Source organism: Citrus sinensis, chromosome 3 (genome assembly GCF_022201045.2).
Source record: "Citrus sinensis cultivar Valencia sweet orange chromosome 3, DVS_A1.0, whole genome shotgun sequence".
Classification (NCBI taxonomy): domain Eukaryota; kingdom Viridiplantae; phylum Streptophyta; class Magnoliopsida; order Sapindales; family Rutaceae; genus Citrus; species Citrus sinensis.
Genome location: NC_068558.1, coordinates 13,291,205 through 13,363,293, shown reverse-complemented (window position 1 = coordinate 13,363,293; position 72,089 = coordinate 13,291,205). Strand labels below are relative to the sequence as shown.

The 72,089-nt window shown below is 32.6% G+C and overlaps 5 protein-coding genes across 10 annotated transcripts; 2 read left to right on the top strand and 3 right to left on the bottom strand.

Annotated features, from left to right (window-relative positions):
- Positions 1-1,662: 1,662 nt before the first annotated feature.
- Positions 1,663-4,069, top strand: LOC102620276 (caffeic acid 3-O-methyltransferase-like). Its single transcript, XM_006477837.3, has 4 exons — positions 1,663-2,142; positions 2,488-2,798; positions 3,479-3,543; positions 3,631-4,069. The coding sequence occupies exons 1-4, from the start codon at positions 1,730-1,732 to the stop codon at positions 3,931-3,933; spliced, it is 1,092 nt and encodes a 363-aa protein (XP_006477900.2). The 5' UTR covers positions 1,663-1,729; the 3' UTR covers positions 3,934-4,069.
- Positions 4,070-5,938: 1,869 nt separating this feature from the next.
- On the bottom strand, positions 5,939-11,886 carry LOC102620562 (uncharacterized). Its single transcript, XM_015530060.3, has 7 exons — positions 11,006-11,886; positions 9,666-9,905; positions 8,833-8,922; positions 7,787-7,936; positions 7,504-7,628; positions 6,796-6,925; positions 5,939-6,191 (listed from the first exon to the last, which is right to left on the bottom strand). Exons 1-7 carry the CDS (start codon positions 11,573-11,575, stop codon positions 6,066-6,068), a joined length of 1,431 nt encoding a protein of 476 aa, XP_015385546.2. The 5' UTR covers positions 11,576-11,886; the 3' UTR covers positions 5,939-6,065.
- A 15,123-nt stretch (positions 11,887-27,009) lies between these two features.
- LOC102626198 (uncharacterized) lies at positions 27,010-41,141 on the bottom strand. 4 transcript variants are annotated; one of them, XM_025098222.2, is made up of 12 exons: positions 41,002-41,141; positions 40,347-40,767; positions 39,376-39,492; positions 38,681-38,749; positions 38,475-38,557; positions 35,434-35,888; positions 34,102-34,277; positions 33,096-33,181; positions 32,055-32,188; positions 30,200-30,502; positions 29,639-29,839; positions 27,010-27,555 (listed from the first exon to the last, which is right to left on the bottom strand). In XM_025098222.2, exons 2-11 carry the CDS (start codon positions 40,740-40,742, stop codon positions 29,655-29,657), a joined length of 2,004 nt encoding a protein of 667 aa, XP_024953990.2. In that variant the 5' UTR covers positions 40,743-40,767; positions 41,002-41,141; the 3' UTR covers positions 27,010-27,555; positions 29,639-29,654. The 4 variants fall into 4 exon arrangements, with proteins under 4 accessions (XP_024953990.2, XP_024953988.2, XP_024953989.2 ...); XM_025098220.2 differs by having other exon boundaries at positions 40,347-40,777; positions 41,002-41,138; XM_025098221.2 differs by having other exon boundaries at positions 27,010-27,509; positions 40,347-40,777; positions 41,002-41,138.
- Positions 41,142-41,454: 313 nt separating this feature from the next.
- LOC102625911 (uncharacterized) lies at positions 41,455-51,734 on the top strand. Of its 2 annotated transcripts, XM_006477778.4 has the most exons (5): positions 41,455-41,595; positions 42,737-43,636; positions 44,059-44,259; positions 49,827-50,022; positions 51,113-51,734. In XM_006477778.4, exons 1-5 carry the CDS (start codon positions 41,521-41,523, stop codon positions 51,340-51,342), a joined length of 1,602 nt encoding a protein of 533 aa, XP_006477841.2. In that variant the 5' UTR covers positions 41,455-41,520; the 3' UTR covers positions 51,343-51,734. The 2 variants fall into 2 exon arrangements, with proteins under 2 accessions (XP_006477841.2, XP_052294616.1); XM_052438656.1 differs by lacking the exon at positions 44,059-44,259.
- A 1,647-nt stretch (positions 51,735-53,381) lies between these two features.
- Positions 53,382-57,753, bottom strand: LOC102626497 (BES1/BZR1 homolog protein 4). 2 transcript variants are annotated; one of them, XM_006477780.4, is made up of 3 exons: positions 56,906-57,752; positions 53,893-54,647; positions 53,382-53,818 (listed from the first exon to the last, which is right to left on the bottom strand). In XM_006477780.4, exons 1-3 carry the CDS (start codon positions 57,119-57,121, stop codon positions 53,815-53,817), a joined length of 975 nt encoding a protein of 324 aa, XP_006477843.2. In that variant the 5' UTR covers positions 57,122-57,752; the 3' UTR covers positions 53,382-53,814. The 2 variants fall into 2 exon arrangements, with proteins under 2 accessions (XP_006477843.2, XP_006477844.2); XM_006477781.3 differs by lacking the exon at positions 53,382-53,818 and having other exon boundaries at positions 53,889-54,647; positions 56,906-57,753.
- Positions 57,754-72,089: the final 14,336 nt, after the last annotated feature.

Below are 72,089 nucleotides of genomic sequence, written 5' to 3'. Positions count from 1 at the left end.
TGATTTCATGATAAATTTAATCCAAACCATATACAAGTACTTTTCCAATTAAGTACACTTCACAGTTCAGTTCAATTCAATTCAATTCAATTCAATTTAGTAAACTTGAACAGTCAATCTTTGAAAATCATTGGACTCAAATTAACCAGCGCCTAGCCTCCCTGGCTGCTTTCAATAGACTCTTTTTTAAAACAAATTTCATAAAGAAGATTAGAAGCGTCATTTCTCATTAATAAAGAATGTATCGAAGAATTATTTTATTGAATTTTGCATATACATACATACAATACATTCATAACGTGATGAGAAAATTATCGTTTTCATGTGGATTGTTTAATTTATTAATTACCAAAATTAATTAATCCTAGATTTTTACGAACTAATAGATAAAATAAGTTTTTTTTTTGAAAAGTCGATTAAAGAAGATTGAATGAGAAAAGTTTTAAAGCAAAATCAGTTTGTACATCTGATTTTAGTAGAAGTATTCCAATTTAATTCCTATATATGTTTATGCAAATAAAGTTTTTTAATTACCGCTATATATGTTGACAATTAAAAACACTAATTGTTTTTATAATCATTCTCCAGCATTATTAAAGATACTTCGGCACTCTTTGTGAATTTAAAATAGTGCTATTCATTAGGAACCATGGTAGTTATAGATTAAGTGCATAATAAATCGATCAGGAATCAGGATATATGGCACATTTTCGTCTACATGGTAGTTCATGACATTCATCGCATAAGCAAAAAAACACATTTATTATACTACTCAAATTAATTAAATATTGGACAAATATTAAAAAGAACTCCCAACATGAAAAATCAACTTTGAATAGCATAAATTTATTGAATCAAATCTTCATAGTTAAACTGCATCACAACCCTATAAAAAAAATAATTCATAATAAGACTAACTAGTCCTCATGCTGTTGTAATCATTCACCTCTTCTTTCCCCCCCTTTTTTTTTTGTAACTTTGAAGAGTATTTCATGCTGTTTTTGCAGGTCTAGTAAAAAACTCTTAATTTTGTTAAAAAAGATATTTGACTACAAAAGAAATATTATCATATCAGAAGTGATAGCACTTTAGTATGGCAAGTGCTGTCGTACGTGTTGTATGCTATGATAATAATCTCCACGAATAATATTTTATTTTCTATGTTTAAATCTGAGTGCTCCTTTTGCATAAATAACTCCAGATTTCAAGCAGCCACTCGGGCCGAGTGGTCAGGGCTGCTGCCCTCCAACTTGGAGGGCAGCAGTTCGAACCCCCACAAATGTATTGTTAGGTTATTTCCTTCCTCAATTAAATTTGAGTGAAGGCAATCTTCTCTTTTATCCAAGTATGAGGAGTAAACATTTTTCGAATATTTGTGAGGGTTAAAATCTGGGCAGTGCTCCATTAGTATTAATGTAAGTTGGTCACAGTAATAGTCTGATTTATAAATATCAGTTATAATCTCATGTAATATGAATTGTAATTTGAGCAATAGTCTCATATAATAAAAAAAAAAAACTCCAGATTTCAAGCATTTCCCCTCTTTGTAATTATATGACGTTCTCTTTGGCTTGCCAAAGCTTTGAATTTTAAAAGGGGCACATAAAAACAGACTAAAAGTAACCTTCTCTTAGTGATATAAATAACTCCACTTAGCTAGCTTACTACTGATCAGTGCCATTAGCCCTTTTCTATAGACTCGTTCTCTCGTCTCTCTCTCAAAAACAAAATGGGTACTGAAACTCAGATGACTCCAACTCAAATCTCAGACGAAGAAGCAAAACTCTTTGCCATGCAACTAACCAGTGCCACAGTTTTGCCAATGGTTCTCAAATCAGCTATCGAGCTTGATCTTTTAGAGCTCATTGCTAAAGCTGGCCCAGGTGCTTTCATGTCTCCAAAACAAATAGCTTCTCAGCTGCCCACAAAGAACCCAGATGCCCATATCCTGCTCGATCGCATATTGCGTCTTTTGGCTAGCTTCTCAGTTCTTAACTGCTCTTTGCACACTCTCCCTGGTGGCGGAGTTGAGAGGCTTTATGGCCTTGCACCCGTCTGTAAATTCCTTACCCAAAAAGAAGATGGTGTTTCACTTTCCAACCTTTGTCTCGTGAGTCAAGACAAGATTGTTATGGAAAGCTGGTAAGTGTCCGTCCTGTAATTTTATTCTTCTTTAATGTTACGAAAAAAAATACACATGAATTTGTTTCTATAAAAAATAAAAAATCCAAATCACCAAATTTTAGCAAAACTTCATATAAATATCAAGGTTTTTTTTTCACGTAATAATCCATTTGAAAACCACTTCATCAAGTCTCTGGTTCATATGTCTATCTGAATTTATTTTAAAAAATAGGGAGATGGACAAAGCTTTATATGTCTATCTTGATTAAGAATAGATTACATAATTTTGATAAGTGATAATGCATTATTCATTTCCAGATTAATGTTGTTAGCTTCCCGGGAAATTAATGTGGTTTGGGGCAGGTACCACTTAAAAGACGCAGTACTTGAAGGTGGCATCCCATTCAACATGGCCTACGGGATGAATACATACGAGTATCATGGCAAAGATCCAAGATACAACAAGATTTTCAACAATGGAATGTTTTCTCATGCTACCATTACCATGAAGAAATTTCTTGAAAATTACAAAGGCTTTGAAGGCCTCAAGTCAGTTGTTGACGTTGGTGGTGGAATTGGAGCCTCACTTAACATGATTATCTCCAAGTATCCATCAATTAAAGGCATTAACTTCGATTTACCACATGTAATTCAGGATGCTCCAGCTTACCCGGGTGTGTATATTGATCATTGTTGTTTCCCTAATATATTTTTTAAAGGGAAATTAGAAAAATTTTCCACCCAAGATTTAGACATGTTAAAAAATAAGGAAAATACAATCACATTCAATTTTTTAGTCACATCAAAATGTATATTCTTATTTTTAATACTTAATTTTTTTATTTTAATTTCTATTCATATGATTTATTTAATTTATAATAAATATAAATAAAAGTGTATTTGAAAGTAAATGTGATATTATAAAATTATATTATTAGCGGGATTATTGGTTATTATAAAAACAACAGGGAAATAAATGGCATATATTAATTACTGTAAGGAAAAATTAGCAATCTCCCGAATATTTATAACCTTATAAAATTATCAGCTGTCGGCCAAGGTTTGTAAAGTATATTAGCAATCCACCTAGCTGTTAATAACTGTTAAATTTTGGTGCACTTCAAGGACAAAGGGTCATTTTATTTAGTTTCCCTAGAAATTTCTAACAGCATTACTGACAAACTGAAAAATTAATTAATTGATACACTTTGCAAAACTTTGGGTGGACTGTCGGATAATTTGAAAAGGTTTTGAATAGGTTCGATCACGGATCAAATCTTGAGTGGATAAGTGATAATTTCCCTATTCTATATCCTGTATCAATTTTTTTAATCCATGGTTGAATTTGATGTAGGTATTGAGCATGTTGCGGGAGACATGTTCGTCAGTATTCCAAAAGGGGATGCTATTTTCATGAAGGTTATTTGTTTTTGCCATTCTCGGCCTCCCAGCAGGGTTTTAATTTATTGATTAAAATCTTAATTCATTTTGTGCTGTTACTTACAGTGGATATGTCATAATTGGAGTGAAGAGGCCTGCGTGAAGATCTTGAAGAATTGCTACGAAGCACTTCCAGAAGATGGGAAAGTGATTGTTGCTGACTGTATTCTCCCAGTACTCCCAGACACAAGCCTTGCTTCCAAACATGTGATCCAACTTGACTGCATCATGTTGACTACTACCTCAGGTGGGAGAGAGATGACCGAACAAGATTTCAAAACCTTGGCTAAGGCCGCCGGATTTCAAGGCTTCAAAGTTGTGTGCTCTGCTTTTAACACTTACATTATGGAGTTTCTTAAAAAGCCTTGAGTCCTTGGTTTTTTTATTGGATTATTTACATTTCAAATTAATGTGGTTTTCCTATTTGTGTATTTCTCTACCTACGTTCCCGAATAAGGAAAAGTTCATATTTGCTTTTGTTTAATAAATATTGTGGTTTTTATTGTGGATGTGTTTTGTTTAGAAAAATATTTTTTTATTCTTATTGTTATTTAGCATAACGACAATTCAATCTCTCCTCACCCACGTGAATATTTTTTTATTCTTATTGGAAAATATTTTTTTATTCTTATTCTTATACGTATTTCTTATTTTTTCGAATCTACTTTTTTATTATTTGCAAAATAAAGTGAAATTTAAAAAGAAAAACAAAGTAACCGAAATAAAGGAAGCAAGTCCAGATATTTACGGGCCTCTTTGGTAATATTTTCCACTCAAATGTTTTCCGTTTTCTAAGAACAAAAAATTAAGGAAATATGTTTGGTAGCCAGTTTTGTATCGGTAAATTGAAATGTAGCTAAAGATACCAGTACAAAGCTTAGGTTAAAATGATGATCTTGCCAACTAGCACCATTCATTTTTGTATCATCTATATTTTTTATTGGCATCGATCATCTATCCCCATATCAATTATCTGTGTTGATGGACTGAACTTAGTAAATATGTCACGCAAAGAGGTATTCGGGTCTTTACGCCAGCAGCATCTTTAAGTACGAAGTCCTAAACCAAAGTAATAAACACAATGTTAAAATGTATAAAATCATCTATCTTCGTAATTACCTAATCTTAATAATTATTAAAACGATCCCTACTTGACCCCTACTATCTATCTTCGTAATTACCTAATCTTAATAATTATTAACACGACCCCTACTTGACCCCTACTAAACCCCTATTTGACCCTAAAGTATTTACACAACTATTACTCTTACTTGGCCATTACCTAAGATCTCTCTATCTTACATGCATATAAGATAGGGATTACCCATTACCTAACATGGGGTTGAGTAATCATTTGGTATTTTTTACAAACAATAATTTTTTTTTCATAAATTGTAGCAATAAAATTTGGACTTTTTCACAATAATAATTCAATATTTCTATATTATAACCTTAGTATCATTACATATAATAAAAAACGAGATAATAAATCAAAAAAAATTGGTGATAAGTATTGATTACAAAAAAGTGTCTTAAACTCTTAACAAGAATTTGGTGATGATTGTTAACAAGAACTTAGTTTTTTTTTTAACCAACAATTATTATTTTACAGTAATAGGGCTGGAATTTAATAGTGCGACTCTTTTGACTATAATATTTCTCTCATTAAATAATAATTTATATTTATGCAAGTCAATAGCCGGCTAAATTATCAGTATGACGAGATAGACCAATGATCATGCCAGCTTTTTACTGACATTACAGTGCTAACGAATTTCTAATTGTCGGTTTCAAATTTACGAAAACTCTAACCAAATTTCACCCCTCTGGTTTTGTAACTGATATAATGTTGTTTCCAGTATATCGAGTTATTCTAGGGCTCGTAAGCCCAAATGTGCCACAACCAACATCAAATTCAAGCGCCATCAGAGGAATTTTCTGCTTATTATAAATATTGTCAAAGGCAATGGTGGAGAGATTACAAAAAAGAGCTGTTCAAAATCTGAGTCATCTCAGAAAGAACTTGTAATCAGGCTACCTACTCTTTGGCAGTCATATTAAGAATAATCAATGACCAATTATTCTTCCCAAAACCTCAAAAAAATCCAGCATCATCTAAAAACCTAGCGCAGAAAAGAAATAGATAAAATTTGTTATTCTGAAATTTAAGCTCCATTCACACCTCAACAAATTGTTTGATCTGCTTAAATCTGCAGGTGTGAAATAATAATGACAAAAGACCGTACAAAGGAAGCTATAAAAGGTCCAAACATGACACGCTCAAAATTTTCTAGCAAAAAGGAGGAATGCTGAAAACAACCAACTGAAAACTCAGAATACAAGTTGGGAACAAGTAACACAGACCATGCTAATCGATATAAACATTTTTTCTTTTTGGGGAACATTATTAATATTATAGTTAAATATTCACATACAGTAGCTTTTGTTAATGAGCCTGTGACTATATACATTTCAAATGCCAAATATGAAGATATAAACAATCAAAACTCAATACCACTATTTATCTGAACAGTGAAAGAAGGTCGTCCAAAGCTCGAAAGAGGGGCATCAACCCTCATTACTACCCCTGAGCTCCCGACATTCCCATTCCACTTAGATCTGCCAAACTGCATTAGGGGAATAGAAAAAAGGAGTATGAGCGGAGAGCAATAAGAATCTAAGAAGGAAAAAATCAGCAAACAACAAGCAATTTGAAATACAGGAAGATAAAACCCCCAACCATAGTGTGTCCACAGAGCACACAAGGAAGAGAAGAAACATTTTGTCACCCTACGGCTAAACCATATTGTAGAACAATCATTTCTCCCAAGTTCATCATAAAAGTCCTCAGTTATTAGCTTCAAAAATCTTTAGCCAATATGCAGAAGTCAAAAGCATTGAAAGGAATCTGTGGAGCTGATTCTAAAATGAGTATTGTGAACCAAAGAGAGTTCTGGTCTATCCAGCATAACTATGATTCATAGTGGCATAATAAAATGAATGTTGATTTACATTTTAACAAGCAATCTGAGATAAAGGGCATTAATTAAAAGTAGTCGATCACTGAACTACCCAAAAAAAAACCTACATGAAAATACCTAGGAGGGTAATAATGACAAACTTACACGCCACATGCCTTCAATATGCTAAATCTTTGAAAATAAAATTTAATAATGATTGCATTAGGAAAAAAAATGTAACAATGATTATAATGAGCAGCAAATAACTTACGGATATTGATGCAAACGCTGAAGGATGTGTCATGAATGTGTAACCGAAGATAAGACTAAGTTCTTCCTTCAATGAATGAATAAGTTCTGCCCGTAACCCAGGATTGGTTCCACCAAACGTGGGACATAAACTGACCAGGAGGATTTAAAACAATATGTAGTAAGCATGAAAAATACCATCACCACGTATTTTATACAGATTAAAGAGCAAATAGGTCCAGCTTGAAACAGAGAATAATGAAATAATTCTAATAGTGTCAACAATCCAAGCATGCAATTAAAGTTCAATTTCAAAAAGGAGATTCAGCACACACAGAAGTGACATGTCAGGAAAAGTTAGGTGGTCAAATGATAATACCCCATTTTCCTAAATTTGTCAGATTAATAGATTTTGATTACTGTCACGTGTGGGTGTATGTCACTAACTTGAGACAAAAATGCCATTTCTCCGTACAGTAGCAGGCAAGGCAATACAATGTAATTAATAAAACAAAAGCAGGGAAAAAGTATGCCTCGAATAGAAACATTTCAAATGACATTTGACAATAAAGATGTGCTTTTGAACTCCTCCGTGCTAATGAGTAACTCACGAAGGAAAGCGCCAAGGACACAAGTACAGGTCTGCTAATTACTACAAACATCAATGATGATAACAAAATAATAAAAGAATAAAGATTTTCACTTCGTAAGTTACGCATATAAATCCTACCTGAATTGAATGGTCGGCCTCACCATGAGACCAGATCTCTGCCAAGCCAAAGCTTGTGAAAGACCCAATGTAAACGATTTGTCAGGCCATTGTACCATTGGGGTGATACGTGTTCCCCACTTACTCTGTTGAAATTTTAGAAAGTAAAGAGTTTAGTTCCCATAAATCAAGGCCACCAAGACAAATTTGAAATTTATAAACATAAAATCGCTTTCAAAAGCTAATGAAACTTAATCCACTCCATTTGTTTTTGCTACTATCCATTCCCACTTTACAATCTAACCTTGCATGAGAAGCTGAACCTCATTTCCCCTGGATATTGGCCCTGAGCCTGAAGAAGGCCCCCACAAAGAGGTAGGAAAGCGCTAGCATTCAGACCCTCGCCAGATACATAAGTAAACTGCCCATTAGGACACTGCAGATCCACAAATGACTGCAAACAGAGAGAGGGAGAAGTGAAGGAGAAGACTCAGTTAGAAACTTCACCTTAATAGGCAGAAATAAGTTCTAGTTCCAAAGGAATATGGCGTGCTTACATGTAGTTTCCTTCAATTAGATTACTTGAATATACAGACTACTTATAATTGTATTCTATGCTACACTACTTCGATCAAACATTTCAATCACCCTCTTCAGGGAATTCAAACACCTTGAATACTCTAGAAAGATTTCTATTCAAATTCCAACTACATATCCAATTTTATGGTACCCCAAATGCTAACAAATCCCATGTAGAGTGCTTAAAGAACTTTAAATGATTTCCATTACGACATATTTTCTTACATTTTTTAGAAGGTGGCCAACGTTAAGAGTTTTGAGTTCGGCATGGTATCAGAAAAATAACAGGCATTATTCATTTGACTCCTTTCAGTTCACACTATTCAATAAGCCTTTCAAGGCACCTCAGAAGCTCACAACTTAAATAAATTAGATGTATAATGATTAACTAATGACAGTATCGTGCAAGTACCACGACATAGAAGGAAGTGCCAATGAAAGAAACAAAGTGAAGTATATATCTATACATATATATAGAGAGAGGGATAAAATAAACTCCAGCATCAAAGAAAACTAGGATAAAATGGGAGAGAGGTAGGAGGGGGAATTTCTATCATGCTGATCAGCTCGTATCTGGTTCTTATTAATGTAGGTTAGAACAACTATAGAAAGGCAAGATAAACAGTTATCAACCTTGTCAGAAATTCCCATCAACTATCAATTAAGGAAAAGACTATCAACTATTAGTGGCAAAACCTGAATATCAGTCAATAAATGGCACAAAAATCAATCACCATGTGTTTTTAACCATAGAGAGGCCATCGAACTTACACAAGCTAAAGGATTCAGACAAAGCATGGACATTAAGAGCCATCTTCTATGCTTGGACCACACAGCTGGACAAAGAGAATGCATTCCATTCTGAAAGCAGACATATCAGCAAATAAGATAGAGTGAAAACAAATAGTGTAGAGAAACATCTAGATAATAGATTTGGGAAAACCAAATGCCGTAGCATGCCAAAGTAGGAAATGCAGAATGCAAGAATCAAACTTCAACTAAAATAAAAGGTACAAGGCAACGCAACCAATTATAATATTCTTAACAAAACCCGACTTGAGAATTAGACTTGAAAGAGACAAAACTAGCTTGCGAAACAGAGTTCAACATCAAAATTCAATTGTATATTTTGAATTAAGTTGTTCAATACCAGATATTAAAAAAGCTTTAGTACCTTTTACCATTTCCCTGTCTAATTTTTACGAAGTCCACAACTCTTTCTTCAAGGACAGCAGCTGGAGATCTAAAGCTTTTAGAGAAGGATGCAATTTATTCCTTCCGACTCAAACAAAAAACTAGTTGTGCTGATCAAATAAATCTTTGTTCAGGGACTTTCATAAGAATGAATCGATTCTAAGGACAGATAAATGGAATCAAGTTTATGCAGACTAGGAACATATAAGTGTGCTAAAGAATTCTTCCTTAGAAATGCACATGCTCTAAATAGAGCCTTCGAAAGAGAAAACACAGTTATGGAAAAACAGAATTGTAACTTTTAAATTGTTTTTTTTTTAATATCAGGATAAATATTTAGAAAGCTCCGCATCTTTCACATTTTCATATCTAGATTACATACATTTACAGCTAATTCAGATTGGTCATACCTTACGATCATACCCATACCAAAGCAAATGCTGCTTTGACAGATGAACAGGCAAAAGAAGTGTAGAATCACGAACAAAGAGTAACGGTCCAAGCTGAACAAGGAAGAGAGATGAATTGTCATTCCCTGATGTAGAACTGCCATTTGAAGCCTCTATCCTCCATAAATCTCCCCTTGCAACCAAAGAACCTTCCAAGTCACGTGTTCGACTGTCATAAGTTGATGTTATATTTATCACTCCCTGCATGTAATAGAACTGTATCATTGATATGATAAACGAATCAAAATTAATAAGATTTATAAAATTCATGATTTACAAGAACATCCCAGTTATCCATTACAAACTCATAAGCATATAAAGCTATCACATAAGTTTATGGATAGAAAAGAAATCATATCTGAATTAAATATTCCCTTTTCCATTTGGATTGAAAACATAACAACTCTAGATCTGGAGGAACGAAATTCGATGATAGCCACTAAGCTTGCACGTGCATAAGATTTTTTTTATTTATAAGAAACTGAAATTTGCACATGTGCAAGACAGACTTCAATAAATGAAAGGAATTTAAAAAATTCATCGTAGAAAGACAGAACAAAGCAGAGACTCTAGATTACACAGCTTATCAATCATTATCAAGGCCAAAAAAAAAAAAAAAAAAAAAGATTAAACACCATTTGCTAATGTCAACCATCTATACAAATTCAAAAGTTTCTTCCACAATTGTATATTAAATAGCCACGACTACGTACAAAACCTTGATCAAAATCGGCATTTCTAGTTGATACCCAAACTAAACCATAACCCACAGCCTATATCTCTGAGGATCAGCAAATTACCTCAATCTATATAACATTCCCTTTTATGAGGTCAGATAAGTGAAACAGCAAATGTCATACTTAAAGCTATCACTTTCACTAATTTTGTTTCATATATACCTAATAATTTATACGCATGAATTGTGTACGAACAATAAATTGTTGAAAGAGAAGAAATATCTGACTCTTGCCCCACAAGAAAGCCAGCCAACCTAGCATGAAAGAGAAAATCTACCAAAGAACCAAAAGAGCTTCAAAGACTTCTCAATTGAGAGTAATTGCTTCTCATCAAGACATCCTTCTCCAAATTAGATGCCTATCCCTTTTATGTAATATTTATATTTATATTCTCAAACAAACACTATCATATACCAAACATTAATAGAAAAGATCAACACTAGTAATAAAATTTCATGAGCAGATCAACAGTCAACACTACATAAATTAAGCATATATTGCCAACACACAAATAGGGAAAGCAAGAATCGATAAATACCCATTACACCACTAATGCTGGATTACCTGTGGCCTACCAAGATGAGCAGCCGATCGCAAATCAAACCCACCTGCTTCTTGGTCCGAATTATTAACAGCGTCAATCTCTGCAGCTCCAAAATCAGTTAATCCTTCTCTTTCCCTTTCTCTCAGTCCAAAACTTTCATCTACACTCACACACACGTCACTTCTTTTCATATCCCCACCCAGCTTCATTCTAACCCCACTCTCCTCCTGCTTAAACGGCACCAGCAATGGCAGCGGCAGATGTCTAAAGAGCTGCTGTACAAGTCCATTTACCCCCGCCCCGAAATCAGCCCCAGCCTGCCCAATCCGGTTAGCGATGTCAAAAATAGCCGAAACGCCGTTAATTTCGGGTTTGTTGATGGGAACAACGATATGCCTATTAAGGGAACTCGAAATCGGGAACTCTAGATCGAAAAGTTTCGCTTCGGAAGGGTTTGGCCAATGAAACGACGGCGGATTTGTCATGTGTGATTGAATTAAACCGGTGAAGCCTTGAGCCAACCGATCCGCTAAGTCTTGACCGTGTCGCTGGACCTCCTCCCATGCTTCAAATGATCTTTCAACTGACATTTCGTCCAAAAATTAACCAATCTACAACGTTTTCATCTGACTTATCAAATTAGGGTTTCAAATTTTGGTGCTTCTTCTGTGGAAATGTCAGTCCACTTTGTAAAAATTTCGACAGACTGGTATTTGGGTTTCTGATTTTGAAAAGTATTTAAAAAAAAATTAGGGTTTCATAAATTACGATGAGTTATTTTATTTGTTGAGTACAAATTTGGTTGGGAATGAAGAAAGTTTCTTTAGGAAGAGGGAAGATGAGTGAAGGCAGCGGGGCGCATTGCGCACTTTGATTAATTTGACGCCACGTTGATGGGTAAGCATGACCAGAGGATGAGGATGGAGATTTTATTTCAGAAAATTAAATTTCTTTTTTAGCAAAATACATATTTTTTTCAGATGGAATGGTTGAGTGACAAGTGGTGCAGTGGATTCTGTCACGTGACACATAGCACTAGTCAATGTCAACGGAGTAGACCGAAGTGTTGTGACAGGAATTACTAATTCAATTATTATTATTTTTTCGGTTAATTTCCGCCTACGCTCCTCCTAAGTACTTTAAATTGTCTCCTCGTCATTAAGACATCAGGTTACGTTTTTTTTTTTTTATCTGAAATTTAAGTATGTTTAAATTTAGTTGAATTTTAAATAGATCTAAATAAAAATATTTGAATGATTTTTTTTTTAACATCTGAAGAAAAAACCTACAAGTTAGTAATTTGATATAAATATCATTTTAAGTGGTGCATATATTTATTTTTTATAATTTATAATTTTCACAGGTTAATTAGTTTTGTAGTAATAAAAAATTACAATAATTTTTTATCTTAATTTGATTTTTTAATAAAAAATGTAATTATAACATCAAATTTTATTATAAAGTCAACACTGTTATTTTATTTTTGATTCATCACAATGGACATAATTTGATTTGTTTAATATTTCAGTTTAGTTAATATTATCATATGAATAAAAATTTAAAGCAATAAAAAAAACTTCAAGAATAATACAAAAATATTAGGTTTATACAGAATATTAGAAATACATGAATTGTTAAGGGTATTTTTGAGATTTGAAATTAAAAATTTTCATTTAAACTTTAGAATTTAGATAAAAATGGACTTTTTCTAATTTTTCTATTTAGATAAAATTATCTGATAATAAGTGATAAGTTTAAAAAAAATTTAAAATAAATAAATGTCTGATAAAAAGTTAAATTCAGACTTCAGACTAAAAAACAAACAGTACCTTACTATCGATATTCCTTATTTTTAATCATTCATTGTTTTAACTTATGAAAGTATGAATATACTATTATCTTAACAGATATTTTTGTAACGATATAGTGAGGCTCAACGAAAAAAAGTGACGTATGAATAATCAACGAAAATGAAAAAAAAAACTAACTATTAAAATATTAATATGTAAATAATGAAGAAGAGATTAAAAAATAAACTTTAGAAATGACTTATTGGGATTTTTATTTAAATATGACAAAATCATGCACAGTTGACACAAATATGACAATTTTTATTCAATTAAGTGTGTATGACATTTTGGTGGTCTTTAGTGTAAAATATTGTTATCATCTCTAACAAAAGCATACGCCCAGCACCCTAAGTTATTATCAAACACTTACTAAAATCATCACCTTCGCTCAACAAAATTCAAACAGCTCTAAGAAATTCTTCAACAGAATCTTTATACATCATGGACCAATTTGGGATTGCGAAAGTTGATAAAATAAGCTACTTATACTGTACAGATGAAATAAGCTGCTGATAAAAACATTGCTTGGTATTTGGTAACTGTACTATTGCAGTTGTTGTGAGTTTGAAAAGTAGAATATATGTGTTTGGTAAATTATATTACGAAAGTGTTGTTTTATTATATAATGACCAAAATAAACATAAGTTTTGATTACTTTTTATTTTTAGAGTATGTTTAATAATTGTTTAGACATATCTTTTTTTCTTAAATATGTAAAATTACATGAAAAAACTCAATTTAAAAAAATCTAAAGAACTTCATAATCTGACAAAAAAGAATACCACAGATTTTTCTTTTAAAAATAGATTGCCAACGGATTTGAAACAATAATTAAAAAAATATAAATATACATAGATTAAACTTTAAAAGGCATAACTATGAAATTAGAATCTGAACTTACAGGATCAAAACTGGAGAGAATGTATGTGGTTATGGCAATAACTAAATTATGGCGGTAATATGATATCTAATGATTTATATATTAAGGTTTATGAATAAGTAAGATACAACTATCTTTGATTAAAATATAGGGTTATGATAGGAATTTAAAAAAAGTGTAATAGCATATTAAATAAGTTGCTTATGAAAAGCAACCCCTACCTACTTTTAAAACCTGTTGACAAAATATAGAAAATTATGAAATAAACTGCTTTTACAAAATTTACCAAATACTATTTTCATCAAAAATTATGAAATAAGTAGCTTATCAAATTTCAACCGTAATCTCAAACTGGCCTCATATTTGCAGCTGTAAGAAGTTTCATGCTCTTGAAAAGAGCTACATTATCTTCAATATTTATCATAAGAGTTAGTTTTGAAGTTTACTTAAAATTAAAAGTATTGGCTGTTGTTATTTAGCATTTTTTTGTAAAATGCGATCGATTATATTTAAATATACATGTTATTTATCATTTTTTCGAAGAAATTTGTGGTGTTTGATATGTAATAGTTGAGTTCGTTGATTTATGGTTATAGATTGCATTTTTAAATTCTAAACTTCTAGACCTCTAATTAAGTCTCTAAATCTATAAGTCTGGAATTGAAGCATAAAAGTCTAGAACTTTAAACAACTTATTTTTGTTAATATTCTTACTTTGTCATCACATGATTTTTTGTGTAAATGGATATGGTAAATATTATTATCTTGTATAATAGTGAATGGATTAATCAAAGCAATGAATACAAGTTCAATGCCTTAGCCACAAAAGGAATAATGGTGCATCTTATTTCGACATATTCGCCATTGCTTGAAAATGTAACTCAGACTATTAGAATTGGCATTTCATAGTACAAAATTATTATGAAGTTCAAAAGCAATTCAACAATCCGGTGCCACTATGGAAATTATCTCAAATGATGACGTGCAATTCTTTTTGCATGAAAATCTTGGTGGTATTGTATATAGAACACCTCTTTGTGTCACATATCAACGTAGGTTAACTACTCCAATATTGCAAGCAAATTTGAATGGAGAGGAAAACCAACATTTGAACAGTTCGTGGGAGGAAAAGTCAGGCCTATCCAATATTTATGCCATCAACATTTTCGAATGAAGTTGGATAAACTAATCGAGAAGGTGCAATCAGCCCCAAACATTTTTCTCCTAAATCTAATTATCACAGGAAATCGTACCTAATATAGAACCCATGGATGAGTATGAAATTGAGTCAACCGCCAACAATATTTATATGCCTAGAAGAAAAATCAATTTTTTGCAAGTAGTAACACCACAAGGGCTAATGATGCAAATCAATATATTAACAACATTCTAAGTAATGAAGTTTGACACTACTCAAAAGTGTATTACTCTCAAGTATAAGAGTTTCTAGTTATAATATAACCCGGTGAGACCGGGGTCGAACCACAGAGAGTTTCAAATCTAGTAAAATTAAGAAAATTAATTGCGGGGTAAATAAATTATTTAAAATTTATTTAAAAATAAGCTAAGGTTTAAGATTCGCTCTCTGTATTCAAACTATAATTTTAATACTCTCTCATTTATATTTTGCCTCACTTTTACCAATTAATTATTATATCATTTAATTCTATGTGTGTGGATAAATATGGAATAAAGTACCTAATGTGTCACACTATATTAATATGTCGACATTATGTCAAAATACCATAAAATCCAGTGAAATTTATAAATTAACATGATATAAAAATAATTAAAAAAGAATTAAATAAACTTAAAAACTCATTTGAGAAAATAATAATAATTAATAGTTTGAAACATTAAGCTTCACCCTTCACCTCAGCTTAATAAAATTAGCTACTCATATTGAAAGAAAACACAACACTCTTTTCATTTGATAAACTTTTTAAAATATATTACAAAGAAAATTGATATAAACGGAAACAAGAAAAGAAAAGAAACAAAGAAAGAAAGAAACTCTTCAGCTAAACTCTCTCTCGGCTTTTGAAAAATCAGCTCAAGCTTCTCTCTCCCGTCCCTAATCGCTTGCAACCCCTTTGCCTTTTATAGGCAAAGTAAACCATCTTCTTTTCTTTTCTTTTATCAATATTAATATTTTTTTTTATTTTTATATTATATTATATATATATATATATATATATATATATATATATATATATTGAATTGTGTGATGGTCAGGAGGCGTGATGGCCTCCTGACCATCACCAACATGTTTTTGTTCTTTTTTTATTATTTTATTTTATTTTATTTATTATTTATTATTACATCTCTTCAATTGTGTTCCAGTAGTTCTTCTTTGTTCCCGCTTTCAATTCCAATTCCAATTCCATCTTTATTCCTGAAAAATATTTACAAGATAAAAATTAACAAATTACGAATTAATTTAACATACAATATATTTGGGGAGTATTAAAATAATTTAAAAATAATGAACGCATTAATCGACACAATAACTGAAAAACTAATGATTTTGTCCTTATTAAATGTACACTTTTTAGTGTCAATCAAAGTTGTTAATGACAGTGATGGTTTTAAGGTAAATAAGGTGTTTGCATCAAAAGAGGAATTACAAGCGAGGCTCTGTAAATTTGTTTTACAAAACCCTTTTAAGTTTAAAACAATTAAGTCTGAGAAGAATATTTTGATTGTTACTTGTGTAGATAACAGCTGTCATTGGGGTATTCATGTTACAAAAATGAATGATTAAAGCTACTTTTAAATTCGGAAGTATCGTAATATGCATAAATGTTCTTTTAGTATGGATCAAAGAGATTATCGACGAGCATTCGCAAAATTGATTGCATCTATAATTCAATATAAATTTGAAAGTACCTCATCAGCATATAAAGCAAAAGAGATCAGGGGAGACTTCCAAAAACATTTTGGTTATGATATTTGTTACCATAAAGCATGAGGGCAAGAAAGCATGCAATAATACTTGCAAGGGATTCAGCAGAAACATCATACATGTTGCTCCCAGCATATTTGAAGATGATTGAAAAGAAAATGTTGGTTCTCATACTTTCATTGAGTCGGATGGTTCAAATCACTTTAAATATCTATTTATGGGTATTGGAAGTTACCTGAGAGGGTTTAGTTCGGCTATTAAACCAGTAATTGCAATCGATGACACATTTTTAAAAGGGAAATATAAAGAAAATGTGTTTGTGGCTTTATGTATGGATAGTAACAATCAAATATATTCACTTGCATTTGGTATTGGTGATAGCGGGAATAATACATCATGGGAGTGGTTTTTAACAAAACTAAGAGATTCAATTGGCAATGTTAAAGATTTGGTTTGTATTTCAGATCATAATGGAAGCATAAAAAAGAGCGTTGCCACGATGTTTGTATATATCGTCTCAGCCAAAATCTGAGGTCAAATTTTAACGAAATTGGTATACACAAAATCTTTGTACATGCTGTAAAGTTATATCGTGTTTCTCAATTCGACGTTGTCATGAGTGAGATAAAGTGGATTAATGTGGACATTGCTTATTACCTGTTTGAAGCTGAGTGTGATAAATGGTCTCATGCTCACTTTGATAGAAGACGTTATAGCATAATGACCACTAATATTGTAGAATATTTGAATGGTGTGTTGAAGGAGGCAAGGATGTTGCTAGTTCATAAGTTGCTTGACAATATTATTAATTTACTGAGAGATTGGTTTTGCAAGCGACATCATTTGATAGTGGATACAACTACAAAACGCATAAAATGAGTTGAAAGCAAACTTCTTTTGAAGTAAGATAACTCTCGCATGTACCAGGTTTCGTCTCTAAACTGACATGAATTTATTGTGAAAGGTGGTAAATTTAAGGCCCATATTGATATGCTTGCCAAAACTTGTAGTTGTCAAGCATTTCAACTCAACCATATGTTATGCAAACCTGCTTAGCAATGTACATGCATCGATCTTTTGAATATCCTCTTGGTTGCGATGAGCATGAACATCTAGACCATACCCCAATATCTTCATGAATCGTAGAATGAATACATTGCAATCACCCTTATAATGATAATTAAATAAGTATTTGGCAAATAAAACAAATTTAAAAATAAAAAGTATTTAAGGTTATAACAAATACCTAATAATATGTTGCAGTGTATTACGTATCTGGTATACAAGCCAAAGATTCGTTGATTCGAATATGGCACAGGAAGGTTGTGAGTCCTATATTAATATCTTATTAAAAAGAAAAGGTACCATCACAGTATATGGTTTCATTTCATTTCTAAACTCATTGTTAGAGGTGAAACATATAGCTCAATCGTAAACATGAATTGTTCCACTCAATATGTTGACGATCCCAAGAACCAAATGCTTTCACGCAAGTTTATCAAACTGTAAACCTTCCAATACAATAAATAGCAATATTAAAATTTGATAGTGTAAATATTAATGTGAAAGATATATTAAAACTCTACCTTAAGTGCCTCAAACCATGGTATTGTAGGGGTAATTTTATTTCCACTTGCATATTGGATAAATGAATCATTTTTAAGCCAAAAATCATTTAGATTCTTCAAATAACCATTAGATCTCTCCTTAAGCAATTGCTATGCAATAACAGTAATACTATTTGTTAGAAAATTTAAAGAAACAAAACAAATCATATCATTTATATTATTTTTTCATTCACTACCTGAAAATGAATGTTTATAACAACACAAGGTTGCAAGTGGGGAGTTGCATATTTGCTCATAGCTAATCTTAGCCTATAGCAAAAGACATCCATGTGGTATTCACCATATATGGAGAAAAAAAAATCAAGTGATAACTGGCTAATTTCATGAGTTGTTTATTAGGTTTTTTAAAGAAAATCGAGAAAAATACCAAGTTGCTCAGCCACTCGCCTGAATTGTAAAGATCTCGAAAGAAAATTCTATCACCATCACCAACATTTTTCTCCAAAGTAAGTCTATCATTTAGCTCAATCGATGGTTTAACTTCAAAGGCAAACAAAATCTTAGGCTTTTTCAATGGGTCAGTATATGGAGAATGCAAGTAAATGAATTCCTTTCTAACTCTCTTCTTTTATACATAAACTTTAAGAGTTGGGTTCGTTACTTGTTATACACCTGAAGTTTGTGTAGATGGCATGGTGATCAAAATATCACCTCTTGTGCCTAGAGCATGAATTAGTGTCGTTTCTATGGTGGGTCTTGCAGGAATGACATCAAAATTGACATTGAAGTTGTAAGTTGCATGCAATGAAAACGTATAAAGATTTGTTAGGTTATTTTTCTTTGTTATATGTACTGACATTCTGTAGTTTCATACCTCCTCATAGAAGTTTTTAGCTTGTGTTGATTTCAACTCTTTAAGTAGTCAAATTATTTTATTAAAATTGTATTCAAAACTATCAATCTTGCCTCCAATATAGGAACCTTAACTTGCATTTTCTGCACATGTATTTATGTGTCTAGGTGATTGTTGTAATGTATGTCAAAATTACTGTTGCCTAGACTTGCAAAAGACAATCTATCCTACAAGGAAATTGAATATTCAAGAAATTTTTTTATTAAATTTATATTAATATTAAGAGCCAACATTCTTACTTTTTCACTATTTTTGTTGTCCATTTTGGTTCTCATATTTTGTTTATCCACACTACTAAGAGAGGCCGAACTCGATCTAAAATTATCCATCACTCCATTATTATTAGACTTTGACTGAATGTCACCAGAATCACTACCTAATTCATCACCATTTTCAATTTTAAATTCACCAACCTCTTCATGCCAATCACTATTGGAAAACCAACTTATATAATCTTATTCTTTCTCACTAAGTAGGCTAACGTGCAATTCTTCAAATATAATAACCTATGTAAAAGATATGATAAAATTAGTATAATAAAAAAAATTTAAAACAATGTATATATATATATTAGTATTTCACTCTTACAATACACATTTTTTTTTATTGAAAATGTACTTTAGGAGGTTATCGTATTGAACATTGCGCGACGTAGTCCAATTAATAATTTGAGGAATCATATTCTTATTATGCACGATAAACTCTCTGCAAAAATCAGGCATTGCCTCATAAGCCCATATTGATATAGTTAACATAATAATAAACTATTAGGAAAATAATGATTTTCTATTTAATTAAATGATAAAGTTTAAAAGAAGTTGATTACCTGAAACGCCATTGGAAATCCCGCAAGAGTGTACTCCTCTTACTTGTGATTGGGGCCTTAATCTTTTTGTTGTGTAATCTCACACGATGGACTAAAGCTTTTTTCAAACTTTGTAAAGTCTTCATGAAACAAACACGACCCCAAGTACAACCATTAAAGTCATCAAAATTGTCCATGTGTCGCCCATGTTCAAGTTGAACCTTAGTTTTCAAATCCTTCTAATGAGAATAGCCTCTAAAAAGTTCAACATAGCAATCTTTACAATTTTTCTATCGTTGGTTGATGTGGAATTCATGAACAATTACTCTAACTTAAAGGTGGTACATCTTTCAAGACCATCCATTAACTCTTTATATAATCTAGCACAATCATTACCATCCACATTGTCTATGTTGGGTTTATAGAGAGGTTTACAATTCAATCCAGTGGCTAATGCAAACTCCTCCATATAGAATATATATACCTTGTTCCCCACCTTAAACCACATAGAGAAATCATGGGAATGTACCTCTCTAAGCAAAAGGCTATTAATAATTGTACCAGAAAATTGTAAATGTTGGATATTAATAAGATGTCCAAAATAAGATGACTTAGACATATCCACTTGATTCTGATTCTTGGTAAGACGCTCTTGGATATTCTTAATTGGTTTTATTTGGGAGAATGTTGACACTTTAGCCTTGAAATGGTCAATTTCATTTTTTTTTTCAATATAGGTGTCATCTTAAAAAAATATATATATATTGTTATCAAAATAATCTAGCACTTTGTAAAAGTCCAACCAATTTTGTAAATTCTCAACTTTTAAACTAAAACAAGTCTAGAAGTCAAGCAATCTATTTTACAGGATATAAATAATTCTAATGGCAACTAGAAACATAATAGAAGTTATCCAAAACAAAAACACTATCTTTATCATTCTAAAATAGCATCCTCAACTATGAATTCCAAAAGCCCTACATCTATGGTAAATTCAAAAGTAATAAACCTTAGATTGTCAAAACTAGTAAATACACAATTCTATGGTTAACTAACCTTCAATTTTTTGTTGTAATGGTCGATTTTTTTTTCTATTTCGACAAGACCCTCATGAACAGCCGATGAAAATAGAGGTTGATGGTGAAAGAACTTGATTCATCTTCTCTCTGACTTCCAAGCCTCATGACATCTTCTTTCTCAACTTTTTAACTCAAATTTTTTTTTTATTTTTTAAGTTAGTCACTACTAACAGTATTTGTGTACTTTCACTTATCATTGTGTCATATTCTTGTCACGTAAACAATCAAGTCATACTCTTGGTATTTACAAAGTATTGAGTCATATCTAGTGCAATTTCTTATTACTTAATAGGCCTAACTAAATTGATAGTTTCTTTGAATTAGACTTGTTAGTTAAGTAAATTACAAGTCATGCCATCATATGCAAATTACGATAACACATAAAATTCAAATTTCAAAATTTTTTTGCCCATATGTAGTCGTGCCATGTTGTACAAATTGCAAGTATACCATTAGTTCAAAATTCAAATTTTTTTCACACTATTATCTCATGATTATAAGCCCCCGTACATACACTACCAGCCCCAAAGTATTCAAAATCCAACCATTACTTGAAAAGCCCTAACAAACCAATGATAATGCCATATTTCAAAGGAGGCTCTAGTAACTTTTTTTATGAAGACGAAGAAGAGAAGTTGCAAGTGAATGGCAAGGTCAATAAGTTCATAAACAAATCATGTACTGACTGTGGTAAACAAGCAACAATCAAAGTTTCAAAATCTAATGCAAATTCTAAGAGACTTTACTATAAATATGAGAGGTTAAGATGCAACTATTTCAGGTAGTAGGAACCATTTAGCTTTGAGTACAAAGTGATTGCAAGAGGGTTGGCTAAGTTATAAGATGAAGAATAGAATCATATTTTCCATCGTGAAAATCAAAATCTGACAATGATGGCCACCAAGCTTGTTGCAAAATTAGACAAGATGAAAAGTTTGTTGTATACCATTATCATAATGCAATCACTATGTATTAGGTACATTTATCATCTTGGGTACAAAAATGAAATAGGTTGATTATAAGGTTTAAATAGTAGAGATAAAGTAATCGAGAATACACTTAAGTTATCAAAATATTGTATTCCACTATCATTACATTTATTAGCACATGATATTCTTTTTATATATGTGTTTGTTGCAATGAATATTACACAAAAATTCAAGTCATTGTCTTCACTTTTTTGTTGTTGCTTTTATCTTTGTCCAAAATATAAATTGCAACATATAAAAAAAAAAGACTAACTTTGCTACTTTCCAACTATTATATTCACTACCTTAACAGTGTATTAACTACAAAAGTTACATAAAATGACTAGCATCATTTCTTGGTGGTGAATATGTAATAAATGAATGATGTTGCTTATGCTTTCACTTCAAACATACTTTGCAATAAAACCCAACAACAATAGTTTTTATATTACTACAAGCATTTTAACACAACATAGAAAATTTAACTACATTATTGAAATGCATTTGAACCTAACAACATATTAAACAACTTATAGCAAATATGAATGACTGATTTGTCTTTAAATATCTCTTTGTCTCTATTGTACAAAGGGCAGATTTTAAAATGCCTCTTGGAGTATATGTTTATTTTGTAATTTTAATTCTTATTGTAGATGGAATTCTAACTACAGCTTTCAATATTTGTCCAACTCATTGTCTATTTGTTAAACCCCTTGTTAATATTTATATACTAAGCAACGAACACAACACAATCGCGAATATATTTTGAACAAACTTATATTAAAGGTTACTTATATCACATTGACATTCCATTTATGCTAAAATATTAATATTAAAAACAAACTTATATTGATAAGCAAAACACAATCATTAACTTCATCTTCTGAATATTAAATATATGCCATGTCTTTGAATATAAAATAAAACAAACCTAATACACCATAAGCACTTCTTGTAGCACTAGATAGTTGTGTTGGTGTTGGTGTCGGTATGGGTGTTGTAGTTGCTGCAACACCAAAACTCCTTGTGTAGATGAGTTTGTTCTTGGCATTGAGGCAGTAGCACTTATTATTTAAAATGCGCAATAAAGCTTGAAGCTACTGCCACAATTTTTCGATGCATTTAAATGTTTCTGAATATCATAAAAACTCATTAGAATATATTGAAGTAGATGTTGGTAATTGGAAAAAAGAAATTAATTGATGAACACACAGGAGAATAACTTTATCACCATTGTTCTAATGTTCTTGCTTGCATTGGCTAAATTATGAGGACATCACTTGTATTTTGCCTAATGCCTCTGCAGTATATACATGAAACTATGAATTCTCCTGTGGCATGGTTTTTCACTAGGCTCTCTTCTTCTACAAGTCTTGGGCCTGTTAGATGTCCTATAAACATTTGAGGGCATAATTTCATCAGCCAATATGTGTGGCCACTTGAGCTTATCAGGCAGAGGATAAATGATACCTGAATAACAGTTCTGGTAGACCACCAATATCCTTTGTAAAGCAAGGAGGAACATATGGCTTATAAATAGCTTTTGAAATAGCAATTCAAGGCATTGCATGATTGTATGGTAGACGACTACTTTGTCATAGCGCACAGTCACACGTATAATCCTTCAAATTAGCCACATAGGACTTCTTATTATTAATTATATAGAACTTGTTATTATTCTCAACTTCAAACAACACCTCACTTGCTGATATAACATGACAGAACCTTTAGCCTTAAGTAATTTGTTCATCTTCTTATTAATGTAAGAATGAACTTAAGTTCGCTCTCTCTGACATTTCATCTTTCTTATTATGATTGCCTGCATCATATTCTTCCTTATATACTCCATCAAGGTGATTATTGGTGCCTTCTTGATATCTCCAAGCTATACATTCCAACTCTCAGTCATTTTGTTTATCGTATGATCATATTTGACCAATTTGTCAAAAACATGAATTGACAAATATTTTAAATTAATTTTCCTTAACTAATTGGAAACATATGTATCAACCTTCATTGTATTGTTCATTACTTCTGCAAAATCATCCTTGTTTATAGCCATTACAACATGTACTCATTTTTTAGCTGTGCATTGGGAAACCTCTGCGTTAAGCTAGAAAGTACATGCCTTGCATAGTAGCTATTAATAGAAAAAAAAAATGCAAAAGGTTAATATTGGGCCATCCCTCGTAAAGTGAAAAATCTTTAAATTGTCCATTTACTTTTGAAAACATCAGGTTACCTTCCAGAAAGACTTAATTAGATCATGCAATGCTGTAAATCTAAAAAAAATTAATATTTTAAATTAAATCAATAAAAGCTAGCAATTTTACACACCTATTTTATGGTCCATAAAATTCCAAGTTCAAGAAATTTAAAATATTATTCTTCTTATGCGTCATGAACGTTAACTGCCTTGAGTCTGCCAAATACTCCTTTAAATGTCCCAAGAACCATGTCCAGCTCTCAGTGCTTTCAGATTCACACATATACTGTCAATAGAAAGATTCATTGGTTTTCATCAAGTGTAATTGTTGATAACAGTACACCCTCGAATTGTCCCTTCAAATAATATCCATCCTGACTAATAAATGGTTTATAACCCTCCTTGGAACTATCTCTAAGTCCTGTGAAACAATTGTAACCGATACTTGTCAGTAAGGGTGCTTGATTTGGTAACTTTTAGCGTTATTGGTGGACCTAGGATTTGTTTGAAATGTGAGCATAGTCCAAAAGATCCTTGAAGCTCTGAGTATGGTCTCCGCCACCTGCTAATTCTAGAATATTTTTTTTTTAGCCTTATAAGCCTTCTATGGAGTGGCCTTAACCCCATACCTTTGTTTGATATCAATAACCATGTTATCCACAAAAAAGAAGGATCGACAATGATTTTATTCTGATTTGTTGATAATCCAAGCAGATGTCACCTCTAGATTTTTCACAATCGCCTCACTTGTATGAATATTATGAAAAGTTCTTATTTAGAAGTATCCATTATGTCTCTGCAATGAAGCATATATTTTGAAAGGACACTTGGATGCACAACAATGACATAATAATATCCTTCTTCTATTAAATTTTACTTTTATACCACAAAAGCCTTATTGAATATAGAAATTTTGAAGGGCCCATGCAAAAAACTTTATGTTTCTGAAAACCATTCAAATCCTAAACTTTACTGGATATGTACCATCTTAAAACATTTGACCCCTCAATATGTGAGACATTGTACTGAACGAATGTTTGTCATCTGATGACAACAATAGACGAAAATCAACATTGTCACTTTCATAACCCTCTAACAAGCCATTACCCCTATCACTGCCATCATCATCATTATTAAAATTTATCGATGCTTTCATGTCTTCCTTCTTCATCGTTGCCATCATTCTCTGAATTAGACCGTTAAAAAAAAAACTCACCTTGAGCATCAAGTTGAGGCAAATAATCTATTATTGTATGTGTTGAAGGACCAGCAGTTAAGGAATTTATACTTGCCCTTGTCTTTGTTGACTTAGGCGTGCCCTGAACATTTTCACAATCTATAGAATTTATTTTTTTTTCTTTTCTTTTCACAAGTCTTCGAAGCTTTAATAAGAACACGATGTATGTTCTATCTCTGCTGTGCAATCCTTTGAAAAGCACTTATCTTGACAAAAGTAGCTTTTCTTTTGTTGATAAGCATATGAGATGACTACACTTTATTACTTCTCGCCTTACCCTTATTTGTCTTATTTCTAGTTATTTGTGATGGTTCAGCTTGGTCAACTTGAAATAGAAATTCAAGAGGCAAGGCAGGTTCATGATCAAGAGTTGGTGATTGTTATAAAGTGGTTGTTGATTTTGTAGGTTCAGATATTGGCTAAAAATATGTTAATATTGCAGGAAGCACTAGTACTATGGCAGGATTTGAGATGGATTGACCCCTCCATAAAGTATTGTCTTCATAAAATTAGGACAATGGTGAATTTACGTAATCAGCATTCAGCCAAATGTCATCATCATCGTTTTCATCTTCCATCATGAAATCATAAAAATCATCAATAACAACAAAGTCACTGAAATGGTCACTGCAATCTGAAAGGTGTAAAAATTCAGAAGCATAATTATCATTGTCTTTGTTTGGTTAATATGCATGGGTAGTTGAATGAGTTGATGTTTGGCTAATTTTTGGGTTAACTATTGGAGTAGGCAATGGGGTTTGGTCATAGGCTAGGTATGTGTCATTAAAGTCATTGCCAAAGTCTTCTATAGGTGTTTAGAGGATGATTTTATTGAAGATTAACTTCCTTTGGTGGTCTAATTTTCTCAAAAAGCTCGTGTAGTTAATATATTGACTGTTGTTGTCATAGGCGGCTGTTGTAGGATTTCTATTGATATAGATGTTAATGTGCAAATGTACACAACAAGTAATATACTAATGAGTATTCATATCGTCTCCACAGGGATTGGTGTTATCATATTTACTATAGCAATCTTAACAATGCAATTTTATTCTAAATTAAAATAAGACAATTAATAAAATTAATAAACTAATTAAACTAAAAATGCAATAAAAAAATTTCTCACGTCAAACACAATCATGTAACGATGGGAATAGAGCAGTTGAGTGATTAAACTCACTTAATGGTGTTGACTGTTCCTCTACTTAAAATCATGTTGCTACAGCATCTACTACAACACTGAGTAGAATCCCTTATGCATCCTCAGCTATTGCATATTGAATATCTTATATCTAAATACAACTTAACAGTGACTAATTGTTATGTTAACATTAGATATAACATTATGCGATCTAGGTTCTACTTACCCTACAAGATGAATTTCTGTTTAGTTCTTCACTAATTTTAGATCAAACATTACTCTATTCAAATTTTCTCAATTTGGGAAACTCAATTTAAAACCAAGTATTGTCTTAATTTAATCCACTAAGTCAGACATTTTTATGCTATTTTTTAACTAATTTTCACTAAATGGGTGGTTAGTCGAAATAGGGAATTGAAATAAGTAAAATTAAGACAAAATGTTAAAGCAAATATAGAGCAAGACACGTATATCAGTCAAACATCCATTAAGATTGCTTATCACTCAACCATAATAGAATTCAGTTCATGATTTGCGATAGAACAGTAAATAAAATTATTTTAACCATCAAATACATTCTCATAAATAAATAGAAAACAAGATAAAGAGTTGAAGTTCGTTTAATCTTGCGATCTCTCTTTCTTATTATATGTGAATCCTCTATTGCAGCCCTCAAATCTCTCTTAATTTCTGTTTTCTCTTTGTTTTTCTATGTTTTTTCATCCTTGAGTGACGACTCTCTCTTTTTCTTTTCATGTGTACTCTTTTTGTAATTTAGAATTAGGGCAACCGAAAGTATGTAGCGCGTATCCTTCATTTTTGAAAACTTTATATCGCAATCTTTTAGTTATTGCGCGTAAAATCCAGTCTTTCATCGCTCCAGGATTGCTACAGCAACAGTTACAACATCTTCATTGTTTCAGACTTATTTCAATTCCTTTGCAGCCAAGATATTTTGTCATCTTTGCAAGCCTGTTGCAGCAGCATTTCTTCTTTAAAACTTGAGTTTTTCGGTCACCTACAATTATGCACATAATCTAAGTATAAAATAATCTAAAACAAATCTAAGTACAAAGTAATCTAAAACAAACTCAATTTATTAAAAATAAATTAAAATGAATGTTCATACTAAATGTAACTAAAATAGAATAAAAACACATCATTTACTCTCTACGTAATATTGATTTAAATCTAAAAGTGTCATGATAACTATCATTTCATAGAGTTATCAGTAGTTAAACATCATGTGTTGTCAATAGTTTAAGATCAGCTGCGACTTCAGCTCCAGTTTTATATATAGGATCAGATTCAGGCGATTACAGAACGACAGGTTCAAGTTCAGGTTCTATGGTAGGGGTATGTGTCTTGCCTTTTCCTCTCTTAGAACACAATTAATGTTTCTGCCACTCTTCTTTGCAGGTGCTAGTGCAGATAGTTGTGGTACTTCTATGGTAATAATCTGAATGTCATCATCAAGTAATCTCTTTCTACCATATTCATCAAATTTAGTGGTAGCAACTCCATTAGAAGTCAATTTATGTGTGCTTCTTCTTATTAAACCACTGTCACACCTGATGTACTTCACTGTCATTCTCTATTGCCTTTTTTTTTTTTTTTCATTCCAAAGAAATGTAATCTCAATAACAAACCTCTTAAGAGACTAGCTGTTTCTCTCATTATAACAAACAAGAAAAAAAAACAATAAATTTTGTGAACAAGTTATAGATGTACATGTAAAATTATACCCACAAAACAAGCATATACAACCTCATTAAGCAAAAATCATCCATTACAAATGTTACAGTTATTAAATAGTACGCATAATGAAACAAAACAAATGTTAAACAACAACCCACCCACTTAAATTTCATAATAATCACCTATACAGTCATAACCAATAGCAATAACTTATAACGCTCATAAAAACCCACACAAAGAATAGATATCCTAGTTTGAATAGATATCATAGTTTGCTTAATGTTAATTTCAGTGTTTAATAAATTTTACTTAATGTTATATACATTCAATTATTTATATTTTCATAGTAATTTAGTAATAAAATTTACCAAAAATATAAGATAGTTTTTAAATTTAAAATTTTTTAAATTTAAAGTATTTTTATTTTTTAAAAATAAATTTTACTAAACGTTATATTTTTTAAAATAAATTTTACTAAACATTTGACTGATTCTCTTTACGGTTATTATTTTTATAGCACAACTAATAAAAATTATTTTAAAAACTATAGTATTACCAAATTGACTCTAATGTAACAATTAAATTTTGAATAATATTACGGGAAATCTTGTATGTCATTACTCTTATGAATAAAGCTCCCCATTTGCTTGTTAAGGGGCAGGATATGAAATAGAGTGACCTTTTTTTGTTCTTTTAAGGTTTATTTAGATGGGTTAAATTTATTTAATTAGATAATTTTCATAAATTTCCATTTGAAATTTACTAAAGAAAGAGGGGTATGTCCTGATCTGTATAAAATGAGCAAAGCTACAAATATAAAAAATAAAATTTCATAAACAGAACAGGTGGGTATTTTGTGGTTAATTAATTTCGCCAAATTTTAGTTAAAAATTAAGAGATGCAATTTCAAAAATTCAATTTATGCAAAAATGGTCCCACTGACAATTTCGTTTTCACGAACGGAATTCTAGAAATTTGATTTATCCAAGCGTATGGAGGACGGACCCCTTTAAGAAAGTGAAAACCACCAGCGAATCAAGTTCATCCTCAATATTTCTGATGATTTTTTTTTATTTCAATTTTTCATTTATCCATAAATTACATAATCATCACTCATTTTTCAGATACTTGTAATCTCATAAGTTTGTTATCTTTTTCCTTAATAGGAAAACAATAATTGCGATACTCAAAGAATATCAGGATATGCTAAATCGACAAGATCAATTAATTCTTAATAATTGTACATACCCTTAGCAAACTCTAAAACCTTATTTTGAAGCAAAATATTCAAAAGAGAACTACCATTGTTTTGGTTAAACTTAGATTAATTAACTTTGATAATTTATGCTTAATTAAGTGAAATAAATTAACGTTCACAAAAGATAATGAGCGTGTTTACTCACCAAAACTGGAAGAACATCATTTATTTCTTGATAGATGATCTGATAGCCTAATGGAATTCTGCATGTGCATTCGCAAGAACATGAATAAATCTCTGTCATTTTCGTCCTGTAGGCTTGTGTAAGCCTTGACAACGTAATGGAACTCTTGTCCGTACATATGCGATGCACATGCCGCCTTATAAGTTAGCAACTGTAAATCTCCTGTTGCAAAGCAAGAATTATAGAAGAGCAGCTCAATTCATCTGGCTCAAAGAAAGGCAAATTGAAGAAAACTGAATTGACATGTAAATATCTAATGACGTGCTTTCATCATTTGAAATGCATTGATGTAAAACCGAACATTGTGAATTTATGCCTAAAACTAAACACAATCCGACCAAGTTAGCTGGGTTAACCAAGTTAGTTAAGTTCTTGCTGTCTCATACAAGGCCAAAAAGCTCAGTCATTCAATAAGTACATGCAAGTGCGAGAAATGTTAATACTATTTAATGAAAAACATAAAAATAACTCAAGACTAGATGAGAAACAATTTTATCGCATGTTGCATGTGGGATCAGTTACCTGTCGCAATGTCTGAAGCAAGCACTTTCTTGCTGAAGTGACGATTTAACCACCATCTGCAGCGAAACATCCAATTCTTCCCTTGTTTACCCTCAGTCAATATTTTAGGGATCCTGTTATAACGAACAGTGAATCCTTGCTTCTTTTCACCATTTCCATTGAGACATACTGACATTCGGTCCTCCTCATACTGAGAAATCTTAAGGAAACATAAAGCAAACTCTCTCCATGTATTGTGGTCTGCAAATGTAGCATCTAAATGCAAACCTATCATTTCCAATAGTGAATCCGCACTGTAGTCCCCTGCAAAAATGTCATTGGAATAGTCAGCAGCACAGCAGAGTATATACGTGTATCATAATACGTTAAATTATTTCTAGATCTGCTCCTGTTAGAAGTCAAAGCTTTCGTAATAGACCAACCAAGACAAACTGATATATCTCAAAGTATCATCAAGAAATGAGAGAAATTTATTAATTTACCAACTACCAATAATGTCTAGTTGCAATCTGATAAGGGCCTGAAAAAGGCTAGAAATTTAGACAGGGGGATGGTAAAATAATTTTGGTAGCAATATTGTGGTTCCATTTGGCATTGTGGCGTTGTGGGTTGACATGAAATGGAAGAACTAGCTGTTAAGTAAAAGTAAAGATTATTTGGTAAATGTAGCTTTTAATGAGGGTAAATATTGTAATTTATGAAATAATTAATATTATAATAATCTATTTGTTATACAACAAAATTTATACCAAGTCAAAATCTTTACAAATAAAATAAATAAAATTAAAATTATTAAAATGTAAAAACTCCACCATTGGCCAAGCAATATCACGAACTACCACTGACTACCATAATTCGCTGCCACCCACCTATCAGTCCATTGAAGTCGTTATTGGTATCGCTGGAAATTTGGAATCCAAGTAGTCCAATCTACAAAATGATGCAAATCTCCTAGATAACTGAGCTCTCGTTCAGTCGAAAATGTGAATTAAAGTTTCAGCAATCAAAATAACTCATATCAAACGGCAGGGAGTAGAGAAGCACCACACCACCATTCTCTTTAGTTGCTGCTGATCTACCAAAAAGTAATGGTCATGTGTCACCATGCACTGACATCAAATGATGACTGAAACTTTAATCCTCATTCTCTGACAAAGCAGAGCTCAATCATCAGCGATATTGAATGGTTCAATAGAGTGGGCCACAAGCTTACAAGGATTCCAATGGTACTGACTATGACTTCAATGGACACCTATGCTCAGAACGAGGAGCAGATGACAGTGGTTAGCGGCCGTTTGTGGCAGCCAATGGCAACCCTTATTGGTTTTGATTTTTATCTTGTAAGATTTATTTTCAAGAATTAATAGATACAATGATGGTATAAATAAATGTAATAGTTTTGATAAATTAGTAAAGGTAATTTAGATTTTACATCAAACAACTGATCTGAACACCCAACAGCACATCTAGACCACCATATGAACTTTAGCATTTCCTCTATGCATGCTCATGCATGCTAATTTGTAAGGTTTAGAAATAAAGTGTACTCAGTTCAGCAATTTTAGCATCTAGATTTGCTAGTAAAGGTTCAGAATATACAACATCTACTTGTGCCCCTGTTTTCATTAGAATACCCATATGCTTCATAACACACCACATTCCTATCAGCAAACAAATGGAGCTGTTGAAAAACAAGTCTTCCAACATAAAATAAAAATTATATTTTCTTTGCCCACACTCCATCCTATGCAAAATATAACATATGCAAATAAATACATACTATCAAACAAAAGGCAAAAGGATGATAGATGATTTCTTATCCAAATCATAAGCAAGCATGTCTCTAAATACCGACCATTTTGATGCATGCTGATAAGCCTAGCCAACGTGTGGTAACATGTGGGATCCTTCTTCAATATACCCTCAAAACAGGTTGAAAGCATACCATAGTTGTCACGATCAAAACAATCCAAAAGACTAGCCCTCAATCTGCACAAAGTATGCATAGTTTAAAATAACCAGAGGTTGAAGCACCAAGAATATGACAAAGCAAAGATTACAAACATAACTCTAGCAACAGGATTGCCTAACATTTGGAACAAACAGCGATCTTTTAAGAAAAGAAAAATGTTGGACGACGACATACCTTACAGACTGCAATCATCTATAATATTCAGTCTGTAAGGTATGTCATCGTCCAACATTTTTCTTTTCTTATAAGATTGCTGTTTGTCATTTTTGTAAATTAATATAACCCTATGCAAAATTTATATTAATCCTTATCAAGGAAAGCAGCAACACATATTCTTATGCAACTTTTGATTTGTTCTTTTTCTCTCTAAAATATATGTTTTTTAAAAACAAATCCACAATATCTAAGGCACTATGATTTTGCAATAAAACTAGGATCAATCATCATCTTATTTGATGATTCAACATAATATCTCAGGCACTATTAAAAAATTCAAGTTCCAATTTTAGTGGAATATAATGTATCTAAGACGGTCACATAGAAATCAGTGGCAAATTATGGATTTTGTTACAGCAAAAATTGTAGACAAACGGTTATATTTCGCAATCACGAGGCTACAGAAAAAAGTGTAGGCAGCCATAACTCTGCCAACAGGGGAGATCCAACTATTCTTAGCATTTGTGAAGCTTGAACTGTACTTTTCTATAGTATATTCCATATTATTCAATTTCATTCACCAACTTTATTACTCTGACTCTTAATTTTCTTTCTGTATAACGAAGAACTGTTCTATGATATATAGATAAAAAGTGAAATACATTATCTTCTTAATTAGCACATATAACTGTAGCTCCTATAGATTCACACAAATTTCAGTTTCCTGCATCCTGGGAATAAGATGAAAAACTTAGCAAGAAGGTGTACCTAATAGGGATTTCTGTCAGTGACTTACTGCAGAAATTGTCAAGAACTTTCAGGGCCTCATCAACACGACCTCCAACCAGCAACAACTGGCACAAAATCGAATGAGAAAATGTCCAAAGGAAAGAAAAGAAAAAGAAAAAAAAGAGAGAATAGAATTTTTCTTCATCATTAATTTCATTTTCAATGCAATTTACAGATGTAATTTAGCTTCATCCATGAATTCAAACGTAACATATTGACTCTGGACAGCTTATTCTGGCCTTCTATTAAAAATACCAACATTACCAATAGAGCTCCTAGCCTGAGTGAGGCTATACAATAACATGTGAAATTTCAAATTAGTATCCATTTTTGCAAGTTGAAGCACTGGATGGTTTAACAAAATCAACATCTTACTTTCAGCAGCAGCAGCAGCATTTATAAGTTTTCTTTCCAATATTGAGAAGGAACTAACCATTCACTGATACAAAACAGGTGTTCCTGAGTCAAAAATGCAATTGCATTGAAACCAAAACCTTCAATTACAATGATTGTGACATAAGTGCGTAATCTTTTGGATACTGTGTGTTCAATTATATTAATAACTAAAAAATCAGAGATATTTCCTTACGTAAGGTACTTTTTTTTTTTTTTTTGATAAGTTAATAAGGCTCTTAATTTGGCTATCACCCCTTCTTAAAATTCAACCAGATTGGATTCAGACTAAAGATTTTGATCCAAGCTGTTGATTGCTGCACTATCATTATTCTGATACGAGCTCCAATGATCAAAGGTGCTTAATGCAAAAAGAAGTTGAATAATGAAAAAGTGCAATGTCATGCCAGCTCAGACGAGCCATACGGTACAAGCTGGTAGTCAAAAAATGCTTACAAAATGAAAATCCCAGCTAGGTAGCTCTAAGGTACAACCTGACCTCTTGGTTGAATCTAAGTCCCTTAGTTGCCAAATATTTTCTTTACTGTATCAATAGAGGCAAGTATTGCAACTTGTGGAAAGCCTAGTTTACCTGAATGAAAGGAAGCAAGGCTGCTGATACTGGAGGTGTGGAGTAAAGAGCAAGCTGTAAACACTCCATCGCCTTCTTATAATCGTTGTCACCGAGCAAGTTTTTTTCCTTGAAGTTCTCATAATCCTCCTTGGATTTTGGCAATCGTATTGGCAATAACCATGAATCCATTCCCTCTTCAATAAAACAGAAGCAACTTCAATATGAATTATATAGGGTCATAAACTAATAGCAGGATAACCAAAAAACTAGTAATTACTAAAATTTAAGGGCTTAACAAATTCAGAAGGAGAAACAAAAGTAGCATGCACTTATTATAACTATCAATCCATGCAAAAGACAGAAACTATTGAATGTAAGGAAGTTCTTAAGCCCATTCAAGGATCAGAGATGAAAAGCGCATGGCAAAAATTATCACATTTGAGACTTAAATCACAAACTCCTGAATTTCACAATTACATCAACGGGAAGAAAGATTTAGAGCACTAGACCATTTAGTAAAAGGAACGAGAAAAATAATAGGAATGGGAAAAGCTGGAGACCCACTTCATATTGTTGGAAAAATGACTAAAAAGGAAAACAACAACTACAAAAGACTTGAAGACAAGGGATAAATAGAGATTAATTTTTCCGTTCTTCAACTTAAAAATTTCATCTCATAATCAATGTTAGGACATATGCAGGCCACACAGTTTGATGTCAACACAATGTGAACTTAAATGATAACCATCATATACTAAATCAAAAAATGAGATAAAGTTTCACGAGAAAGCCTCCATAAAGCAATGTCCAATCACCTGCTTATAGTAAGAAAATTTCAGAAATGTCATTAAGATACCAGTCAATGTCTCACAAAAGGTCTTTGAAAAGGAAGCTACAAACTGTTAGAGCTTAAGTACAATTGTTAGGCCCTTAACAATCAACTTAAGCTTTTAGGTCAAGAGGCGACTTATTTTTAAAATAAAAGAATACAAAAATAATCATAATATCTTCCCTCTAGAACTTTACTTAATTAAATCTACATGATTGATCAACTGATAGTCAATCTTGCACCTAATGCTCTTCTGAAAAATAATAATCGAGATCAAATCCTCATAACAGAATCAAAGTAAGCGGCTTTTACTATTTAAAAACGGTTGTAGGGTTAGCAGCAAGACATATAAGATTTGTGTGCAGTGACACAATTGACTATCCTCTTTTCAAACACATATGGTTAGACACAAACTAGAGAATTTCTAGTAATCCTCTCAAAAAAGAATACCAGAAAACAGAGACTCCAACATAGAAAGATATTATATTAAGCAAATCAAGCTAAGGGAATTCATGACTTACCAAGAGCAAAGACAACGGAAGCAAAATTCATAGGATCATCATCATTTGAGAAAGGGGCCTCATTTTCAGCAGAGTTCATATAAAAGTTTTGTGGCTTGATGTTTTGTGTGGGATTTTCTCTCTTTAAGTTAACTTGATCCTCCATGGTAACCTCCTTGCACAGATTGTTATTGATCTCCATAGATACTGTTTTCCCAATCATGACAGAGGTGTTTGAATCATCTCGGAAGGGAGTTTCAGTTTCATGACTATAAACTGTATCATGAACCTCTGAGTTGCCGCCATTGTGGTTGAATCTCTTTCCTGAAAAATCAGATTGCATAGGGGAGTAATCCTGGTCTGAGTTTTTCCACTGCAATTTTCTTGGGATTTTGGAACACCATTTCTCATAGAATGTCAAAGCTGTGAGTATGTTTGACATTGGATGGCTCTCAAAGTGACGATTTTGCTTAAGTCTGACAAAAGCACAGGCACAATTACAATTTACATGTAGCACCTCAATATGCTCTATTTTTATTTACTTAAAGAAAAAAGAGTAGATATAATCATATGAACAGAATTTGTAACTGTGAAAGGCAACAGTACACTAACAATGCAATCAAAAACCAAAAATGTTGTGAGATTTTGTCCCAACTAATATAGCAATTTTAGTCTCCAATATTCCTGAACATGACAAAAGAGCGTATAATGTACATATACTATATAGAGAAGATGTGCAAATTTTCAAAGCATTAAAAATAGCAACAATGTATAATAATATTATAAACCCCACAAATAGAGAAAAACATCACCAACACTTATCAGTACTTGTAGTAAGCTTTGATCACGAACAAGATAGCAAACAGATTAGTTGAAGCTAATTTTGAACCAATTAATTGAAGCTAATTTCAAACCAAAGTGACTGTCAAGGATTAGCACAAAAAATTAATTAAATCTTAGCATAGGTATAAACCTACTGGATATTTAGGTGTCCATGCAGGAGGCAATAGAAGTGTTGATTTCAGGCTTTACATGTAGTTGTAAAGAAAAAGAAAAAAAAACTAACAAATCAGTACAACAGTATACAAGAACATTGGAGAAATATATCAAACAGAGAAGCCATACCCAAAATCTGCGAGAAAGGGAAGCATTTAATCTGCATGAATTAGTCAAATTCTAGGATGGATGGCAAGGACTAATCTGCACATGGGTCCAATCCAAGCTTTGCAATAAGAAAATAACATCCAGAAAAAATTGAGTTGCGCATTTTCGTTTAGATGCGTATTATGCACTATGATTAATCAACACCACAGAAGTGGTCTTCAAACTCTTAGATGGAAGTGAAAATTTGACACTGCTCCTTAAAATAAATCCAAAAGGAGATCCTGTACACTTTTGTTGGGGGCTCTAGTTTGCATCATTTTCCATTACCCAGTGTAAATATAAAGCTTAAAGTGCCATGAGACGAAATGAAAAAGTCACTTTCTAAGGGAACTCTCAAGGAACTTACAGTCACGATACAGTCTACAGTATCAGAATACCAAGTCTAAGAAAACAATAATGCCACATTGGTCTCTTGTATTAAGAAATAAATTAATATTTCAGACAACACTACATAATTTTTATAACTTCACTAAAACAATGGCGCCACCCAATTAAATTATGGATTTCATTTCATAACTCTAATGAGCCATATCCTGCAAATATCAGTTGGCGCTCGTAAATCTGCATATTCATGAAAGCAATGCCATTTGCCAAGTAAGAGAAGATTTAAAAGAAAATACGATGCCATAAAGAAAAAAGTAAAGAAAAGGAGGCCACAAAGAAAAAAATAATACTTAAGCAGTTCGAAAATCTGAAAGCAGCTCACAATATTGCAAGTTAAATTCAAAGGAACTTTCCTAAAATGATTACAAATTTGTAAGTTATGGATCAGAAGCTGCAACTTCACAACTGAGAAACCAAACCATAACAGCAAGTATTCCTTAATTTTTCACCTACCAGTCAAAATTCGACTGATACAGTTGAATACACAGAAAAATTAGCATTGGCAACTAGTCTCAAGGGGCCTAATACCAAGAACCTTAAGAAAAAGTCTTAACTCTGGCAAGATGCCAAGCCTGAAACTCAATTAAATCACCAACTGAGAGGCTGCCCAAGTATTGTTTACAACCATAATGCCAGCTGTATCTTGTGTGCAACATATTATAGGCATTAAGGTAATCCATTTAGCCTAAAAACCCACCAGACGGACTTAGCGAGTTCCTGTATACTGAGGAGCTTTAACTGGAAGTTTCTAGCTTCAAAACATTACCAATCACAACACAAAAATTAGTAGCCGCTCAAAACAACTATAAGTGTCACTAAATTGCTTTGAGCAGCTGGTAACCATCAAGTATCATCATAACACATCAAAGCAACACAATTTCATTGAGCCAATCACTGAAATTTGAGAACCCACCTAAACCCCTGAGAAATCCTCAAGGGATCACCAAGTACAATTTTGAGAACAAACAGTCATCCACAACTCTTAGCTTTGCATGTCAAGGAGAACAAGATATGTTTGAAAGATTTTTAGAAATTTCTCTGCTGTGTAACACAGAAATTTCAGAAGATATATGGAATGCACACAGACATCTAAAACATTTATATCAACCTACCAACCAAGTTTCGAAATAGTTTTCTTACTAATTTAGAAGATAACATTAAGGCTGAAGATTAAATACCAAAAAAAAATGATAAATGTGCTAAAGCTATGGAAATCATAGACTGAAGGCCACCTAAGTATGAAATTGCAACAGGAAGAACTCTACAAGTAAATCCAATACAGATTGTCATACAAACAAGCATTTTAAGACATTTCTGACTACAGTTAAAGAGTCCAGAACAGCATTCCATAAGGCCATCTAAAAACTTCTTCCTTTTACATAATGGAAAACCCAGGACAGCATTCCATCTTGAAGAAATATGTAGGTACTAAAAGTTTCTACAAGAGGCTTAATACCATGCAATTAGTTTATATAGCCAGACAATTAATATACACAGCAGAACACAGACTGTACCTCATAGCAGCCAAATTTGCTTCTTCAATATCACCTTGTTTGAGATATAACAAAATGGACTCCAAAGAAAGCACAAATTTTTCCTGCTTGGCATGCGAATCAATGTACACAAAGAAATATTACTGCAGGTCAAATGTTTAAACATAGAACCAACAAGACACTCCACACTCCCTTATTGCTTAAGTCAAGAAGCAGAAAAACTATACCAGCTTGAAACTAGTTGGCAGTGTGTATCGGTTTTTTTTGTGGTTTCTTAATTCACGTTTCTTTGTCTCCTATCAAAAGAAAAAAAGTCAACATTGTGTATCAGCAATTTAATTAGTTGAACACATATGTTAATTGTTCCAACACATAATAATCAAAACCATTTAAAGGTCATAAGAGTATAAGCATAACAAAGTGCTGAAGTCAAATTCCTTTCTGTATGTCTACTGTCCATTAGTTTCGCTAAAATACAATTTAAGTTTGCCTTTCCTTTTCTTTTAGTTAGCAATTTTCCCATACTATCTTAATCTATTATTTGGTAAAGGGGATTTAAATTTTTGAACACTGAGAAATGGCAGCATAGTACCAATGTGCGCATCAATTGACGAAAAAACTAGAGCAAGGAGCAATGCAATGAATGTATAGCAGCAAACACAAGCCGTTCTATTATCAAAATTTCTCATTTATAATTAAATAAAAAGGGCAACAGTGAACCAATTATTCTTTATAAGCTAAACAAGTAATATTCAAGAGTGGGTGCTAGTTGGTTCAACTGGAAAAATTTATTGTGGTGGTACAAGAGGTTAGGTTCGAATCCTGCTCACATGGGTGGGGAGGGAGTTGGTAGTATCATTATGTGTGTGTGTGTGTGTGTGTGCGTGCGTGCGTGCAAGAACAAAAAAAGAATAAAAAATACCACCAGCGGTGATTCTTTCATGGATCCAACTCTTTTCGTCCAAATGTCATAGATACGCTTGATCCTTGTAGGGTTGATGTCATCACTTTCCACATGATTATGCAGCTCCATTGAAGCCTATTATGCTAATATATAAATCAATAAGTTTCCATATTCAAAATCCAGATATTAAAATATAGTTTGAAGGCTATATGAATAAAAATATTGCATGTGGGTACTTAATCAAGCCTAAAAATATCAAAATCTGCTGACAATTCAACAGTAATTTTGAGCAAGGGAAAATGACATCAGAGTAAACAAGAATTGTCTTTCATGAATGCTATTTGCAACACATGATAAATTCATGAGATAAAGAATTTTATATACTGATTGGAAGTGGTTCTGCCAGTCTTTCCTACTAAATCCCTTTACCCTAGTTTGCTTAAGTTATTCAGCTACGAAATCACCAATAGCAAGCTCACAAAACAAATCAGTGATCGTCCCGGCACCGGGGGGGGGACTATTTGATTGGAACTACTTACAAACAGAAAATAGACCAATAAAATGTTCTATTTCAAAAGACTCAACAGTAAAACCTAAAAGTCAAGAATCTAAAATTAAATACTGATAAGACAAGATTACTGTAAGCAGACTAAATTCAGGCAGCCTACCATATTTGTAACTTTTAACATATAGAATTATCTACATACAAGCCCCTAGGGGTGTGGCCAAGTAGTTTTCAAGCAGCTTTATTTGATTGTCCATCCAAATTGATATCTTCGGGGATGTAAGAAAAGAAAAAAAAAAAAAGCTTTGGCCACCCCCTTTACCTTTAGGGAAAAAAAAGAGAAAAATTATCTACATATAAATTTAAGTCAGACCATTTTACGTAACCATCATATGCATAACTCCCAAATTCAAATCAGCAAGTAGAATAATAAAATAAAAGAATACCAAAAAAGCCATACAATCATGAAAATTAGCATTTATACCGTATACTTGAGCCGATTCGCCACAGGACATTTCTCCGCACTTGTCCCTTTCAACAACACACTGAGCACACCACTTGCATCCACCCAATTGTGCTGTCTCACAAGTTTGCGCAAAAGGTAATGCAACCGATTGCGATTTTCCCAACGCAGGATCTTTGAGCCGGGTCCGTATCTTAGTAGGTGTGAAGGCTTAGTCAAGGATAACATGAATCTTTTATATATCTTCTTTTGTTTTTGAATAGGATCCTCTTTTTTAGCAACATCTTCATAATTCATACAGGAGGGTTCTGACATTTTGATTTCTTCGCCGCCATCTTCAGTTTTAACTTTGTGATATTCTGACAATTCGACTTCCACATTATCATCGTTATGCCCTAATGTGCAATCTTTCCTCATTTCAACCTCAATACTGGACCAAATCCTGAATATAACTGTCAAATTATATTATAAGAATTTCAACTCAGATAAGTAACAAAAATTAACAAACAATTGATCAGTTTTGACTTTCGAGCTACCCATAACCCCATATAGAGTTCTAACTGAAATTACAACAAGAGACAAAGCGAATATATTATTAAAAGCACAAACTAATTGCTTTTTAGTTAACAATCATTTTACAATACGGCAATAATTTAATTTCATAATCAAAAAATACCATGAAGGACTTGGCGCGGCTGGCTGTGGACGTTGGCGGGGAGAGTGACTCGTGAGAGTTGAGAGAAAAGTAGAGGGCTGCAGTTTTTTTGGTTATATAGCTCGAGTTTTTTTTTTTTTTTGAGTTGAAAAAATAAAAATTTGAAATATCATCCGGTGGAAAAACCCGAGCGGATTATCTCGGATACTTGACCCGCATGACCCAATCACATACGGTCGGATACTAAATTTAAAAAAACATTTTTAGAACATTAAATTCCAAACAGAGTTCAAAACGGCAAGGGACTCGAAACGTATCCTCGTACTGTTGTTTGTTGGTCTTCTGTCTCTCCTCTGGACTTTCGACAAGAAGTAATCATATCTTTTGCCCTGCACTTCTGTTTTGGCCTTTTGACTCATCTGTTATGTTGTTATCTCCAACGATAAGAATTCTAAACGGCGGTCACTAATTGTCGTTTCATTAAAAATTCTCAAAGAAATTCAAAAAAAAAAAGTGGGGAAAAAAAAAGCGCTTTTGTCAATGGAGGAGGAAGGATACGTACGTTACCCTAAAATCGAACTCGATTACTGCCACCCGGACTTCTTCTCTAAACCGGTGATTTTCCTTTTCTTTTCTTTTTTTGTTTTTTGAAATTTCTTTATTTTTCTGCTTGGTTCCTGAGAAAAAATGAAAGAAAATATAAAAGAAAATGCTTGGTATTTTAGCTAACTAAATAATATATGTTTATCAGCAATTAAAAGTAATAAGAAGATTAAACTTTATTGAATTTAATTTGAATGCCTTTATGTTGTGTTTATTTGCTGGAGTGGGAGTGAGGAGTGTGGATTCCTCCCACTCCAGCGTTTACTTACTTAAAATAGAGAGGGATTGGAGTCCCACCCTGTGGGCCTCACTCATTTTTAGAGTGAGGAGTGGGAGTCCTTTTTTTTATTTTATTTTATGTTTTATAATTAATAAAATAAAATAAATAATATTATATTTATTTAAATAATAATATTATATTTAACTAAATAATAATTTACATTGATTCTAAGTTAAAATTATTTTAAAATAATATTATTATATTAATAGAGAATTAATAAATATAATATTATTATATTTATTTTAAAAATAATAGTACTATATTTATTTAATATTAATAATAATAAATAATTTATTCTAAGAAAATATTAATTTTGTACTAAATAATATTATATTATTATTTTATATAATAATAAATTTAATATAATTATATTAAATAAAATAAAATAACATTTCATTTTATATTAAAATTACAATTAATAATTTATTGTTCATAATTAAGAATATTAATAATTATAATAAATTTACAAATATAATAAAATAAATATTATTCATTAAATATATTTTTTATTAGTTTTGTAATTAAAAACTATAATTCTTTAAATAAGGATAAAATTATAATTTGAAACTATTTACTCCCAATTTAAGACAAAGTAACCACATAAATTGGATTCTGATCTCCATTCCAGTGTAAGTAAACAACCTACTCCCACTTCCACTCCATACTCCCAATCCTAGAATTCCCACTCCCCAGAATTCTCAATCCAATCCAAAAAGTAAACGCTACCTTAGTATTCTGGTAACTGGGTTACTGATTTATTTATTAAAGCACATTTTTCTTTTTCACCATAAGGTAATTAATTGTCACATGGTTTTTACAGCGGATAAAAAATTTGTTTTGAGTATCTTCAGAGTTGGTTTATATTTTATGTAGGTTGAGGAACGCAGAGAAACTAAGCTGATGCAAACTAGTGATTTTCGCCAAGAAGGAAATATGCAGCAGAGAGAATTTGGAAGTGAAGCACCTCGAGGCACTAAGGAGGGCAATGAGGATCAAAATATTTTGGGCGTTTGCAGTCAGAAAAAGGGTAAAGTTTTCTATTACGATACACCTCTTTCTGAAGAAACTGGAGCTTGGATTCCTGTCTCAGTTCCACCTATGTCAGAAGGTGAGCAAGAAGAATGGAGTATAGGTCTTGTTGTTGATGGGGGATGCTTCCCCGATGGAGACCGGGGTTGGAATCAGTTTAATGGAGGAAGTAAGGAGATGACAATGTGGGATGTGGCTAGTGAGATATTAGTTGCAGCTCGAGGGAAAGTAAATGCTATTGCTTCGGGTGATGTCAATAGATGTAGAATCTCTTGGGTATCGTACCTTCTTCTTGAGGATGCTTGGAAAGAGATGGCTCAAACTCTTAAAGAAGCTAATTTTGGTAACGTCAGGGAGCTTCTGGAAGCAGAGCCACCGAAATGGTTGCCTGATAGTGCCGCTGCTGCTTGCATGTTGTGTAATGTACGGTTCCATCCTATCATGTGCTCTAGGCACCACTGCCGTTTCTGTGGAGGGATATTTTGTAATGAATGCTCTAAGGGTAGGAGTTTGTTGCCAACAAAGTTCCATACTGGGAACCCACAACGAGTGTGTGATGTATGCTGTGTGCGGCTAGAGTCTATCCAATCTCATTTGATGGAAAAAGTTAGTCGTGCTGCTCAGGTGTCTGCCCAAGATCTGACTGACCTGAGTACTCTGAGGTCGTGGCTTAACTTTCCATGGGGCCAATCCATGGAATATGAGATTTACAAGGCAGCAAACACAATACGGGGTTATAATAAGGTATTGATTCTGTGTTTTGAGTATTTTGGAAGTTCAACCCTATTGACCCATTGATACACTTGATTTATTAGACAGTTTTTTCAAAATATTGATAAGACTAGCACATACAAGTAATGAATTACTTTTTCAAAAATGTCTGGCTATTTTGAGTTAAAATTGCGAAGCCTGTTGTTTGAGCAGACTCAAAATAAAGCTAATTGACTCAGATGGGTGCTTTTGAGCCTGGAAGGAGTTGCAAATTTGCAATGGCCATGCTCATCTTTGTCAACCAGTGGCTTAATATGGGTTCCTGCCTTTCTAACATGTCTATCCCTCGTCAACAGTAGACTATGAAAATGTAAAACATATTAATGAAGTACTCAACTACTTTTTCGGTAGAGCCTGTAAATTTGTCTTTTGTAACATAGTTTAGCATTGGTCAGGTTGGTTCTCTGAAACCTGAGAAGTCCATACCAAATGCTATTTTAAAACGAGCAAAGGGCCTTGCTGTCCTTACTGTTGCAAAGGTTGGGGTGATGGTGACCTACAATGTTGGAACAGGGCTAGTTATTGCTCGTAGAGAAGATGGATCTTGGTCTCCACCATCAGCCATTTCATCCTTTGGTATTGGCTGGGGAGCTCAGGTAAACTAACTTTATTTCATTTTGTCCATATAAGTTTTCTAGTAGGTCAGAGGGTATTTTGGGGATATCATTAGCTGCTTAATGCACTCCCCTTATCTATTTCTCTTAAATTGTGTGGAAAAGAAAATAGCTTTTTCATTTTGTCCTAGGTGGTAAACCAATACTTAATTGATTTACTTAGTTACTACACATTATTGTTTACAAAATTGAATTTATTGTTTTAACGTTTCCAAACCATGCATCTTCACTTTTTGGCTTTCAGTGCTAGAGTGCAGGCATGCTTCTCTCTGTAATTGCTTTCACAGTTGGTAGATTTAAATCGATCTTTGAATTTTGAATTGGTGAATAACTTGTATTTCTATTTATCTGATCAGAATACAATAGTACAAATATATAGCTTTACAATGAACTAATTTAGGAAACTATCCTAGCTAATTGAGGAAAGTATCCTAGCTAATTGACAACTATACACGCAGCTATTCTAGGAAACTAGATCAATTCTAATAACTCTATTTTTGGTACAATTTCCTCTTGTTTGAATTAATATCTTGCAACACTCCCCCTCAAGCTGGCTTGTAGATGTCTTCCATAGCTAGCTTGCTGACTAGTAGTTCAAAATGTCCCTTGTGTAATCCTTTGGTGAGTATGTCTGCTATCTGTTGTGCGGTTGGTACATAGGGAACACATATTACCCCACTTTCAATTTTCTCCTTGATGTAATGCTTATCAACCTCAATATGCTTAGTTCTATCATGTAGAACTGGATTGTGGGCAATAGAGATGGCAGCCTTGTTATCACAGTAAATCTTTATGGGAAGAGACACTGGAATCTTTAAATCTGAAAATAGTCTCTTTATCCATATTGCCTCGCAAATTCCATGTGCGAGTGAGTTGAATTCTGCCTCAGCACTACTCCGAGCCACAACGCTTTGTTTTTTGCTCCGCCATGTAACGAGATTTCCCCCAATAAAGGTGCAGTAGCTTGAAGTTGATCGCCTGTCAGTTGAGCTACCAGCCCAATCTGCATCTGTATAGACTTCAATTTGAAGGTTGTCCCGTTTCCGGAACATAAGACCCTTTCTAGGGGTTCCCTTTAGATATCTTAGTATCCTATAGGCTGCATCAAAGTGTTCCTGTCCTGGTGAGTGCATGAACTGACTTACCATGCTTACAGCGAAAGCTATATCAGGACGCATATGTGACAAGTAGATCAATTTCCCTACTAGTCTCTGAAATTTCTCCCTATCAATCACATCTTCAGCTTTAGCAGGATTAAGTTTTAAGTTGACTTCAATGGGAGTCTCAGCAGCCTTACAACCCAGAAAACCTGTCTCTTTGAGAAGATCAAGAATGTATTTTCTTTGGTTTACAAAGATACCTTCCTTCGATCTTGCAAATTCCATACCAAGGAAGTATTTTAGCACACCCAAGTCCTTGATCTCAAAATCTCGTGCCATTTTCTCCCTAAGATCTGCCAACTCTTTAGGATCATCACCTGTTAGAATTATATCATCCACATAGACAATTAGTATTGATATCTTACCACTCTCTGAGTGTTTATAGAACATTGTATGATCAGCTTGGCTTTGATTGTAGCCATAACTCTTCACAGCCCTTCCAAAACGTTCAAACCACGCCCTTGGAGATTGTTTAAGGCCATATAGGGATTTTTTAAGTCTGCAGACTTTGTTTTGACCGAACACCTTCTCAAATCCTGGTGGTGGACTCATAAACACTTCCTCTTCTAAATTCCCGTTCAAAAAGGCATTCTTGATATCTAACTGGTGTAATGGCCAGTTATAATTTGCTGCTAAGGATAATAGTACCCGAATGGAATTTATTTTGGCGACAGGGGCAAAGGTTTCTTGGTAATCAACCCCATGTGTTTGAGTAAACCCCTTAGCCACGAGTCTGGCTTTAAATCTCTCTATACTTCCATCCGCCTTGCACTTCACTGTAAACACCCATTTGCACCCAACTGTTTTTTTATCCATGGGTAGGTTAACAACTTCCCATGTCCCACTTTTCCTCAGAGCATTCATCTCTTTCCATCACCGCTGATTTCCAATCAGAATCATTAAGTGCTTCTTTAATGTTTCTTGGCACATGCAGGTTAGAGATTTTAGATATAAAGGCATTGTGTTTTTTCGAGAGTTTACCATAGGATAGATATTTGGACATAGGATGAGAAGTGCAAGAGCGTTTTCCTTTTCTGATTGCTATTGGAACATCATAGTTATTAGAATTGTCATCAAGCATAGGATTGACAGTAGGTTCAGATATTTCACCAGGATTAGGAACAAGATTATGTGAGGAAGTTTCTAGAGTACCTGTATTTCTTTCAGATTCTTCACTCAGGGTGTCTAGTTGGCCTTGTGCTAAAGGAATAGTAGGTCTCTTACTCCTTGTATGGTTCCTCCTTGAATAAGTAAGAAGCTCTTTGTCTTGTTCCTTGAGAACAGAAGGTAGTATTTCTGCCCCTGTCACAGTCTCAGCAGTGTTTGGCAAAATAGTCTTGGCATCACTAGTTTCAAAAACAACATTAAGAATAGCAATTTTCTTTTCATTAGAAAACTCATTTTGAGGTATAGGTTTAGTAATGCAATCTAGGGTTTTAGGCAGGGGATTGGAAATATCATCCCAAAAATTTTCTTCTTCTCTTATTTTCTCCCCCTGAAGAGAAATTTTTTGAAAAAAAGGTTGATTTTCCAGAAAAGTGATATCCATAGAAACAACAGTTTTCCTAGTTTTTGGATTAAAACACTTATATCCTTTCTTATTTGGTGCATAACCAATAAAAATACATTTTTCAGCCCTTGGATCGAGTTTAGACCAGTTTTTATTAGGTATATGAACATAAGCTGTACATCCAAAAATTTTCAGAGGAAGATTAGAGTGAATTCGTGATTCTGGAAAATATTTTTTAAAACAGTCAAGTGGTGTAATGTAGTTTAGAACGCGGGTGGGCATCCTATTAATTAGATAGGATGCAGTTAAAACCGCTTTGCCCCAAAGATATTGAGGAACATTCATAGAAAACATAATAGCACGAGAAACTTCAAGTAAATGTTTATTTTTACGCTCAGCAATACTATTTTGCTGAGGTGTATCAACACAAGTAGTTTGATGGTGAATACCTTTTTCTGCAAAAAAAGTTCTAAGATTTTGCTTAAAATATTCAGTTCCATTATTGGTATGAATAATTCCAATTTTAGTTGAAAGTGGTTTTCAATCATCAAGTAAAATATTTCAAATAAGTTCTGAACCTCAGATTTTTCCTTCATTAAATAAACCCAGCATAGGCGAGTATGATCATCAATAAAAGTCACAAACCATTTTTTCCCTGAAGAAGTATTAATTTTTGAAGGACCCCAAATATCACTATGGATTAAATAAAAAGGCTTTGAGGCTTGATAAGGCCTTAAAGGATAGATAGTTCTATGACTTTTTGATAAAATGCAGTTTTCACAATGGAATTCAGAACAATTCAAACCTTTAAATAAACTAGGACATAATTTTTTAAGATAAGGAAAACTAGGATGCCCTAGCCTATAGTGCCAAAGCATAATTTGATCCTTAACTTGAGTAGAACTAATACTACTAAAGCCTTGAGCTTCTTTATTCTTAGATTCTTCATCTTCAAAATAGTAGAGACCATCTATCAATTTAGCACTGCCAATCATCTTCCCCGAGTTCTGTTCCTGAAAGACACAGTGGTATTTGGAAAAAATAACACGACAGTTAGAGTCTCTAGATAATTTACTAACTGATAGCAGATTACAGGTAAGTTTAGGAACATGGAGAACATTTTTAAGAGAGATGGTTTTAGATAGATTTATCAAACCATTGCCAGCTATAGGGGAATATGAACCATCTGCTATACGAACTTTTTTATGACCAGAACAAGGGGTGTAAGTATGAAATAAATGAGAAAAACTTGTCATGTGATCAGAGGCTCCTGTATCTATAATCCAAGGAGTATGAGAAATAGGTAAATGACAAGAGAGAGCATTTAATTTACTACCTGCTTGAGCAATGGCAGCATTAGGTGTACTTAATGATCCTGAGTTAGATTTCAGCACCTTCAGAAGGTGATCCATCTGCTCTTTGTTAAAGGGGACAGACTCGGCCTCATGTGCAGCAGGAGTACGAGTGAATCTGCCTTCATGAGAACCCTTCCAATTTGCTGGTTTTCCGTGGATCTTCCAGCAAGTCTCTCGTGTATGCCGTGGCTTATTGCAGTGATCACACCAAACGCGAGACTTTTCATCAGGTTTCTTTGTAGCAGTTCGGCCAGCATTAATACTAGCAGCAAGGGCTGAGTTTTCAATAGTGTTAACGAGATTCCTTTTTCCAAGCATAACAAGACGCCGACTCTCCTCACGGCGTACCTCAGAAAACACTTCTCCAATAGAGGGAAGCGGCTGCCTCCCAATAATCCTGCCTCTAACTTCATCAAACTCCACGTTAAGACCAATGAGAAATTTGAAAATACGGTTATCCTCCACTGTTTTCTTAAAGTGTTTACAATCTTCAGAAGATTTCCACTCATAATCATTAAATAGGTCTAAATCTTGCCAAAGTCGTTTCAAGGAATTAAAATACTTAGTGACAGTATCCTCACCTTGGCGGATTTCTCCGAGTTTCAGAGTTAACTCATATGCTTGAGATTGATTTCCCAAGTCAGAATACATTTGGTTAATGTTGTCCCAAAGCTCCTTGGCCGTGTGATAACACATATAGTTGGAGCTTATGTCCTCCTCCATAGAGTTCACCAACCCAGTCATTACCATCGATTTCTCAGCACCCCATGTTGGATAGGTTGCATCATCAGCCGCAGGCTCCTTTGTTTCTCCAGTCAAATACCCGATCTTGCCTCGACCACGGATATACATGCGCACAGATTGAGACCAACGCAGGAAATTTTCTCCATTCAGTTTAATGGTAGTGATCTGAATGGAGTGAGATTCCGTGGTTGAAGCCTGGGTTTTAGGCTGCGCAGCAGTAGGTGTTGGCAGGCTTGTAGAAGCATTCTGGGTATGTTGAAGGGTGTTTGTAGACTCAGAAACAACGTCGGACATGATGAAGAGGTAGGACTGATTTTAGGGTAGAAAAGAAAGTAGGAGAACGGCTAGGTTTTCTGCAGGTAAGAGAAAGGGCAGAAGAGCAATAGGGTTTCCAGGAATTAAATGAATTCCTGCTCTGATACCATATTGGTGAATAACTTGTATTTCTATTTATCTGATCAGAATACAATAGTACAAATATATAGCTTTACAATGAACTAATTTAGGAAACTATCCTAGCTAATTGACAACTATACACGCAGCTATTTTAGGAAACTAGATCAATTCTAATAACTCTATTTTTGGTACAATTTCCTCTGGTTTGAATTAATATCTTGCAACAATGTAGAATTGCTGAAATTTCTAGTTTCACCCTTTTCTACCTCCGGTCTGTAGTCGTTAAGTAAAGACATACTTTTAGATCCATATAGAGAACTTTTGGATTTTCATTCTTTATTTTATGCATGCTTTGAAACTCAATTCTTTCTTAATATCAAACAGGCTGGAGGTGAATTCACCGATTTCATAATTGTTTTAAGAACCAAAAGTGCTGTCAAAACATTTTGTGGAAACATGCACTTCTCCTTTGGGGCTGGCTTGAGTGCTGCGGCTGGCATTGTTGGACGGGCTGCTGAAGTTGATGTTCGTGCTGGCGTTGGGGGTTATGCTGCTTGCTATACTTACAGCTGCAGTAAAGGTGAGATTCTCTTCCCTAACAATCTTAGGAATATTCAGTCAAATCAGTCCATAGTGGTTTTGTTTACTCGAGTCCTTGTAAATTAGACAAGCTCGTTTTTTCTGTTCACACATCAACAGAGCAAGTGTCCTTTTTCTATTTGTATAACTTTTTGAATGTATTTAGCAGTCATTCGATTTGTGGTGAGATTTTCCAGTTTTTGAGACCTCAAGTCATATATCCTAGCACAAAATGCTTTTACTGTACTTTGAACAGTTATATAGTGATTTAATTCAGTGATATCCATGTGTGTGTGTGTGTGTGTGTGTGTGTGTGTCTATATGTACTCAAAACTTACTGCTCACCATGTACAATGTTGAGTAAATCATTTTTTAGATCTGGGTGAGGTGTGGGGAGTGTGGATATGCCGCTTTTGCCACATATGTTAGTGAAGTTATCATATTTTTACCGTACTACACATAAATGTTAGCTTTTTCAATATATTTGTGATACCTCTATATATTGCCTTGACTTTGACTTATAGGTTTCCAGAAATGCTCTATCATCTTAACTAGATTATCTGAGGATGGATAGACTGTGTGAGGGAGACTGGTATAGTGTTGGATGTTTGTCCACATTGTCTTTATTCTTCCTGATCTTTGGTTCATGAAATGAGTCCTTTATAGTTGAAGTTTTAGTTAAACTACTATGATTTTTTTCTTTTTTGCCTCTTTTTTGGGATAGGGTTAAACTACTATGATTTGGAGATATAATTTTCTCACAATCATTGTCCAGATGAATCTTGATTTAAGTTGAGCATAATTAACCAAGAGGTTCAAACCACTGGCAACAAGGTGGAGAGGAGTCATACCTAGATTTATGTTTAAACCCTTAAATTTCCGGGAGCACTTGGTATCTCTGACTGCAACCACTACTTGGTTTGTTATGCTCAGGATTTTTATTTTCATCCAGATGATACTATAAACATGCTGTTGACAGCATGTAGTCCAAGCTTAATTGAATCTTTCATCAGTTGGTTGTATGCTTCAACTGATGCAGCATGTCTCTATAGTTGTGTTGAACGTTGCTGACATTTTGATCATCCATGCAGGTGCATTTGTTGGTTGCTCACTTGAAGGGAGTATTGTCGCTACTCGGGCAGAAGAAAATTCTAGGTTCTATGGTAATCCATCTATATGTGCATCTGCTATTCTTCTCGGGTCATTGCCTAGACCTCCCGCCGCTGCCATTCTGTATCATGCTCTCTCAGACCTATTTGAAAAGGTTGAGCGCTGCTCACTACATTTTGGGTTGAACAAATATTCGACAGTTCTTTCCTGAAAGTATAGCTGATGAAATTGTGGCGTGGACCCATGAAATCTTATCCTGCTCTTATCTTTGTGATTTCGTTATCTGCGTCCTTGTTTACATGATCAAACCAAGAAATTGCCAAATTGGTTTCCCATTAGTTGTACAGCGTAGATGAGGCAGAAGAAAATGGTACACAACTTGGTGGAGACTGCTAGCATGTGTAAATTTGCATGGTCTAGCAACTCTAATTTCATTGCTCAAGTACATAATACTTTCTGTGGTGATTGTTTTACTCCACATTTTATTTTACAGTTTATATGGCTGGTATTTTCTGTGGGTGGTATTTAGTATTGAAGTGTTGAAAAAAATTGTAATTATGAAATAAAAGTCCATAGTATGTAATAAATATGATTTTTAAGTGATTTTTTTTTTAAAAAAAGTAAAAATTTTGTAATTTTTTTACTGTATAAATATTTGATTAAATCAACTTAATTTTGAAGTTGCAACAGTTTGTATTTTATTAAATATTTTAATATTACAATTTAAAAGTTACAGGTGTGAACCTCAAAACTAAACAAGACAAGTCTGTTTCTCTCCTAAAAAATTCGAACAACATTATTATTAGGATTCAATTCTCTTATCAATGTACATAAAACTCAAAATTATTTTGTAGAAACTTATTAATCATTAGAAATGTTCATATTGGGGACTAGGCATGATAAATAATTGATTCAAAGCAATAATTTACAGCATTTGCAGATGTTTTGCCATAACTTGACCAACATCAAATATTAATTAAAAAGAAAGTGGTTTTATGCTGTCAATATCTCAAGAGGACGATTCAATGGCCATAGCCATTCTACAGAGACCCACCATGTGCTCATGATGAACAATTTGAATCCAATATGCAATAATTATTATTTATGCAAAGTTAGTACTTCGGACCACTTACCCATTTGTTTGATATTGAGCACAGAATATCTGTGTCTCTGCTGCAAAATATCATGTCACCTTTAATTTGTCCACTTTTGTTACCCTTGTTTTTTTAATTTTTATTTTTTAAATATGTTTGTTTGCAAGTCAAATTTTGCATAATTATTTGACTTAAACTTTTTGGTGTTATCTCAGCTGACTGCAATCTCCACGCTGTATTTTAACTTGGATTAGGTTAAAGGAGACAAACAACTCCAAGATTTCATGGATAATTAGGAATAAATTTCTACCGAATTCAATTCAAGCTTGTCAATTTGCACAACAAACTCATGTTATTTATCTGCGAGAAAGTTGAATCATTGCGACATTCGTACACGCAAGAGATACGTATGAAGATTCAAGTAATTAACCATTTGACTAAAACCACAATTTTGACACTCATTTTCTCCATGTAACAATTCAATTTTCAAGTCAAAATGTATGTTTTTCAGCGAGCTTATGCCTGAGAGATTTTCAAGCAATTTTATTTGAATTTACCCACATCTTTAACGAGCTTTAGTGTTTTCTTAAGCATTTTCTAATAATTAACTCAGTGATTCCTCCAAGTTTTGAAGGTAATTTTTCAGGCAACATGGATTCTACAAAGTTCAAGCCGACGATACTCCAAGAAGAATGGCAAGTTGGCTACAAAAAACCAGCAAAAGACTTAATAGTTGATTCTGCCAAATCATTTATGTCGAAATCGATAGCAACAGTGAATTCCAAATCTGCAACAGGGGCTTGAATTGATAATTGAACCACCACGATAATTGATAATGAATGGATTGGCACACGGGCCAGGTCTGGACGAAAGTGTGATTGAATTCGGTAAATGGCGAGGGCAAATGGACCCATATTCTGGCTGTTTTGTTCGTATCAGGTAGGCACCAGTTACACTGGTGGGATATTGGTCAAAAGATAGTGAAAAGGAACATTCAAAGAGACAAGAAAAACTGTAGCCAATTTCAGTTTCTAGCACTTCAGGAGCAAGGTAGTGGTGTTTTGGTCATTGTCCTAATCCCTAACCTACAAAGTGCTTTTCAATTCTATTTGCAGCAGTAAACAAACAAATTCGGATCACCTACGACAGCTAGTAATGAACAGTCAAAAGAAAAGTGGAATGCATAACAAATATATCACATAATAATGTCAATGAAATGTACAAAAGGCAACAATAAAAGCCAATTCTATCCATTTTTTCGCAAAAGGTTCTGCCACTGAGTTACAATCCAATTCAATGGTCATCTAGTATTCCTTCCAATGGCAGACAGCTAATCCATACATATATCAGTTCCTTCTTAAATGAAAGGGTTTTGAAACCACCCCAAGATGGGCAAACCTTGAAAAACTAGCTACTTATAATTTTGGGCTTCTGGTTGGGTTGGGGGGGGGGGGGTGAAAAATATATATATAAAACAAGAGAGCACACTTGTCCAAGCTCACCTTACTCCCTTTTGTTATATGTTACGGAAAAGTAAGGACAGGGAGTCAATGGTCTGAAATCACAAACTTCTTCACTTGTCTGATTCTTTATCTGCATCACAGCATGGATCAAGTAAATAAACAATTAAAATCAATCTACCTCATTAAACAATGATGCTAGCTCACCTGGTCCTTGAGCTACCAAGAGTGAGTTCCAGATCATCTGATCCACATTCCTCATGAATCCTCTCCCCTTCCCAAGCCTTAACTAGCCCTGTTGCATTGCTTCCGAATGCAAACTCATCAGTTACTACTTCAGACATTGGAACATCAGCTGTATGATCAGAGCCGGCAGCAATGGCAGGTGAGCATGTTCCACTTTGCCCAGGAGTCCACATGCGGGAGCCACCACCAGCTAAAGTTTCATCCTTGAATCCAAATGGGTTTGAGGCAACAAGGCTGAATGTGGGAGAGGTTGGTGCACCATGAGGAAGACGGATTCCTGCAAACCATTCAGGATCAGGAACAATCTGCCGGCCAGGGCTTGGTGGAGTTGAAGAAGGCAGGAAAGAGTAGTGCTGCCCTCCCAAGCCAGGGCGCGAAGATTGGTCCTCCCAATCAGATTTCATTCGAGGGGTTCGAGCAGTTGGGGAGCTCAATGGAGGAGTGACAGGAGCACTGATAGAGCCAGTGTGAATATATAGATGGGGAAGCTTGGAGGATGAGGCCGATGAGGATGCAGATGAGAGGTTTTTAAGCCACGGAATAAGTGAGTTGTCAGAATTAGGGTTGGCAGCATAGGAAGATGAAGCAGGGCTTGGAAAAGAAGAGGAGGCTGGGCTAGGGTTGTAGGAAGCACAGGGACTTGGATGGTAAGATGAACATGGACTTGCCACTGCAGATCCACCTACTATATCCATGCGCTCCACAGGCTTACATCCCTGCAGAAATAGATGGACATTAAGTTGCATAAAAAGATAATAATTTGTCAAAAGGTTCTCAATGGTAAATATGGGCATTCAACTGGCATTAACACAAGACTACAACAAAACCTATGATCACACAAATGAATGAACATGATTGTACTTGAGAAAGCCTAGACTTTTTCAGTTTTGCTTGCATAACCTGAATTTGACTCATCTATATCTCCATTAAACAAGGGAACCATCAGTCTAGTTCCCCTTCTATCTTTCAGTTTTTCACCTTAAGCATCATCTTTCTCATGTCAGAAACGTGATTTTCTTGAGTGACACTTGTATTACGATTTTTCAGTCATCTAAGAAAACAGTTTACAGCTATAAGCACTTTTACATCATCAACAGTTAACCTCAATGCATGCTTACTTTATTAATCAAAATTTCCCCCAACTTGGTTTCCTATTTTATGCATGAGAATATCCTAAATTGCTCCATATTCTCAAGCTACAGCAGCATAGCTGGTCAACCAGATCCATACTGACATTAGTAGATAAGTACTACAATTTACAAAGTTAAACATTCTAAGCTAGCTAATTTGGCACTATGATGACACAAGACATTGCATAAGAATGACAAAAGCTCCTATTATAGCTCACATAGTCATATTACAATTTATCAAGACATTAAGAGGTTTTACAACACTATACTAAGAAAGTTTCAATCAAGGCTAATTTGTACTCTATTATGTGCAATAATTATTTACGCTACAAGGGCAATGCATTATTTCATCATATGCTTCATATCTTGAGCATACTAAACAGTGTTACATACCAACACCATCATGAGGGAGAGCATTGAGGGTCAAAAGTGCAATAAGCGAAGTATAAGCATGAGACTGATAAGTATATGCATGATCTTGCCATCTTGCATAATATGAAGGCACCATGGACCCTAGGCCTAGACATGCTTGAACCAATGGTTGAAGATTAATTATCGACTTTTCTGTTCTTCATTAATCATTTTTCTCCTAGCCTAGGAGAACAACAAACTATAATCTTAATCACAATCTTAAACAAAGTAACTGAATCCTGAAATGGAAAATTTAATTTTCCCCTAAATATTCTTTTAATTTTTCATTAAATCACATAGTCAAACTTTATCTCCATAAAATTTTTTTTTCTATTATTTTGAAGTCAATTTCCTATCACAGGAGAGGCCAAAACAAGAAATGTAGTGTAGAGCCGAGTGCCAGAGTGAAACCCCAACCCTCAAAGGATGCCGATAACTTTATTGACTTATAGATTAGGATTCATCAACACACTCAAACTATATCAACATTAAATGATAATAACCGACCTTAATAATTGAAGTGTAATCTCACAAAAGATGGAACTATATCATCCCCAAAATAGTTAAAGCAACTGGTACCCAGAACGGAAAACTGAGGGAAACTAAAAAGGTAACTGTTTTTGAGCTTCAATAAAGACGTCAGTGATGCAGAAAAAGTTGCCCAACAACTAAATCTATGAAAGCGAAAAATTCAGTCCAAGTAAAACTTAACTTTTGATGAGGGGCATTTCTGTCTTCTCGAGATCTATGCCATTACATTTGCATGTTCTCTCTCACACACACTTATCACTCAGATTACTGCCAGTCTTCAATGAGAGAGAAAAAAGAGAATCTTTGCTGCTGCTTTCACGCGTTCAACCAAAAAGAAAAAAAAAAGAGAGAAAAAGAAAGCCGCTGACTGTTGACTAGATCTAATGTGCTACGCCGATGATTAAAAAGTTAACCAAAGTAGCCACCCACATCTATCGAACGCCGGTGAGTGAAAAATAACGCAATAATTACAATAACGGCTTCGGCTATCATGCGCCGGTGCCAATTGCGCAGGCTAGCTACTGTTAACGACGGAAAATTGGATTCGGCTTATGTTCGCATATAAATTACATTGTTTTCACGGAATGTCATTAATATATATATATATGTAGACAGACTATCAATTTCCGTTTCAGTTTTCTTAAAAAAAATTAATTTTCTATTCTTGAAATTTCATAAACATTGTCCCAAAATTGCAACTATCGCTGCTAAAATGCGCCACACGGTGATGATCTTTAACACATGCCGCGATAATCATTTGATCTATGTGAACGGAAAACACGCCACTAACACAAGCAAAATCACTATAACTGAATTTCCAAAAGTAATTATTATAAATCAATCATGTTTAAGAAATTAAAAATAAATTTAAAAAAAGAAAGGAGTGGGAGAGAATACGATACCTTACGGTAAGTGGTGCCGTCGGGTTCGACGGTCCAACCAGCCTCGTTACATAGGGCCTTGAGGACTTCGTTGTTGTCGCAGTGCTTAGGGAGCTTGTAGTTGCCGTACATTCTCAGGCCGGCGAATATCTTCGCCGCTATTGCTCTCCTTCTTCTCTCTCTCCTCTTGTTGTTCTCCCTCTCTTTCCATGTTGGCAATCTCGCTCCTGACGTCATCTGTCTCCTATGTGTGCGTAAATAATCTCTTTCGCCTCAAGTTTCCGTTTACTTCAGTTTCATAATCAACAATTCTGAATAATCCGACGCCGTTTTTGAGTTGTAGCTCTGAATTAAGAAGCTACGAATCCTCAGGTTTTGAAACTCTGAGCTCAAAGGATCGAACTAAACGACACGGTTTCGGGAAGAAATGAAACAGTTTAAATAAAAAATAAGAATCGGACAACGGCTCCCAACTTACTACCAGCTTGTTTAACTTAAAAACGACGCAGTTTCAGGAGAGTCGGTGAGAAAAATGATAAACGAAAATTAAAGTTAGAAACAAGAATCAAAGAACATGATAAGCTTAATGATCCAACTAAAACGATGAAGTTTATAGCTGAAACGAACGGATTACACAATGAAAGTCAATGAAGTATCAAGATTCAAAGAAAGAATTGATCTAGAGTCTAGCTGGCGATCTGAACAGATCCATGTAAATGGAGATATAGATTATAGTAGTGAGGTTAAAGAACCGGTTGACCGTGAACCGGTCGGCTAGTAAGCGGCTTTTTAAAAAAAAAAAAAAAATTTGGGTCGAAGCCTGAAAGAAAAGTGGTAGCAGCAGAAATTTGTGAGTGCAAATGGAGGGATTCCGGAGGCGGTCACACTCACCTTTTGCATTCTGGAAAAACTAATTGCCACTGGCTATACATTGATTCACAACTTTGCCACTGCTTTTACATGCATCACTTTTTCAGAATTCTGATCAATCATGTCATGTTTATACTTTATACTGTTACTTTACACAATACTATAAACCTCTATTTTCTTACTTTTAGGGAATTTTAGGGCCTGTTTGGTATTGTTTTTGAATCTGTATTTTTTGAGAATAAAAAAAAAAAAAATAGTGTTTTGCAGTTATTGTATTTTAAATTTAAATATGCGTTTGGTATCATTTTCTGTATCCTATATTTTAAAACTGAAAACAATAATATGCGTTTGGTAATGCTTTTTTTAAAAACAGATTTTACTAATCATTTACATTATATTTATAGTTATAAAATAATTATTTAGCTAATACACACAAATACAACAAAATAATTTAACCAAATTTAATAAAAAAAATTACATGATAATAAAGTTTAAGAATTAACATTAATTAAAAAAATTTGACATTGTCATTGTTTTTACACTATATAATTAAGATATACATTACAACACATGATTTAAACAAAATAATTATAAAAAACTATATGATACACATTATGCATTACGTATGTAATCATGCCACATAAAAGCCGCAATTCCATCCGAGAAACAGAGGAGAACTCACGGTCCCTGTTCCAATCCCAATCCCAATGCCAGTCCCGGCAGCATTAAAGTTCGATGGTTTAGTGTGACATGCACGGCTTTTGGTAGTAATCGAAACACGTCTTGCAATTGTTTTGGCTCCATATCCATATCAAGACATTCAAGGCCAACAAACACTAAACAAGACTCTTTAAACTGGCAAATCAACCAAAGGTAAAACTTCTATCTATGTTTGCAAGCATCCATGTCTACGGGCTCCAGCAAGAAGATATTAATTCTTTCAAGTCACTTCAACAATCATGGGAATGCGGTGGGAAGAAAATTAAATTAAAATGGCATTGGTAATAAGGAATTCCATTATGTCACCAATGAATCATTACAACAAAATTGGCAACAATGTTTGCACCAAATCAAACAGTACAAGTGCCTTGCTCGATTTTGATCTCCAGTTTCATCGTGGCACCACCATCCCAGTAATAATTTCGTGTGGATTTCTTCGTTCTGTCTGAACAAAAATGTAATGCATACATTGTATTTCCATCTGTTCTATCTTTCAGGTTCTAGTAAACTATTATGTCTAGAGTCAGAGTAAAGCTTCAAAATACTTGACAAATATGTACCAAATGTGTTTAGATTCAAGAGTGAGATTTTCTGCTAACCACCATAAATATAAATTCTTGGTACTTCATGGGTCTAAATCATGACTACTATGTTCTGAGCCCTTGGAAAACTGTTCGTCGTGAAAGGGATCATCAGCACAATGTACAGAACTCCACCTAGGAGAGAAATTCCAGCCCATCTGTTCCAGCTCATGGCCAGTTGCTCTCATGCTGAAATATCATTGCTACAACCTAGAATCTGAAACAATCTAAAGAAAATAATCAAGAATAGTTTCTAATTTGTCAAATTGAACATGCCACTTAAAATAGTTTCCACATGCCACTTAAAACCAGAGCAAATCTTGCGCAAGATAATCAAGAAGTACACCCAATTAATTTGCCTAAAAAACTAATTGAACATAACAACATCCAATTTGCCCAATTGAATCCAATTTGCCGAATTGAACATCATATGGGTCCAAGCTAAACAAAAAGAATTATAGTCAAAGTGCAGCCAAATAGAAAAAAAGAAAGAAATATACCAGTAAGTGGTAGCAGCAAGCGAGTGGAAGAGCAGCTGCAGCAGTAGGATCTAGCAGCGGCAGCAAGCAAGTGAAAGAGCAGCAGCAGCAACCGAGTGAAAGAGCAGCAACAGCAGCAGGATCTAGCAGCAGGATCTAGCAGCAGCAGCAGCAGCACGCGAGTGGAAGAGCAACAGCAACCGAGTGAAAGAGAGCAGCAACAACCGAGTGAAAGAGCAGCAGCAGCAGGATCTAGCAGCAGCAACAACGAACTGGAAGAGCAGCAGCAGCAGCAACAAACTGGAAGTAGCTGGAGCAAATACCAAGTGAAGACAGCAGCTGCAACAGCCGAGATTGAGCAGCAGCAGCAACGGAGTGGCAGATCGAGTTAGAGGGAGAGATATGTGTTGTAGATCTAGAGAAAGAGGAAGAAGAGAGTGATAGTGAGTGCGGAGAGTTTAGATCGGGGACTTTTGGAGCTGTTGATGAAGTGAACACGAGCCGAGATTTGTTCTGTAATTTGTTCTTGAGTGTGAATTGTAATTCATTTGAAAACGCATTAAACATATTTTCAACTTTACAACTGGAAAGCTGAATCTGAATTTTTTGTTTTATAATTTGTTTCTGAGTTTAGCCCACCAAACACGAATTACATCTGTATCCTCAAAACGAAAACGAAAACAGAGGCTTGAAAACGGTACCAAACGGGCCCCTAAGATCTATAAAATTATTTTTTAGAACATGCTAACGATTCATTGTGAAATTTGACCAAAATATCATGAGAATATTATTGTTATTGACAATATTTTAACATGTATAATGAAAGAAATTTGTTTTAACTTTTAAACAATACTATTCTTTTTAAAATTATATTACAATTTTCTTATGTTTACTATTATAAAAAAAATGTTGGACATGCTTAAGTAATTATAATACGATGCCATTTGTGCCTAGATCTAAAATAAACGGAATAAAATTTAAAAAATAGATAGAATTCACATTCAAATTGAAAGAAAGAATCTACATCTCCTCTTTATACCAAGGGTATGAGAAGAAAAATCATTTTTTTTACTAAACTAATGAGTAGATCCTTGTACAATGGTGTTATTGTCCTAACTATATTTCCTAAAAGAATATTATTGTTTTATCACATCATATTTTTTAACATATCGTTTTATCACCAAAGTTTTCAAACAATTACTTTTTCCTATTTAATGTATCAGTTTTTATCATCTTAAAATCAAACTGTTAAAATTAACATAATTTTTAGTAGAAATTATAGTAAAAATCTATCTTACCTTTAAACTGTGTAAGTGTAATTTCACCCTCTACACTAAAAAATATATAATTAATTATAAACAAGGATATAGCACTTTTATTATTTGATTATTTTATATATCTAAAATAATTAATTGATAAAATATCATTGAATATACCAAAATTCCTAATATACTTTTCTTTATTTGATTATTTTAAATAATAATTTGAACCAAATTAGTAAAAATACTATAAATTTTTCATCATAAAAATGTTAAATTAAATTAACTTTAATTTAAAATTATAGTAGATAGTATTTATCAAATATTTATATACTGTACCTTAAAAATTAGATTTGGCCAACATTAATCCCAAACAAGTCTATCAAGTAGCAAATTAACACGTACAGCAGATTCAATTGGTTAGACCCACTACTAATTCAACCATTTTCATTTTTCACTTTTTGTTTATATATCCTTCTACGAAACGAAAAAAAAAAAAAGCGCTAAAGTTGGGACATCCAAAAATCCACAAGAGGACATTTTAGACATTGGCACTGAAAAGTAGTAAACGGAACAAATCAACACGTTAAAGCGTTCTCACCCCCGTAACCGTTTTTCATCTTTCTTCCTGTATCTGACCAACCGTGACGTTTGCATGCCACGTGCCCAGTGTCTTCGCTATCGGTTCAGTAACCGTCTCTGTCCATGACTATCCAATGAGCATTGAGAAGGAAGCCTCACTGAAGGTAAATGTAGCACGTGCCTGGGTTCGGCGCACGTGTGAACGAAAGCCCTCCAACTCCAATGTTTGTTGTCTCGATATGTGCATGCATGCCCAGGAGCAGCACACTGCAGATGCGGAGCTCGGCCCTTTCACGTGACCCTGCATCCTCGCGTGGCCACGTGGGTCCCTTTTGGCCAAATAACTGAATCCTTTTGTCACGCGCCAACATAAAGCATAGACACTAAGGCGCTCAAAAGCTAATTTCCTTTATATGGGTGAATATATAAAGTCATGTTACTCTTTTATTATTTATTATTTAAAATAAGGGTGCAATAAGTTTAAATTAATTTTTTAACTATTTACAGTGTTAATTTATTCCTTAATTTAATCTTAGGTGCCCACCTAATGAAAATCATTTAAAAATCATTCGGTAATATCCCAATGACATTAATTTGTCCAAAAATAAAATGAAAATTTATAACAATAACTGTTGTAAAATCATGATCATAAGTTTCATCTTTCAATAACATTATCCTACTCGTGACTTATTAGTATGATTTTATCCTCATAATTTGGTCTCTAATTAAAGATTAAAATTTAATGTATTAGCATAATGTCAGCTGTTAAGATTTGATCCTTACATGATACTTTTGAAAGCATATAATTCAATTATTATAAGATGATATAAGTTCTGGTTTTTTTTATTATTATTATTTCTTTATTGGCTTCAAATGACAGGCAAACAATTTTCAAATAATAGTACCTTGTCTAAAAACAGAAATGAGATAGAAGAAGTGTGTGTTCCACTGGTCACCAATTAGTGGTGGGCCTTCCCCCAATTAAGAAAAAAAAATGAAAAAAGATTTGTAGTAGGGACATTTGGGCCAAGGTGCCAACCTAACACTAAGCAACTGAGCCCAACTCGTAATCATTTTATTGTAATGAGTAATCTCCAGCCAATCAGCAATTGCAGCAGAGAAGAGCTTTGACTTGACTGCAACAGAGATAAAGATGAAAACAATAATTAAATGACTATTTCGTTGAAGCCCGAGTTCGAATCCTATATAGGGTTTCACTCCAACCTGTTATCTTAAAAAAATGAATTGGGGTTAGATTTTTTGGATAAATATCCTTTCCTAATATGAGGTATCATGAGTTTTTAAAAATTTTATACTATATATTTTTAAGTGATAGTGTATATGTATGATTTAACTTCTTTATTTTTTATATTTATTAACTACTAATCACCCACATATATTTTTATTTAAGAGGATATCAAATAATGAGATAATTCTAATCTAAATTTCTCACTAATTATCTGTGGAACTAGATTGAGATCAGAATTCTGAACTAATATTCAATAAACATCTAAGTTATATTTATAAATGTATGTATCTAGACTATCAATATATTTGAAATTATAATGGTTATATGTAGAATTATAACAAGTTAAAAGAAAATTGCCATTTGGTTGCATTTTAGATTGATTTTCTGTTTTCGAAAAACGAAAAACAGTTTTCAACTTGTGGTTTTGTTTGAAGGAGCCCATTTTTTATTTGGGCCTGCTGACATGCCCACTCAGATTCTTTTTACGCTATTGTCTTGTTAAAGTAAATGCACAAGGAACGTCACGTTCGTTATTTTAAAAAATTCATGGTTTTTCTTTTTCTTTTTTTCTTTTTTTAATTTATCAGAAATAGAACTAAAAATTCAAACTTTCCTATGATGCTGTATGACTTTTTATAACATTAATAATGGGGTTGTTCTAAACCCTTGGATTTAAATATTTAAATCTCTATTGTTGGTTTAATTTAATGGATAAATAATTAGTTAATTAATAAGAAATAGGAAAATAAATTCGAATTAAATGAAGACTTATGAGTGCAACGTGAAAGAGAAAGGTTGTTATCTATTATGACTCTTTTTTTCTTTAATTTATAAATAATCTTTTTACCCAGTTTGTTAACTAATTATAATATTTTTAGAGAATTTATATCTTTTTATAGATAGAAATATCTTACACCATTGACCAAAATCTAACGGTATATGTTTGTTATATTATTCGTGCCGTAAGGAAGGGGGGGGGGGGAAGGGCGTCGTATAACAAATAAAAATGTGCACAGTAATAACTAAAAATTATTGTATCTAGTCGCAATTAGTCCTTGTATTTCTTTTAATGTTAAATCTTTAATTTTATAACATGCTGCTTGGGAAGTTGGGAGCTTGGGTTAAAAATCAATACTGATCATCTTGGCGGGCTGTTTTTCAAGGTGTCAATGGGCTATTCCTGGGCTCTTTTGCACTCATGAATAGTTTTACATTGATTTTTTTTGGTTGTTGTTTCGGCTTTGGAGCTTGCTGGTGTAAGGATTGGAATCATATTTAGCATGAATGTGGATCTTTTGCTATTGTAGCTAGTTTTTTGAGTTCTACTTTTCAACCTGTCATGTAGCTTGATTCGATGATCAATAAAAAATCAGCTTTAACACCGAATTATTGTCTTCTTTTTCGATCTTACATATTTGTCACTATTAATGGTGGTACTAAAACAACAATGACTATTTAATGGGAAATTTTGGAGTAAACTAGAGGCAATAGAAACTATTAACTAAAAATATAACATGTAAATTTTGTTTTAAAATAACTACCAATTGCTTGTTAGTATTTTTAACCTAATTAATTTTTTTTAAAACCCATTAATAAAATGCACACATGAATCAACTTGGTTGGCTTTTTGTAAGAATGACTAGTACCTCAAAATGTACCAAAGAAACATATGAGGACTCAAAAATAGTTTGTATTTTAAATTTTTAAATCTAATATTATTAATTTAAAATTCCAAGTATATGTATGTGTGTGTATATTCATTCTCTAGTGAGGATAAAATGAGGATGTCAACTAAGTAAAGGAATAAAGATTTTAATACATTAAAAATTATTATTTTTTGTCTGTTAATATATTGAAATCTGTTTTTTTGTTTGTTACTATCATCAAAATGATGATGATCTCACTAGAAAATTATTTTATATATATAGAGAGAGAGCAAGACACACACACACACACACATATGTACTTATGTGTATATAGTATAGACTGTGTTTTTTTTTAGTTAGTGTATCTTTATTTTGTTAAAAGGAAAATGCCCTTATATTCCTAAAATTTACTAAAGTCTAGTTTAATAACATAATTATCTAATTAGACTATATAATTTAATAACTTTTTTATACTTTAACAAGGACATGATTTAGGATTTTGAATTGGAATATTTTTAATATTTATTAAAAACTATTTATTGACTGCTAATTTGACGCCGCATGCATATGTAAGCCACGCCTCTAAATTAAGCGGCCATTAATTAATTAATTAATTTGAAGCCTTAGTTAGAATTAGCCTTTGCAGAACCATCTTCTCTTACTGCTTTGTTTTTGTCGGCAGTTTCTTTTACTACAATTTGAGCGTTGTTGAGAAATGTCGGCTTCTCACTATTGATCTTCCCTCCGTTCCCAGTGTTCCAGCCTAGGACGGTGTCCGTTAGCTTACATATAAATAATGATATCGATCTCAATAGGTGAACAGAGGCGACATAAATGGGATCGGTGTATTATTTATGTCCCCTGTGTTCTATCAAATTTAAATTGACCCAAACACTGCCTATTTAATAATCATATTAAATTATTAAAATCTTAAACCGATATAAAAAATAAATAAGTTATACACGCACACACACATATATATACTTTCGAAGTTTTAATTATGTATATGTAAATAATATTATATATTAATATTGTAAAAAATAAATGTGTACTAATATTCTACATATTTATACCATTAAAATTTTAAATCTATATAAATTTTTTATAAATGAAACACTATGTGCATGTTCATCTTTCAAAAAATAAAAAAGTAAAAATAAAAAAATAGAATCATGTCCAATATTTGAGTTTTGATGATAAGAACTTACAAATTAATTTAAAATAAAAAATATAATGGTGTCATTGATTGGGTAAATGAGTCATGAACTTTAACCCCAAGTAGAAATAAAAAAAATTGTGTCAACTCAGACCCAACCTATTAAATAAGCGGGTCAAATTTAGTGACTCATACTCATTTATTCATGTTTTGTTCATGTTGCATAATTGAATTATGTCAAATTTTTCCAGCTCTACTAGATAAATTAATTTTTCTAATTAATTAATTTTGAAATTACTGTTCAAAAATACTATTCAAGCGATATTGTTATGATTCATTGTCCATACGTACTGTATACGAGTTACTGTTCACAATTATTATTCATCGTAACTATTCACATTACCGTTAATTCTTCATAAAACTATCAAATACACTAGCAACAATAAATTATAGAAAGTAAAGCACATAGAGAATTTTTACACGGTTCGAATTGCTGTTCTACATCCACGGGGCCACGCCTGGGCAATAAGCAATTCACTAAATAATAAAAATATTACAACATATTGGATTTTTATACAATTTTAGACGCCCTTTTACTCTTGTCATCACCTCGTTGTATCTAATAAGTTGACCTTGCTTAGCAAGCCTCTTTTGTCTTTAACTGTGTTTGCTGCTTTTCTTGAGATCCCCTCAACACAATAAACGATCTCTTTGTCCCTACCTAAGTAAATATAAAGAATATCAAATGAAAGACTTGATATGATGGAGACTTGATGAAAAAAACTAAAATATCATAGAGATATGAAACATCGTATGCGCCCAAATAAGATTTCTTCTAGTTCCCTATGTTGGCTGCTTCTTTAATATAAAATATGATATGTCTTCTTCACATTAACCTTAGTAAAGGAGTACTAAGATATACTTCCTTCTGATTCAATAAATAAGATGTTCTTAAGAAGCTGCGTTATATCTACTGAAATTCTCAGCCGAGCAAATATTTCAATACATTCCCCATCTTCGTCAGTTTCAACCTCCTCAACTTCTCCAACTCCCAATTTTTGGACTGCACCTTTATGCATAAACATGATAGGCACATTATGGATTTGTACCAAAAAAGATGCATGTGTGAAGGACTGCTCGTTGATATCTCCAATACTTGTCGGTTCAGTCATCACTATCAATGCTCCTGCAAAATGCCAAGGCCCGCCAGGACTTTATCATTTTCTCATGCATGAACCACCTTTTCTTTTCTTCCTTAGAGTTAAACTTGAAAATAAAGACATTGTTGCCAGGACTTTCCACTTTAAATTCTTTGATAGATCTCCACACTTGTTGCATCGTAGCTCTCAACCCTATATGGACTCCTTTGTTAAGTACAATCTTACCTACCGAACAATTAGCCGCTATCTTGAGTCCTTTCTCCTCCATGCTCTCAAAGAAATCAATCTTATCATTCTCTTCTTCTTGTAGAGTTATTGCACCACACTTCCGTATGAGTTCCTCTGTGTCCATAACTTAATGGCTAAAAGAAGTTAGCAGTAAAGACTCTTAGACCAACCGCCAACAACCACTCCCTTTATTTACTACCAACGTTAATACCTCACCAACTCACAGTTCTTACTTTTGCTATTTCATATGTTTTAAATGAATAAAAGAAACCACTCAACAAGTGAGCGACATATAGAATCATAACGACTCATTTAACTTCTATTCTCAGTACTTCTTTCAGAGAGAAAGACAGCATTGTAGAAGGAAGACTTACTCGAAAGCTCTTTTGGTTTGCTACTAAGATATACTTCCTTAAGGGCTTGTTTGGTTGTTGTATTAAAACACCTCATTGTATTAATTTTACACAAGCCCATGTTTAGCAAATAAAAAACTACACAATCACCGCATTAAAAGCCCAACTAATGCGGCAACAGCTGCTTATTTTTTATTTTTTTTTCTCTCTCTCCTCTTTTGCTTTTGTAACTTTCGCTGGAGCCCCTTTTTTAGTTTTGCTTTTTGACATTACTTTTTGTCTTTTGCTTTATTAAAATAATAATAATAATTATTATTAAATATAACTTTTAATTTAATATTATTTTTATATTTTTATATTATAATTATTAATATTAATTAATAAATATGTAATTTATTATTCAATATTATTATATTATATTATTTTTTACATTATAATTTATTAATAAATTATAAATTTATTAATAAATTTATAATTTATTATAACTAATAATAAATAATTAAATATGAATAAATTTAAATAATATTAATTTGAAATTAATAATAATATAAAATATTAATACAATTTAAGTATATTAATATAATAAAATATTATAATATAATATTTAATTTAAATTAATCAAAAAATTTATTACAGTACAATGTAATACCAAACATTGTACAGTATTATTATAATACAGTGCTAATGCAATACAATATAATACAATACACTAGCATTAAAATAATGCAATACAGCATAATACAATACATGTACCAAACGCACCCTAAGGGTGCGTTTGGCATACTGCATTGTATTATGTTGTATTGCATTATTTTAATGCTGGTGTATTGTATTATGCTGTATTGCATTAGCACTGTATTATAATAATGTTGTACAATGTTTGGTACTACACTGTACTGTATTATTTTTTTAATTAATTTAAATTAAATATTATATTATATTAATGTTTTATATTATATTAATATATTTAAATTGCATTAATATTTTATGTTATTATTTATATTATTATTAATTTTAAATTAATATTATTCAAATTTATTCATATTTAAATATTTTTATTAGTTATAATAAGTTATAAATTTATTAATTAATTATAATGTAAAAATAAAAAAAAATACTATTATTGAATGATAAATTATTTATTTATTAATTTATATTAATAATTATAATGTAAAAACAAATAAAATAAAAATATTATATTAAATTAAAAACTATATTTATTTATTATTTTAGTATTATAATAATAATAAAGCAAAAAGCAAAAGTTGAAAGCAAAAGCAAAAATAAAAATAAAAATAAAAACAAAGCTAATGCGTCAACTGACGCATTAGCCCCCCACCCCCCAATCCCTTGTAATTTTGTTCCAAATATGAGTTTGGTATTATTTTAATATGAACAGTATTATAATACACCATAATCATATTCACCAAACACGCCCTAAGAGTACAATATTCTTTAAACACTTGATATGCATACTATTATAGAAATTATCTTTATTTAAAATTTTTTGACATATAGGAAAATTCTTTCATTACGGCATTAATACTGTGATAGACATAAATATTGTAAATTACACATATAATTAGTAAATGTAAAGTAAACCAATAAATTCATATAAGATTATTAATTATTTAAAAAATTAACATTGTTTCTATAGAGTTTTGGTCAAAAATATTTTATTCATTTACAACAAAAAAAATTCTTTAACTAAACAAAAAATTACTCATTAATTAAACAAAACAATTATGCTAAAAAAAAAGTGGATAAGTTTTATTGAATTGGTTATCATAAATTCTGTATTTATTCTAGGCCATTTGTATATTTTTTCCCATTTTCCATAATGATGTCTATTTATTACACATGTTAATTAAATGCATTTATTTATCTTAATGTGGATCAAGTAAAAATAAAAATAAAAAAATATTATTATATTAGTAGACACTATATGATATATCAATAAAATTATATCTAATTTTGAGTAATGTGCATACTTTATATAGTTTCAAATCTCTTACTTGTATTTGGAGACGATTTAGGTTGGTTGTTGAGGAAGTGTAGAAAAATACAAAATAACCTCATCTTACAACAACTATGAACGATATTAAAATAGTATTTTTTAAAATATGATTTTGAGCACAAATTTTATCTTGAATAAAACATCACATGTATTAAATAAATGCAAAACTAATGTTATTCAATTTAAATTAAAAAATCAATAAATATATAAGGTAATATACATTATAACGAGTTTTTATTTTACAATTACAATAACTCTTATATTAGTTTACTTATTTTACATTTTATTCATAAGTTTTAGGCATAATCTACAAAATTTATGTTTTATTTTACATTTAATGTTGATTTATTTGTTTTATATTATATTTATAAGTTTTCATTTTATTTACCAGTAATACATTAATTTACCTTCCTTTTATAAGTTTTCTGTTTCATTTCCAAAATTGATGTTTTATTTTACAGTTAGTATTGATTTACTAGTTTTATATTATATTTGCAAGTTCTTGTTTTATTTACCAGTAATATATTAATTTACTAGTTTATATATAATTTACTTGTTTTACATTTCATTTACAAGTCTCATGTTTCATTTCTAAAATTTATGTTTTATTTTGCAATTAATGTTGATTTACTTGTTTTATTTTATATTTATAAGTTTTCATTTTATTTATCAGTAATACATTAATCTACTAGTTTTATATTAATTTACTTATTTTACCTTCCTTTTACAAGTCTTATGTTTCATTTCCAAAATTTATGTTTTATTTTACAGTTAGTGTTGATTTACTAGTTTTATGTTATATTTGCAAGTTTTTATTTTATTTACCAGTAATACATTAATTTACTAGTTTATATTAATTTACTTGTTTTACATTCCATTTACAAGTCTTATATTTTATTTTCAAATTTTATATTTTATTTTGTCCTTAATGTTGATTTACTAGTTTTATGTTATATTTGTAAAGTTTTGTTTTATTTGCAAGTTTTATAGTAACATTATCAGTTTTATAGTAATTTACTTGTTTTACTTCTATTTACAAGTTTTTTGTTTCATTTTCAAAATTTATGTTTTATTTTACAGTTAATGTTAATTTACTAGTTTTAAGTTATATTTGCAAGTTTTAGTTTTGTTCACTAATAATACATCAATTTACTAGTTTTATATTAATTTACTTGTTTTATTTTCCATTTACAAATCTTATGTTTAATTTCTAAATTTTATGTTTTATTTTGTACTTAATGTTAATTTTTGAGTTTTATATAATATTTATAAGTTTTTATTTTATTTACTAATAATATATCAATTTATTAATTTTATATTAATTTACTCATTTTACCTCATATTTACAAGTCTTATGTTTAATTTCTAAAATTTATGTTTTATTTTATTATTAATATTGATTTATAAATTTTATGTTTAATTTATATAATTTATGTTTAATTATGATATTAGTACCGTAACTTTAATCACGGCATCATAGAATGACTTGTGTTTCTGTGTCTATCGCTTCGGCCATTAAAGTTCAAAGAACTTCGTCGGACCGGTGACTATCGAAAGACCGCTCTCAGAAAATGATGGCAAAAAATCAGAAATAAATAAATGAAAGAAAGACTTTGAAGGATGACTTTGACCACTGTTTATACATGAAAGGAAAATTTTGGAGATGACTACGACCAATACTTTTTACAGTAAAAAAATAAAATAAAATAACTAACCACATATTTACTGAGACTCAGAGATTAAGATGTAAATATTAATACAGTAGAACTTTAACAAATTAATATCTTGATTAAACAATATATTTTGACAGACTCGATTCAGCTGATCATCTCAATTAAGTAGTATAAACAAAACCTTCAAAACACACAGTTTAGGAACTAGAGCTGCTGCCAACACCAATTAAGTCTACACAGAACTTAAATTTGGCTGTTGGTAGCACTTTGGTTAACATATCAGCAGGGTTGATATCTGTATGTATCTTGATCACTGCAACTGACCCTTTTGCAACCTCATCTCCGATAAAGTGCAACTTCACATCAATGTGCTTTGTTCTCTCATGATAAACCTAGTTTTGGATGAGCTGAATGACACTCTGATTGTCACAAAAAATCTGCATTGTCCTTTGCTTCAACCAAAGTTCATTTAGTAACCCTTTCAACCACATTGATTCTTTCACTGCCTCTGTTGCAGCAACAAATTCTACCTCAGTAGATGACAAAGTTACTATGTGCTGTAGAGTAGCTTTCCAACTTATGAGACAGCTATCCAACATAAACAGATATCCAGAGATAGATTTTCTTCTGTCCAAGTCTCCTGCAAAATCAGAGTCAACATATTCTCTGACTTCACAGACCTCATGCTTGGATTTACCATACATCAGACCATGATCTAAAGTGCCCTTCAAGTACCTCATGACCCATTTCACAGCATCCCAGTGAAGCTTACCAGAATTACTCATAAACCTGCTCACAATACTTACTGCATAAGCTATGTCTGCTCTGGTGCAAACCATTGCATACATCAAGCTTCATACAGCCTATGAATATGGTATATCAGCCATCTGTACCTCTTCAGCATCTGATGTTGAAGACCTATCATCAGAGAGTTTGAATTGAGCTCCCAGAGGTGTCAGTACTGGTTTTGAATCCATCATATAAAATCTTTCCAGCACCTTGCTGATATATCTTGATTGGCTTAGGAATAAGGTACCAGCAGCTCTATCTCTGACAATTTCTATCCCAAGGATCCTCTTGACACTGCCAAGATCTTTCATTTTAAATTCCCTGTTCAACAGATTCTTAAGCTTTTCAATGTGACTAATATTTTTACCAGTAATGAGTATGTCATCAACATACAATAAGAGATATAGAGCTCCACCTGAGTTTATAATCTCATGATAGACACA

Coding starts and splice junctions, on each gene's coding strand:
- LOC102620276 (XM_006477837.3), top strand. CDS start 1,730: ATGGGTACTGAAACTCAGATGACTCCAACTCAAATCTCAGACGAAGAA. Junction 2,143..2,487: donor AAGATTGTTATGGAAAGCTG/GTAAGTGTCCGT, acceptor GGTTTGGGGCAG/GTACCACTTAAAAGACGCAG. Junction 3,544..3,630: donor GGGATGCTATTTTCATGAAG/GTTATTTGTTTT, acceptor TGTTACTTACAG/TGGATATGTCATAATTGGAG.
- LOC102620562 (XM_015530060.3), bottom strand. CDS start 11,575: ATGTCAGTTGAAAGATCATTTGAAGCATGGGAGGAGGTCCAGCGACAC. Junction 6,926..7,503: donor AGGCCGACCATTCAATTCAG/GTAGGATTTATA, acceptor CCTCCTGGTCAG/TTTATGTCCCACGTTTGGTG. Junction 6,192..6,795: donor CAGCGTTTGCATCAATATCC/GTAAGTTATTTG, acceptor CCCCTAATGCAG/TTTGGCAGATCTAAGTGGAA.
- LOC102626198 (XM_025098222.2), bottom strand. CDS start 40,742: ATGAGGAAAGATTGCACATTAGGGCATAACGATGATAATGTGGAAGTC. Junction 39,493..40,346: donor CGAATCGGCTCAAGTATACG/GTATAAATGCTA, acceptor TTAGCATAATAG/GCTTCAATGGAGCTGCATAA. Junction 35,889..38,474: donor GCAAATTTGGCTGCTATGAG/GTACAGTCTGTG, acceptor TGCTTTTGTCAG/ACTTAAGCAAAATCGTCACT.
- LOC102625911 (XM_006477778.4), top strand. CDS start 41,521: ATGGAGGAGGAAGGATACGTACGTTACCCTAAAATCGAACTCGATTAC. Junction 41,596..42,736: donor CGGACTTCTTCTCTAAACCG/GTGATTTTCCTT, acceptor TATTTTATGTAG/GTTGAGGAACGCAGAGAAAC. Junction 43,637..44,058: donor CAATACGGGGTTATAATAAG/GTATTGATTCTG, acceptor AGCATTGGTCAG/GTTGGTTCTCTGAAACCTGA.
- LOC102626497 (XM_006477781.3), bottom strand. CDS start 57,121: ATGACGTCAGGAGCGAGATTGCCAACATGGAAAGAGAGGGAGAACAAC. Junction 54,648..56,905: donor ACGGCACCACTTACCGTAAG/GTATCGTATTCT, acceptor CTATTTCTGCAG/GGATGTAAGCCTGTGGAGCG.